The sequence below is a fragment of the Neophocaena asiaeorientalis genome, unplaced genomic scaffold, assembly GCF_003031525.2.
Source record: "Neophocaena asiaeorientalis asiaeorientalis breed wild unplaced genomic scaffold, Neophocaena_asiaeorientalis_V1.1 scaffold135, whole genome shotgun sequence".
NCBI lineage: Eukaryota > Metazoa > Chordata > Mammalia > Artiodactyla > Phocoenidae > Neophocaena > Neophocaena asiaeorientalis.
In genome coordinates, this window is record NW_020175190.1 from 1174831 (window position 1) to 1246919 (window position 72089).

At 38.3% G+C, this 72089-nt stretch overlaps 1 pseudogene; it reads left to right on the plus strand.

The window, feature by feature from the left end:
• Positions 1–28491: 28491 nt before the first annotated feature.
• On the plus strand, positions 28492–46333 carry LOC112412956 (very-long-chain (3R)-3-hydroxyacyl-CoA dehydratase 1 pseudogene; annotated as a pseudogene).
• Positions 46334–72089: the final 25756 nt, after the last annotated feature.

Here is a 72089-nt window from a genome sequence, read left to right on the forward strand (position 1 = left end):
AAACACTTCAGGTAAAATTTCTCGTTTCCTCCTCATCCTATAAGATAGGCACTATTCTTTGCTGTCCCCCTCCCCTTACAAATGATGAAACTGAGGCCCAGAAACATTACATGACCAGCCCTGGTCACGTGGTAAGTGTAGGGGTGTCCAACTCCAAAGCTACTAACAACAGCCTAACTTTCAGAGAGCTTGACCTCCTTTTGGATTTTTCTGACTTTCAAAAAGTAATCATTTTTTATCATTAACATTTTTATCATTAACAGTAAATAACAATCATTTATTGTTATTTTGCAAAGGTCTAGACACAAAAACTGTTGGTATGACATCATTTCATGTAACCCAAGTAGGTGGTCTCCATCCTCTAAGTACATCCCCAAAGCAGCCAATGTCCTTTAACCTCTGCCTTACAAAAAGTTTCCAGTCCCTTCCCACCCTGGGTGAGGAGGGTGCTTTCTGTCCCTTTACATCAAAGTCTTAATTATTCTTCCAGAGCTGCATTTACTCATTCATAAAATGTTTACTGAGTGCTTAGTATGTGCCCAAGGGCTAGGGTCTGGCGCTGAGCAAACATGAACATGACTCAGCTCCTGCACTTAAAGAGCTCATTGTCTGGGAGGAGAGATTGGTATATAAAATAATGAAAGCACACAGAGAAGGCATTCTTTGGTGAAATCCAGTACAATAACAGCATAGTGAAAGTGTGGATCTTGAGCTGGTTCTTGAAGAATAAGTAGGAGTTGGGAGGCAAAGGGGATTGGAGGAACATTTCAAACTGAAGGAACCAAGATATGCAAAGGTTCAAAGGCATAAACCATTTCATTTGCATCAAATGTGGGTACGTAGCTCACACACCAATACGAGCCTCAGTACTTTTATATTTACCCAACAGTATGTATATCTGTATGTATGTATATGTATCTGTGTATTTATACGTATGTATACACAATGTTTATGTATATATATTTATTTTTACATGCACTTCATACATATATACACACACACTTCTAACTACATACCTATATTTTATATAGACATTACATATACTATGCATTTGCATATAAATAAACACAGATATGTATACATACAAAATTATATTTATTATATATATAAATACAGACATACATATCTGCTTTGGTTCTCTATTTTCCTTTTTGACATTATATTGATCTAACTTACTGAATAAAAGAATAAAGATGAACAGAAGAATTAACGCATTATTAAAGTAAGAAAATCTAAATGCTGGGATCTGTGACTATATTCACCACAGTAGCAAGTACCCAGGGGAAAATTATTGAAACATAAGCCATAGACACATAGCTTTGTACAAGGACATTCCTTCATAGGGGAAAGACTAAATGCTTCTTGCAGGCTCAAGTTCCTTTCTGGAAAACTATTAAAGAATGTGCCCCGTCCTTGTTATGTTTCAGCTGAAAGTAAAATGTGAATAACAAAGGATATTTTCCACTAGGCTGGAATTAGTTCACATTTATCAGTTTGCAAAATGATAGTCTGTCCAAAATTCCTTTTGCTCAGGGCAGTATGACTCTGGGAGAAAAAAGGAATTAAAAGTTGCTGCCCAGAGTTCTCTAAAGGCCTTTTGCTAACCTACTGAATCCCCACCTAATGTTCTCTGTGTCATCCATTACGTCAGTATTTGGGGGGGGGGGCTTCCTAGGTTGCCCTCCACCTCAGCTCTACCAGCTGAACCCACCTCTGGATGGATTATAACATCTGCAACACCGGGGTAGCTTTTGCATTGCTTCACGTTTTACGTATTGTCTTACCTCTCCAATTAGGGTATAGAGTCCCTGAGGACAAGCAACCTCTCATATGCTCGGTTCTTTGGAACAATTACACTGTTTTCTAAAAAAACATCTCCCAATGGGTTTCCCTTCTTGGTTTTCCAGTTTTCTTTTGCCATTCTGCCCTCAGAAAAGGGAACATATAAGTTGCCTTGGGGAGGAGGAGAAAATGATGTAGAGGAAGAAAAAGAAAAGATAGTCCTTTTGACACCAAGAAGTAGGGTCTCAGAGGAAAGGAGAGAAGGCTAAGGCAGGGAGGGAAGATGTATACCAGGCTGTCTTCTCTGGCCTGAAACCCCTGTGGGTGAGGGGGAAGGAGAAACTTGGAAACAAGCAGATATGTTTGATATAGGTGGCCCTGCAGTGATCACAGTGTCACCACGCTGTGACTCAGAGATGGCAGAGAGGCATAGCAATGTAGAAGACAGATCTCCCCTGCTTTCTCAAGGAGCCCAGGTTGGCAAGGAGAGGATTCCTAGGTTTGCTGTCTCCCTAGAGAAGGCTGTGGAGGACACAGGGGCATGAGCCATGTCCATCAGTTCCCCAAGAGGTTGTGGTAGGGACCTGCCACTAGGAATCAGAGGGCTCAAGTTTCTGCCTCTGTAGAATTCCTAAAACCCACAAGTTGGGGAGGAAAGTCCCCAAAGGGCACTAGAAAATGGGCCACCTGATAGAGTTGGCAGCAAGATGCCATCAGGACTGGAGACATGAACATATGAGGCTATCAGCAGCTGGAGCCATCACTGAATAGACCAGATGTTTCTTTGGCTAAAAACTATAGCAGTGGGTGCCAGCTAGGGATGAGAGCAGTGCAGCCACACTGCATCAGAGGCTGACCGGACCCAGAAGACAGGATGGGGGGCAGGCGCCCTTCTATCGCTAGGAGAATAGGAAAGTTATCCTCCAATAAGACTAACCTCGGGAGAAGAGGGAAAGGAAGGCCCCCTGAAAGGGGAGTTGTTACCCTAAAGAGAGCAAGTTTAAACTAAATAGACAAATTGAACTGAAAGAGATATTGTTGCTGAATGCATTTAAGTATATTTTTCCTTTTACCAATGGGATGGAGCCTATCGAGGAACTTTAAATTCATCAGAAAAAATTTTTTAAAGTTACAAGTTTCTCCCATATTCTGAATTTTATGCTATGACATATTTGACTGGTCTATATTTACTAGTAGGGATTGGCTCAGAGAACCTTACGTGTAGTAGGCATGAAATAATATTTTGGGAAATAGGAATCCATAATTCCCTTTGCCCACTTAATTGCTACATGGATTATCAAATTCCCTATCCACAGCTAATGGAAGTTTCCATGGCTTTATAATTAACCAAAATTTAATGTCTGAAGATAGTGATTATTGATTAAGTTTATACTTGAACCTACATATGTACAAATTCTGCATTTACTGATGCGTCAGTTCCATTTCAAAGATCTGCCTTACTTGTGTTTACTGCACTTGTCAACCACTCTTAGCTACTTCCTAATAAGGCACAGAGACTTGGACCAGAGGGGGAAAAACAAATTGTTTTTGCTGCCTTAGTGTGTTCTTAAGATTTGCCTCTGTCACTGTCTGCCTGTCATCACCTGATTATCTTTGTTTACCACCCATTCACTTATCTATACCAACAAGTCTTAAGAATTAAGGTTAAGTACTTTTTACCACAATGATAAGTTGTGACAAAATTCTCATATGTATGCCACTTTACAGTTCACAGAATTTTTCTAACATTTCATCTCTTAACGACCCCAGATCTCTCTATAACCCATTCTAATCAAGCCTTTGTAGCTACTACTCCATTGATAGTGGCTCTTGTCAAGGTCGTCAGTGACCTCCATCTTGCAAAATCCAGGGGTGAACATTGAGTCATTATCTTACTGACCTCTCAACACCACTAAAAACACTTTCTGAAAACATTTTCTTCACTTTCTTCACTTTGTTTTTGGTCATTTATTGCTTATATTTTTAAAATTTAGGGTCTTCTCCTATCCTTTTTTCTCTGAAAAGAAATGCTCAAGGGACCCACGTTTCAGTCCCTGGCTTCTCTATATTCACGTTCTAGGGGATCTTAGTCAGCGTTACACCTTCTGGTACTTGGCTAAGTCCTAAATTCATTTCTCCAGTTCCAGCCTCTTTAGTCTTGAATATTCAAGTCCACCTGGCTTTTCTGCTTGTGTGTTCAAGAGGCATCGCAAACCTAATATGTCCACCTCAGCCAGACTTCCCAAATGCATGTTTTTCTGGTCCCCACCTATCTTTCTAGTTTTTGTTCTAATAACTACCTTGACTCTACTTCTTTTATATGCCCTCATTGTGGCTTAACCACATGTTTGACTCTAACCTTAAATTGACCTCCACATAGGGTCTTGTCTTCACTTCAACCTGCTCTAGACCTGTAGTTCTGTTTTCCCCATTGGCTTCCAGGTTCTGCCCCTATTTGCTCCTTTTTCATGGTAAGTAGCTCTAGCTTTCCTCAACAACAGCAGCTCTTTGTCCTATATCGCAGACTCTGGTTGCCTGTGACTCTGGTGTTAATATCTACCTAACAGCTTACTTTTAACGAAAACCTAGTGCCTTTTAATAACCAGTAAATCCTGGTTCCTTGATACTTTCTTCTTTAACAAGGACTGTATGGAGTACACATCATCAGACAAGATTTATCAAGCATTCAATTGCATATTGCCTTGTTCTTGCCTTTTAGGTGATTATCGTCAGCATTGGCTGAGAGGTTCATCTCCATTACCACTTCCAGTTGATCGGTATCAGCTGCCTGGAGTGCATTTGGGAAGGATTTGAAGTCAGTCAACTCAGCAGAAAAGAATGTTATGATCAAACGGTAGTGCTTACCATCTACACTGCACAAGGGAAACTTATTCTATGCATTTGCCATCCATATATAATCTAAGATATTCTTTCTCAAATTCTTCTTCTGTCGTATACCAACAGAAAAGTTCACTAACATAATTAATTCTTCATTAATAATTATAAATAAAACAAATACTATTATTTAGTAGTAGCAATAGAACTGCTAATACTAGATACCATTTCTAGTATACTTCACCCTTTGCCCAACAATATACCAAGAATTTTGCTCAACTGACTCATTTAATCCTTACGGTTACCCTGTGTGAACATTACTATTATCTCTTGTCACACATAAGGAAACCAAGACTTAGAGATACAAAGTAATGGCTACAAGTTCTGTTCACTGGTAAGTGGTAGAATTATTCAAACCTAAATTTGTCTGGCTTCAAAGTCATGCTCCTAAAGACTTTGTTAGTCTGTCAATAAGAAGTTTGTTTAAAAAATTTTAAGAATTTGTTGAGTAGTATACATGAAGTGCCCAAATCTTTTTTCCCCTGTTTTATTGAGATATAATTGACATACATCACTGTATAGGTTTAAGGTATACAGCATACTGATTTGACTTACATATACTGTGAAATGATTACCCCAATCAGTTTATTTAACATCTATCATCCATCATCTCCATCATTTCATTTGGACACAAAAAGAAAAAAGAGAAAAAATATTTTTTTTCCTTGTGATAAGAGCCCTTAGGATTTACTCTCCAAGTAACTTTCATATAAGTCGTACAGCAGTGCTAACTATAATCTTCATGTTGTACATTACATCCCTAGTACTTATTTATCTTATAACTGGAAGTTTGTACCTTTTGACCACCTTCATCCAATTTGCCTCTGGCAACTGTAAATTTGATCTCTTTTTCTATGCAGTTTGGTTTGGTTTGGTTTTGGTTTCCACATATAAGTGAGATCATGCTGTATTTGTCTTTCTCTGTCTGATTTATTTCACTTAGCATAAGGCCCTCAAGGTCTACCATGTTGTCACAAGTGGCAGGTTTCCTCCTTTATCATGGCTGAATAATATTCCACTGTGTACACATACCACAACTTCTTTATTCATCTGTCGATGGATGCTTAGGTTGTTTCCATGTCTTAGCTATTGTAAATAATGTTGTTATGAACATGGGGGTGAGATACCTCTTTGACATAATCTTTTTGTTTCCTTTGGATATATTCCCAGAAGTGAAATTGCTGGATATGGTAGTTCTATCTTTAATTTTTTGAGGAACATCCATACAAAGTACCCAAATCTTAAGTGTACAACTCAATGAATTTTTACAAACACTAACACTCATGCACCCACCATTCAACTCAAGATCTAAAACATTCCCAACACCCCAGAAGACTCCCTCATGTTCTTTCCCAGTTTCTACTCCTCCCTATTAGTAGAAATTCTGACTTCTATCACATAACTTAGTTTTGCCTGCCTTTGAATTTCACATAAAGGGAATCATACTGTCTATGGTCTCTGTGGCTGTTTTCGCTTCCTAATCATTGTGCTTGTGAGCGTCACCTGTGGTGCACAGCTCCTAAGGTGACTCCCAGTAATTCCGACCTACATCCTGTGCCAAAGGGATTACCAAATGGCAGAGATCACTCCAGCTGACACCGTCAGAGAAGTGACACTGAAGTTCAGTCTTGAATACCAAGCAAGGTTTGGAGGTGCAGATCAGAGCAGGACAACTGCTTTGGGCAGGGCAGGCCAGCTGACCAAGCCACTAAACAGCCACAGTTCTGGCTGAGGTGCAGAAAGCAGCAGACAAATCTGGAGATGCATTCCCTCAGCCCTAGAGATGTGGCTAATGATATACTATAGGAAGCAGGACTACTTAGTATTCCATAAAGAGCCTCTTCTCCTCCAGCTACTTCAGTGATTCCAGTGTCTGGTTTTCAGAACCCAGCCTTTTTTTTTTATCATTAATTTTTATTTGCGAGATTTTTAGGGTGATTTTGGTGAATGTCTTAATTGCATTTATTTTCTCCCTGTCCTTATACTCCAGAACACAATGTTTTCTTAGAAACTGTCATTATTCTAGTATCCACTAAAGAAGTATTCCAGTCACATCCAGCCAAGGAGGAAGCAAATGTTCTCATAAGCATGATCTCTGCCTGTATTGTTTCCCTGTACTCTCAGCCTCCTGCCTTCACAAGTTTCTTCCTGAATTCATTTATTTCTGATGGATACGCACAGTTGTCAACAAATGTTGTATTAAAAATGGATTTCTGGGCTTCCCTGGTGGCGCAGTGGTTGAGAGTCCGCCTGCCGATGCAGGGGACAAGGGTTCGTGCCCCGATTCGGGAAGATCCCACATGCCGCGGAGCGGCTGCGCCCGTGAGCCATGGCCGCTGAGCCTGCTGCTCCGCAACGGGAGAGGCCACAACAGCGGGAGGCCCGCGTACCGCAAAAAAAAAAAAAAAAAAAAAAAAAAAAAATTCTTATCACAAAAAAATTTCCTAGGAGTGCCTTGGGACTAGAGAGGCAGCATCAAACGAGTGTTTTCTACACAGTCTGCTAACTATTATGCACACCAAGCTTTTCAGAAATCTGAAAAAAAAATTGTTTCCAATGGCAAAACTGACTTATAATAACAGAAATAATATAAAATGCTCTGAGTAGTAGTCTTGCATTCACCAACAGTTTAACCAACTATCTTCTGATTTATCCTAGCCCTGGGGTTATCAGAATGCTCAAATCAGGTCAAATGGAGAACTGGATTGAGGTGGCAAATTCTAACTTTTGGGGGAAAGAAAATTTTAGAAAAAATAGCAACTAAGTCAGAAGGGGCTAAAACTAACTTTTCTGGCCCAAATATGATGTATCAGACCCTGTTCTCAGCATTTTTGTACATGGTCTGTGCCCTGACCTTTCCGTGCATTGTAGATATCTGCTGCCTTACATGTGTACATGTACCTGCACTCATGTGCTAGCAAGTGGTTCACATTTAGGCCTCTCCAGGCTGTGGCTCCTTCCTGTTCTCCTGCCTACACCACTCCCTTCAGGGGTAGCTCCTCTAGCCCTGACAGTCTGTCCTTGGTTCTTAAATCCCTCCTCCTACAACCTGCCTCAAGCAAGCTGTGTTCACTAATCCCTCCTTCCTTCCCTGCTTCCCTCCTGGCTTCATTTAACCTAAACCAGGCTCCTAGAAGGAATTTACATATCTGTTAGCTTCAGTGTGCATTACCCGTTCTTGCTTCAGGCCAGGACTTATCTGGGTAGGGTAAGAGTTTAACTTGAAGGGGGAGTTTACTTTTCCTCTTGAAATGTAGACAGGCAGACTGACTTAAAGACCCATTTCCATCAGTTGTACTATCAGTTTGAGAAAGTTAAAAGAAAAATAATTAGGAAGCAGATAAATCTTAAAGAACAGCTAGAGCATGTAGATGGTATTCATCTTTGGATATTATAGCCCTAGTTGAATTGTCAGCAATCCACTGTCTTTAGGTCACCCCATCCCAACTTCACAGCCACCCTAGGGTCAATATCGCAGGGCAGACTCTCAAGCCCTTTACCTCACTTTTTATAATGGAACGAAAAATATTTCTATCTTGCCATCAGTCTTCTGCTACAGCCACTATCTCCTGAATAGTCATGCATGTTCCAACTCTGTGTTTTTACTCACGGCTTCCTGGAATTCCCTTTCCCGCTTCTCCATCTCTCTAAATCCTTTCCGTTTTAAAAAACTTGTTTGAATCCAAGTCCTCTACAAATTCAACCCTCACCACCCAGTGAAAATGAGCTCTTCCTCCACTCATACTGCTGGTGTAATTCGGCAATTAAAAATTTTCAGTGCAATAAATATTTATTGTTTACCATGTGCAAATTACCATCTAAGATACTCCAAGATAAATAAAACACTTTTAACCTAAGTAGAGTATAAAATAAGTACTCATAATTATAACCAAAAGCAAAACATGCTATATACTAGGAGGCATGTCAGACAGAGCTGTAGGGGTTTGGAGAAGGAAGGGGAGAAAGGAGCTAACATTTATGGAATGGGTATTACAGGTTAGACTGAAAATGCTGGATACTTTATATTGTCATTTAACCCTCACAACAACTTTTTTTTTTTTTAATTATTATTTATTTATTTATTTATGGCTGTGTTGGGTCTTCGTTTCTGTGCGTGGGCTTTCTCTAGTTGTGGCGAGCCGGGGCCACTCTTCATCGCGGTGCGCGGGCCTCTCACCGTCGCAGCCTCTCTTGTTGCGGAGCACATGCTCCAGACGCGCAGGCTCAGTAGTTGTGGCTCATGGGCCCAGTTGCTCTGCGGCATGTGGGATCCTCCCAGACCACGGCTTGAACCCGTGTCCCCTGCATTGGCAGGCAGACTCTCAACCACTGCGCCACCAGGGAAGCCCCACAAAAACTTATTTTATAAGGTTGGAAGTTAGGGTAAAAAAAAATGTTTAGAAAAAAAGGAACCAAGATTGCATACCTGATTAAGTGGTAGCATAGAATTTAAATCTAGCTGTGTTTGGCTTCAAAGTCCCATTCTTTCTGCTTCTCTTATCTAGTTATAAATTTCAAAAAGTTTTCATGAAGAAGGAGGCATTTGAGATGAGGCTTGAATCATGAGTAGGATGAAATACATTAGAGAGAGAGAATACAGCCATGTCTCTATTGCGCTTCGCAGATAATTGTGTTCTTTACAAGCTGAAGATTTGTGGCAACCCTGAGTCAAACAAGTCTATTGGCACCATTTTTTTCCAACAGCATTTGCTCACTTCATGTTTCTGTGTCACGTTTTGGTAATTCTTGCAATATTTTAAACTTATTCATTATTATTATCTTTGTTATGGTGATCTGTGATTAGTGATCTTTGATGTTAATACTATGACTTGCTGAAGGCTCGAATGATGTTTAGCATTTTTAGCAATAAGGTATTTTTATTATTTTTAATTGATATTTTTATTGAATAAAAGATTCTTTAAATTCTATAGTGCTTTGCAATTTTCAAAAGTTTCACACCCATGATTTCACATAATCCCATAATGACCCTTTTTCCCCCATCCCTATATTGGCCCTCCCCCTTTCCTAACCTCACTGGCAACAACTAGTTTGTTCTGTATATCTGTGAGTCTGCTTCTTTTTTGTTTTATTATTTGTTAAAAGATTTATTTGGCTGCAACAGGTCTTATTTGTGGCACATGAGCTCTTCGTTGTCACGTGCAGGGTCTTTTTTTTTTTTAGTTGCGGCATGCGAGATCTTTAGCTGCCGCATATGGGATCTAGTTCCCTACCAGGGATGGAACCCGGCCCCCTGCATTGGGAGTGTGGAGTCTTAACTCCTGGACCACCAGGGAAGTCCCTTTTTAAAAATTTTAGCAGCAAAGTATTTTAAAATTTAGGTATGTACATTGTTTTTTTAGACGAAATGATATCGCACAACTAATAGACTACAGTATAGTGAAAACATAACTATCATATGCACTGGGAAACCAAAAAATTCATGTGACTCACTTTATTGTGATATTCGGTTTATCGCAGTGGTCTAGAACCAAATCTACAATATCTGTGAAGTATGCCTGTACAGTGCCCAGTGCTAAAAATTCATAAGTAAAGTACAGAGATAAGAAATAGGGTGAGTTTAGGTAACAGTGGATAGTCAAGTTAAACTGGCCCATAGACTATGTGGAATGGGCCAATAATAGAGTAATAACTGTCTTTTATTGTGAGACACCATTTCATGTGTAGAGTCTCATTCAACTCTCCTAGCAACCCTATGAGATATCAGTTAACTTTTCTGCTTAACACACCACCCCAAAACACAGTGGTTTCAATTAGCTCACAATTCTGTGGGTTGGCATTTTGGACTGGGCTCAACTGGGTGGAGGGGGGGCGGGGTTCTTTGGCTAGTCTCGCCTGGACTCACTCCTGCAGCTTATAGTCAGCTGGTGGATGAGCTGGAGCTTGATGGTCCAAGATGGCCTCAATTGCATGTCTAGTGGTTGGCAATCAGTTGGTGGGCAAGCTGCGGAGCTGTGGTTCTCCTCCACATGCCTGCTGCAGAAGGCTACGTTGAGTTCCTTCTCCAGAGAGTCTTTGGTTTTCAAGCACAAAGAGTGGAGTCCTTAAGGCATCTTGAGGCTAAAGCTCATAAATATAGCACAAGGTCTCTTCCACATATTTATTTAGGGAATGTCAATGCCACAATTTGAACCCAAGCCTGCCTCAGTGTAGAGCCTAAGCTGAAAAGGTATGTAGTAGCTATATAACACAGTCTAATGTGACTGACAAGGTGATGAATTTTCATGTAATTTAAAAAGGTAATAAACTGCCATTGATAGGTTTTGAGCAGGAAAATGAAAAAAATTGTTATGCTTTAGGAGAGTTTCTTTGGCAAGGGATAGATTGATGAAGGAAAGTCTAGGTGGGGGTGATGCCAGCACAGGAACTCATATAATGGTCCAAGTGAGACAAAAATGCGTGTCAGAAATAGAGTGGCTGCTACTCGAATGGAAAAGATGAGAAGAAATGTGTCTCCTCCTGGTAAAGAGGGAATGAATTCAAGAGACACTGTGGAGTTCGAATTTACTGAATTGGCAATTGACTGATATAATGGAGGAAGAAGAGTGAAGAGAAAACGGTGCCTCCAAAGTTACAATCCTAAATGTCAGGGGGGAAAGTGATGCTGTTAATAGAGTCAAGGAAGTCGGAAGAAAGAATGGGGTTGGGGATTATTGAAGAGTCTGGTCTGGGACTTGTTCAGGTAAAGTATCAACAGAAAAGCCACATGAAAGTGCTTAACAGGAAACTGGTAGGGGGGATAAGAGCTGGGAAGAGAGACTATTTCTGCAGGGCAAGTTTAGAAGTCATCTTCAAAGAGGTGAGATTAGGAGCTGTAAAAGTAGATGAATTTGCCATAGGGAGAGATGGTCAAGGGAAAAGATAGTTGGAGTAAAAAGATTTTAACGTTAGCTGCTTTCAGAGGCTATCCAGAGAAAACAAGACCAGATATAGAGATAGAAGAATGGTCAAAGAAGTAGATGGAGGATGAAAGTAAAGGAAAAAGAGAGTTTCAAGACATCAAGGAAAGACAGAACGTCAAATGGAACAGGTGATTGGCATACAGATGCTACCAAAAACTCTGATTGATTACGTTTCTATGGCAAAGAACCTGTATTATGAAGATCAGAGCTGAAGGAATGGTGGGTTAGAGAAGTGATGGGTTATTGAATCTAGGGTAGAAATTTTTAATATTTTTGGCTTGGAGATACCTTTGAGAATCTGATTGAAGCTATGTATCCTTCTCCCAAGGAAATATATTTCCAGAAAATACTGCACATTCAACTTCAGGAGGTTTATAAATTCACACACAATTTCAGGCAGTTTATAAAGTCAATGGGCTACAATGAGCAAGAAATGGATTTCAGATTTTGAACGCCTGTTCTAAGGGTAAACAGTGTTACTCATCAGAGGGAGTAGAACACTAATTGGTTGATGTGAGGAAATACTAGAGATAAATATAGTGCCTATCTTCTCTATACACACACATTTCCAAGTTTAAAAAGGGCATAAGTGAGGAGAGACGGAGAGACAGAGAAAGAGAAGGAGGGAGGAAGAGGATTAATCATAGTCAAATTAAGAATAATAACTCCAACTTATTAATGCTCTATATATCAGGTATTTTATATATAATGTTTTGTTTAAAACTTACAAAAATCTTCTAAGGCGGGCATTATTATCCAGATGAAAAAATTGAGATTTAGATCAGCTAAATGGCAAACTCAATGGGGTCATTGGCTGAAATAGGATTCAGTGTGAGATCTTTCTGGCTCCAAACCCATGCATTTCCTAATATGCCATACTACTTCTCAGGGACAGGAATTACAAACAAACAAATAACAAATACTCCCAGCTAAAATGTTAGCAACAGAAAATAACTTATTTTAGGCATTATCTAATACAACCACATGGTGGAAGCAAGGTTAAAATACCAAAGGAAAACACTAGCCAATACAATGTTAACTGAAAATACCACAAGAATTAAATAAGAACTTCAATGTAGCTGAAAAGTCATCCAGTAAACTTTACTCTTTATTCTCGATGAAAACTTTTAAAAAGTTGGTTTGGAAAGTTAATTACAGAGGTTATGCAATCACTATGACGAACAACTCCCAAATGCAGTGGCTTAACACAGCTTTACTGCTCATTCACATCACACATGGCATAGTATGCGTGTGGTGTGGTGGGAAGGGGAGTGGGCAGGGCTCTGTTCCACTTAGGCACTGGGGGGAGGGGGGAAAATTCTATCCAGTGGTACACTTTCCTTAGGGCCTCAGATTCCTCTGCTGAATCTTTTGTATTCAGCCAGCTGCCAAGCCGAGGGAGAGAACATGGAGGATCACACTAGACCTGTCCACATCCCATTGGCTGGAGTGAGTCACATGGGTCCACCCACCAAGAAGGTGCTGGGAAATGTAGTTTAGTCATGCACCAAGAAAAAGGAAACTGATTTAGAACGTCTGTGCCATTGAGTTTCTTATTATATTTAATAAGATACATGATATATATATTTAAAACTTTATATTTATATCTGCCTGAGCTCCGCCTCCTGTCAGATCAATGGAAGCATTAGATTCTCATAGGAGCACGAACCCTACTGTGAACTGTGCATGCGAGGGATCCAGGTTGCGCACTCCTTGTGAGAATCTAATGCCTGACGATCTGAGGTGGAGCTGAGGCTGTGATGCTAGGGCTGGGGAACAGCTGCAAATACAGATTACCATTAGCAGAGAGGTTTGACTGCACAGAGATCATAATACATCTATTGCTTGCAGATGCATATCAAAACCCTATCAGTGAGTGGCAAGTGAAAACAAGCTCAGGGCTCCCACTGATTCTGCATTATGGTGAGTTGTATAATTATTTCATTATATATTACAATGTAATAATAATAGAAATAAAGTACACAATAAATGTAATGTGCTTGAATCATCCCAAAACCATCCTCCCACACACATCGTTGGAAAAATCGTCTTCCACGGAATTAGTTCCTGGCACCAAAAAGGTTGGGGACTGCTGCTATACATAAATTCCAAATGTGGAAGAGAGATTCATGGATGCTATCAGAGACAAGATGGATTGAACATATGTGCATCTTAAATATTTGCGCAACAAAAAGTCCTCAGACTTTACCACCACCACCACCATCTCCGCCCCTTACTACATCCTCTCCAATGGTGGAAGAGTTGCTACTCTGATTGGTTAGACTCCTGGACAGGCACTGGTCATGTTTACCATTACAGGAGGTTACTGTGTACACCTGCAGTCATACCTCCAGCCCTTGCTTCCAACCCTCTTTTCCTCATTTTCTTTGTTATATTTTTTATGTTATAGGAGGGCCTATCTTTGCTGGACACACCAGGAACTTCTCCTCCAGCTTGCTGTATCTATATGCTGAGCTTTCACTCTCATACTGTTCCCTTGTTTGAAACACACTGTGGCAGAGCCTGGTCCTCAGTGACAGGACTAGCCATTTCCTTCTGTCACTTCCTGCTTTTAAGACTGTATAAGGTTCATGGACTCTTTTTCCTTTTGTTGAGGAGCTGTGGTTACATCTCTTCTGCCTTCTCTTCGCCCAGGTTGAAGCTAAGACTCGGTTCTGATTGTTATGCAGTTGTGCAGACACTTCTTCACAAATCGACGTAGGAAGACAGGTTCTCCCTGCAGAGACTGCCTCAGCAGCCTCATCTGTTCTACACAGGTACTCTGGCAACAGACCTTCTCCCTAGCCAATGGGTGGGCACACAACTCATGCTTGAACAATTATATGCACTGGGCACTGCTCTAGGTGCTTTACACAAATCAACTCATTCAATCTTCAAAATAACTCTATAACTACTCCTCTAAAGATAAGTGTACTTTGATATACAGAGATTAAGTATTTCCCCCATGTGATACAACTAGTAAGTGAATAAATGTTTTAGGGTTCAAACCCAGGCAGCTTGGTTCTCAACTCCTCCTGGCCTCAATATTTCAAGCTGGACAATTCAGAGTCCTTTCCTAGGATTTTTCCAAGTTGTGATGAGGCAGGTAATACTGTCACATCCCCAAGATGTTAAGATGTGAATCTAAGGGCATCAGCGACCGCATTCCTCACCATGTATCTGCCATAGGGGAGAATGAATTTGACAGTTGGAGACAATCAGAATTGCTTGACTGGTTCCTAGAAACATCAAGACACAGCTGCAATTGCCTTCAGCCTTTCTCAGTTTCATTAGTACATGAAGTACAACAATTCACTTTTTTGCTTGTGTTTTTTCAAACTGTGTTTCTGTCCGTTGAAACCAAAAGAGTTCTGACTATGAGAGAAGTTGGCGCCCAGATTGGCTAAGCTCACATGGCAAAGTAAGCATGGTCATTAAAATAGGGAATAATGTGGGCTCAGTAGTCCCTGTTAGAGAAACTGCTAAAGGAATATCTCAGATAAGCTTAATTAATCATAGGTTCCCAGAAATAATTTAAACAAGTGACCCACCAAAATCTTGATTTGTATAACCCAAAACATATCAGGTTTGGTAAACAGAGACTTAACATGAGCCATTGTGCTATAGGGTCACGTCCTCTCATCCATTTGCAGACCTGAGTAATCTTCAAGACCTAGAACCCTTGAATGAAGAGAAGACAGAATAAGGTCAAGTAAGAGGAAACAGGTAAGGATCCTATTATAACGCACCATGTGTCTACTATGCATCTCCTTTCCCCAAAGCAACTTACAGTCTATGTGACTATTCACTCAGGAAGGATATATCCAAATTGAGGAGTGGGAAGGAGTACTATCGGATCTGGGCTTCAAACCCACACTTATTCATGGCTACCTACAAATACCACTGTGGGTGTTATGGGAACAGATGGTCTGAAGCTGAGTTCCAATCTGAATTCACATCATAGAAGGTTCAGTGGAATCTAAATCCATTTCTATGGTTATTTCCTTAGTCTCTGATCTCACATGAATATCTCTGGCAATTCCCCACCACACTGGATCCCTGTCCCATGAAATGACCGCAATCACAGGAGGAAGAGCCAAGTGGAAGATATTGGAGGTCCTCCTCTTTATCAAAGTAGTTAATCAAAGCAGTGTGCTTCCCCTGGGGAGTTGCAAAGAATACAGACATATTAAAAGAAAAAGTTCGCCCTTTGTCGCTGGGCTGAAAGTTGATTACATGTTTTAGTTTCTCTACAGTCATTCACTCATTTTCTTACTTAGATCCTGGGTTTTGAAACCACATTAATTTCTCTTCACTTGTATTTTATGTTGGTTTAGTGTGTAACTTATGTCTGATATTTGTTTATGAGTTAAGGTTTTAAGATTTAATCCTCTTTTAAACTATATATAAAAGACTAAACATCCAAGATGAAATCTTCTTACTCCAGCATATAAAGAGAAGCTGGCTAAAGAGAAAATGTTACCATCTCTGACTAAGGAAAAATGATTTTGGTAAATGTTTACTAACACAAGTCTATAGAGATAATGAGAACTGGCTCATGGGACTGAAGCAGCACAGAGTTCTCATTTCCTCAATTGTATACTAGTGAACTCTGCCAGCTAATCATTTCCATTTTGAGGACTGTTTATAAATGAAGTTTAGAAATAAGTGCTTAATAGGGAATTTGAAGAAGGAGGAAACATTGTGTCAAAGGTTTCAGGTTTTGGAAAATCTTACTCATTTACTTAGATTTCTCTCCTTGACAGATAAACTAAGCATTTCAGAGATGTCACTTTTTTTTCCAAATGATCTTGTGGATTTTATAAAATTTTAACCAAAATTGTACTTCTTAAGAACTTATCCAAATAATTCTAGAAAATGTCTGGGAAAAGGAAGAGACAAGAATAACTAAGCAGTTACTGAGAAAGATCACTATTGGTGGAAAATTGTTCACTAACAATTAAAGTGAAATAAGTAGTACTGATTCAAAATAGATAGAAAATCAGTTAAATAGCTTTAAAGCCCAGAAGCTGACACAGGTGTATATAAAAACGTAATACATAAAGAGTAAGGAAACAAATGTATTATAGAAATTGGATACTCTGAAAAAACTAATTAACATTCTTACCACATGCTATTTATTAAAATAAATTAAACAAATTAAGTTTAATAGTTTTAAAAATGATAGAGACAGAGAGAGTTCAAGATGGTGGTGTAGGAAGTTCCATCTTCCCTCCTCCCACAGACACAATAAGTCTACAGCTACATATGGAATAATTCCCTCAGAAAGTGTCCTGAAAGCTGGAGGAACAGAGCCTCCACAGCAAAGGGTAAAAGGACAACATCCAGACAGGTAGAAGAGGCAGAGACAGTCTCAGCAAGGGAGAAACCACACTCCAGCCATAGCAATCCACAAACAGGAAAGATCACAAAAGGTAGGGATCTTTTCCCTAATGAGTGACAGATTTGAGCTCCACATCAGGCATCTCAACTCCTCGATCCTGCACAGGAAAGATGAGCCCCCAAAACACTTGGCTTTGAAAACCAATGAGGAATACATCCAGTAAAGCTATAGAACTGCAGGAAATGAAAAACTCCTTCCTAAAGGGCTCATGCAGATTCACTTGACCTGAAAGCCAGTGCAAAAACACCAGATTGAAAAGTGCATGGACCATAGGTGAAGGGGACCCATTTATTAATCTTGAAGCATCTGGCAGAGAGGCAGAAACCAAGTAGGATGCTCCCCAGGAACTGATACACTGGCAGAAGACATTTTTGAGATCTCAGGCTACCATAATACTGGTGCTGGCGGGTGTCATTTTGGAATTCTCCCTCTAACCTATTAGAGGGCCCCTACTGAGAGCCCCACCCACTCCTAATCCTTGACCAAGTATCACAGCCTGGAGCAATAGGCCAGCCACAAGTACACTACAGTAGTCACAGGCAGGTCTCGAAGCTTAGCTGGGAGCCAGCCCCATCCACCAATGCCACACAGCAGCCATAGCCAGGACCTGCAGTTGATTTAGGAAATGGCCCCACCCACCATCGCACCACGGCAGCTGTGTCCAGGTCCCATAGCCAGTCCAGGGGCCAGCCCTGTCTACAAGTGAACTGCAGTAGTAGCTGCAGCCACCACAAAGGAAGGATGAATCCAGCCCACATAGGGGACACCTCTTGAGTGCCTGGCTCTAATGGCCAGGCATAATTGAACTTCTGTGCCCCACAGGACATCTTCTAAATAAGGCCACTCCTTTAAGACTGGGAGAGATGGCTGATTTACTCAATACATAGAAATAAACACAGAGAATTAGGTAAAATAAGGAAACAGAAAATATGTTCCAATCAAGAGAATAAGACAAAACCTCAGAAAAAGAGCTAAACAAAATGGAAATAAAAAATCCACCTGATAAAGAGTTCAAAGTAATTGTCATAAACATGTTCATAGAATTCCGGGGAACTTCAGCAAAGAGATAGAAAATGTAAGAAAGTACGAAACAGAAGTTACAGCTCAACTGAAAAATACACTAGAGGGATTCAACAGCAGACTGGATGAGGTAGAAGGATGAGTAAGTGAGCTGAAAGACAAAATAATGAACTATCTTGGACAGAGAAGCAAAGTGAAAAAAGAATTTTAAAAAATGAAGATATCTTATGAGACATTCGGGGCAACATCAAGCAGAATAACATTCACGTTATAGGAGTCCCAGAAGGAGAAGAGAGAGAGAAAAGGCCAGAAGAATTACTTGGCCAAATAGTGGCTGAAAACTTTCCTATTCTGGGGAAGAAAACAGGCATCCAGGGCCAGGAAGCCCAGAGAGTTCCATATAAGGTGAACCCAAAAGGACACACAGTAAGACATATTATAGTTAAAATAGTAAAAGTTAAGGAAAAAGAGAGAATCCTAAAAGCAGTAAGAGAAAAACAACTTGTTATATACAAGGGAAACCGCATAAGGCTATCAGCAGATTTTTCAGCAGAAATTTTACAGGCCAGAAGGGAGTAGCATGACACATTCAAAGTGCTAAAAGGAAAAAACTTCCAACCAAGAATTCTCTACCCAGGAAGGTTATCATTCAGAATTAAAGAAGAGATCAAGAGTTTCCCAGGTAAGCAAGAGCTAAAGGAATTCATCACCACTAAACTATCCTTACAAGAAATATTAAAGGCACTTCTTTAGAGCTGAAAAGAAATGGCACTAATTAATAATAAGAAAACACAAAAGTAAAAAATTCACAGGAAAAGATAACTATATAATAAAGGTAGTGTATCAATCACTTATAAAACAAGCATGAAGGTTAAGAGACAAAAGTAGTAAAATTAAAATTACAATAATTAGCTAAGATATGCATAAAATAAAAAGATGTGAAATGTATCATCTAAAGATAAAACATGGGGGGGTTAATAAAAAAGATAAAACTTTGGAATGTGTTCAAATTTAAGTTGCTACCAACTTAAAACAGGCTACTATTTACATAGAATATTATATGTGAACCTCACGGTAGCCACAAGGAAAACACTTATAGTAAATACACAAAAGAAAATAAGAAATATAAACATAACACTAAAGAAAACCACTAAAACTCAGGAAAGAGGAAAAGAGAAGAAGAACAGAAACTGCCAGAAAATTATTAACAGACCGGCAATAAGTACATACCTGTCAATAATTACTTTAAACGAAAATGGGCTAAATTTGACAATCAAAAGACATAGAATGGTGGAATGAATTTTTTTTTTTTAAAAAAAGACCTATCTATATGCTGCCTACAAGAGGCTCACTACAGAAAGGAAACACACAAACTGAAAGTTAAGGACTGGAAAAAGATATTCCATGCAATGGAAATGAAAAGAAAGATGGAGTAGCTATATTCTTATCAGGAAATACACTTTAAAGCAAAGACAAATAAAAGACAAAGAAGGGAATTACATAATGATAAAGGGGTCAATCCAACAAGAAGATATAACATTTGTAAATGTATATGCACCCAACAAAGGAGCACCAAGATACATGAAGTGTATATTAACAGACTTAAAGAAGTTGAAAGCAGTACAATATAGTAGAGGGCTTTAACACTCCCTTTCACATCAATGGAAAAAATTATCTATACAGAAAATCCATAAGAAAATATTGCAGTTAAATGACATGTTAGACCAAATGGATTAATAGATAAATATAGAACATTCCATCCAAAAGTATCAGATTACACATTCTTCTCAAGTGCACATGGAACATCCTCTAGGAAAGACTACATGTTAGGTCACAAAACAAATCCTAATACATTCAAGAAGACTGAAATTATATCAAGCGTTTTCTCAGACCACAGTGATATGAAACCAGAAATCAATCACAAGAAATAAATAGGAAAAGCCACAAACATGTGGAGATTAAACAACATGCTACTGAACAATCAATGGATCATCAAAGAAATCAAAGGAGAAATTAAAAAATACCTAGGGACAAATGTAAACAGAAATACAACATACTAAAATCTATGGGATGCAACAAAAGCAGTTCTAAGAAGAAAGCTCAGAGCAATATAGGTCTACCTCAAGAAATAAGAGAAATCCCAAATAAACAATCTAAACTTACACCTAAAGGAACTAGAAAAAGACGCACAAATGAAGTCCAAAATTAGTAGAAGGAAGGAAATAATAAAGATCAGAGTGGGAATAAATGAAATACAGACTAAAAATGATTGAAAATATCAATGAAACTAAGAGCTGATTCTTTAAAAAGTTAAAAAAAATTGACAAACTTTAAACTAGACAGATCAGAAGAATAAAGAGAGAGGACTCAAATAAATGAAATTAGAAATGACAAAAGAAATACAAGTGATACCACAGAAATACAAAGGATTGTAAGAGATTACTACAAACACTCATATGCCAACAAATTGGACAACCTAGAAAGAAAGGATAAATTCCTAGGAACATACAATTTTCCAAAACTGAATTATGAAACATAAAAAAAATTGAACAGACTGAAACAGTATTGAAAAGTCTCCCAGCAAAGAAAAACCCAGGCCTAGAAGACTTTGCTGGTAAGTTCTACAAAATATTTAAGGAAGATTTAATACCTATCCTTGTGAAACTCTTTCAAAAAATTGAAGAGGATGTAAACCTTAAAAACATACTTTATGAAGCCAGCATTATTCTGATACCAAAGCCAGACAAGTACACTACAAAAAAAAAAAAAAAAAAAAAAATTACAGGCCAATATCCTTGATGAACATAGATGAAAAAATCCTCAACAAAATATTAACAAACCAAATCCAACAATACATTAAAAGGATCATACATCATGATCAAGCAGAATTTATTCCAGGGATAAAAGGATAGTTCATCTGCAAATCAATCAACATGATATATTACATTAACCAAATGAAGAATAAAAATCATATGATCAACTCAATAGATGCAGAAAAAGCATTTGACAAAATTCAATATCCATTTATGACAAAAACTCTCAACAGTGGCTGTAGAGAGAATGTAACTCAACATCAGAAAGCCCATATATGACAAGCCCACAGCTAATATCATAGTCAATGATGAAAAGCTGAAAGCATTTCCTTTAAGATCAGGAACAAGACAAGGATGCCCACTCCAGCCACTTTTATTCAGTATAGTATTGGAAGTCCTAGCCATAGCAATTAGGTAGGAAAAAAATTAAAGGCATCCAAATCGAAAAGGAAGAAGTAAAAGTGCCATGATTTGCAGACGATATGATACTGTATATAGAGAATCCTAAAGACTCTACCAAGAAAGCGTTAGAACTAATAAAGAGTTCAGTAATGTTGAAGCATACAAAATCAATACACAGAACTCCATGGCATTCTATACACTAATAACCAACTATCTAAATGAGAAATTAAGAAAAACAATCTCATTTACAATTGCATCAAAAAGAATATAATACCTAGGCATAAATTTAACCAAGGAATTTAAAGACCTGTACACTGAAAACTACAAGAAATGATGAAAGAAATTGAAGAAGACACAAATAAATGAAAAGATATTCCATGTTCATTGATTGGAAGAATTAATATTATTCAAATGTCCATATTACCCAAAGCAATTGACAGATTTAATGTAATCCCTATCAAAATTCCAATGCCATATTTCACAAAAGTAAAAGAATTCTAAAATATGTATGGGACCACAAAAGATCCTGAATAACGAAAACAATCCTGAGGAAAAAGAACAAAGCTGGAGGTATCACACTCCCTGATTTCAAACTATACTACAAAACAACAGTAATCAAACAGTATTGCACTGGCACAAAAACATATAGATTAATGAAACAGAATTGAGAGCCCAGAAATGTACCCACACATATATGAACAATTAGTTTACTGCAAACGAGTAAAGAACATACGATGGAGAAACAACAGTTTCCTCAATAAATGTTGGGAAAACTGGAGATCCATATGAAAAAAATGAAACTATACCACACAAAAATTAACTCAAAATGGATTAAAGACTTGAATGTAGGACCTGAAATCATCAGTGATAACCTTATTGACCTTGGTTTTTGTGGTATTTTTGTACATCTGAATCCAAGGGGAACGGAAACAAAAGCAAAACTAAACCAATGGGACTACATCAAACTGAGAAGCCTCTGCACAGCAGAGGAAGCCACTTACAAAATTAAAAGGTCATCTACTGAATGAGTGAAGATACTTGCAAATCGTATCTTCAATAAAGGGTTAATATCCAAAATATATAAAGAACTCATATGAAGAACTCAACAACAACAAAAACAAACAACCTGATTAAAAAATAAGCAAAGGTTCTGAATAGACATTTTTTTTAAAGAAAGCATATGGTTGACCAACAAGCCCCTGAAAAGATGTTCAACATCACTAATTACTAGGGAAACGTAAATCAAAAGCACAACGAGATATCTCTCACACCTGTTAGAATGGCAATTACTGAAAAGACAAGAAATAAATGTTGGAGAGTTTGTGGAGAAAAGGGAACCCTTGTACACTGTTGGTGGGACTGTAAATTGATGCAGTCACTATGGAAAATACTATGGAGGTTCCTCAAAATACTAAGAATAGAACTACCATATGACACAGGTATTCCACTTCTGGGTTTTTATTCAAAGAACATGAAAACACTAATTCAAAAAGTTATATTCATCCCTGTGTTCACTGCAGCATTATTTATGATAGCCAAGACATGGAAGCAACCTAAGTATCCACTGATGGATGAATGGATAAAGAAAGATATATACAAAATGGAATATTATTCAGCCATAAAAAGGAAAAAATCCTGTCATCATGACAACATGGATGTATCTAGAAGGTACTGCTCTAAGCAAAACAAATCAGATGGAGAAAGACAAATACAGTATGAGTTCACTCATATGCAGAATGCTAAAAAAAACAAAAGCAATTTTAAAATAAAATAAAACAAAAACAAACTCATAGATACAGAGATCAGATTAGTGTTTACCAGAGGGGAAGGGGGTTGTGGGGAGGTGAAATGGGTGAAGGGGTCAACTTTATGGTGATGGATTATAACTAGATATATGGTGCTGATCACTTTGTAGTGTATAAAGATATCAAATTATAATTTTGAACACTAGAAACTTATAAAAACCTACACATAAAAATCTGTAGGCACATTTTAATGTATAGTTTTTTGATCTCTGAGAAGAAGTAGAATATACTCAACTTAAAAACAAGGAAGAATAAAAATTGCAAAGCAAAAGATTTGATATGATGTTTATATTGTAAACCAAAACCAACCATAAAATTTAATTAAGAAAATAATAAACAGGGGAGCAAATTTTCAAAAACATGACAGGTAAAAATCAATGTACATTGAAATAGAGAGCACATAGATGCTAATGAGAAAATGCATGAGCTCCCATTCGAAAGATGGGTCACGAACTTAATGGTAAATTCATGTACCTTTATACATACACAAAAGGAAAAGAAAAAAGAAAAGACAATGGTTTACAGTATTAAAATATTTAATGTTATGAATTATGGCAGAGATGGCTAACGGACTTCCAAAATTTATGGTCCTTCTTTATAGCAGCTTTTTATTTTATTTTATTTTATTTATTTATTTTTGGCTGCATTGGGTCTTTGTGGCTGTGAGCGGGCTTTCTCTCTTGTTGCGGAGCATGAGCTCTAGGTGAACAGGCTCAGTAGTTGCGGCACGCAGGATCTAGAGCACAGGCTCAGTAGTTGTGGCACATGGACTTAGTTGCTCCATGGTATGTGGGATCTTCCCAGTCCAGGGCTCAAACCTGTGTCCCCTGCATTAACAGGCAGATTCTTAACCACCACGCCACCAGGGAAGTCCGTATAGCAGCTTTTTAGTTAGAAACTGCCTTTCTCAGACACCCTTTCTCTAGGTGGTTCATATGACTGGTCTCTATCAATGGAATGTGAGTAAAAAGTGATGTCTATCACTCTTAGAGCAAGGCTTTTAAGAATTGGGTTGTGCCTTTTTTTCACATTCTCTGTTCTTCCACCTTCTGTATGCAATTAACTATGATGTTCTAGCAAATGTTTATGACTTAGCTGCAATTATTTGGCATTTTCAGCTCTTATAAAATGAAGTGGTCTTTTTTCTCCTATGAAGAGTAATAAAGTAGGAAATTCTCTAAACGGTTTAGAAAGTGGCTATAAAACAAATAATCAATGTTACAACAATATAGTGTAGGACTATACTCAGAAAAGCAAGGAGGAAGAAGACATAGGATTATGGAAACTGTGAATCCATATCAGATAGAATTAGGTTTGCTGCATGTAACAGACAAAATAAATGAGTAATTTAAACAGGATAGAGTTGTATTACTTTCTCACATAAAAGAAAAACAATGTAGAACTGATGTGCTATCTACCCATTATCATTTTGGATCTAGGGACTTATCTTTCTGTTCCACCACCTAAGCATTTTGCTCCCACATTCAGCATCATATAATGTTGCAAGATGGACAGTGGAATGCCAGCTGTCACAGTTATAGGCTTGAGCAAGGAGAAAATGCAGAAGGCAAAAAAACTACAGAGTCAGGTTCCTTTAAAAGTATTGTGAGGAGTCCTGCACTACACTTCTGTTTCCACCTCATTGGCCAGCACGCCATACAGTCATACCAAACTGAGGAAGGCTGGGAAATGTGTTTTACATCAGGCAGCAATATGCTCAGTTAAAATTTGGGGTTTTTTCCAAAGAGAAATGATGAAGATGATAGGCAACTGGACCATAGGACCCCTCCTACCTAGTGGTGAAGAGAAGTTCTAGGATGAGCATTGCCAGCAGCTGTAGGAAAAGCCAGGCCATATTAAAGGAGGAAGGAGGTCTTTGGGACAAAGTTCCCTGGGGGAAAAATTGGGACTCCATGCTTTAGATGATATGACTGAGAGGGCAGGACAACTTGAAAATCTGATAAGGACTTTTTTTTTAATGAAAGAGAAAATAATAGCAATTAAAAGTCCAGGAAAAACAAAAGCTGTACAATAAAATCATGTTTGAAATATGAAACAAAATAAAATAATGGTGTAAGAAAATAGAGTTCATTAAATATTTTTAATAAGTATAATCTCTTTTAAGTGGCCAAGAGATCAGATAGTGACCATGTAAAGAAAGATGTAATCCTAGTGCACTTCTTGAACAAATGGGAGAAAAATATTTACATACGTATAAATATGAAAATAGTATGTACTAGTCTTTTTTTTTTTTTTTTTTCAGGCTACGGACATGCCGGCTCAGTGGCAATGGCCAACGGGCCCCGCCGCTCCGCAACATGTAGGATCCTCCCGGACCGGGGCACGAACCCGCGTCCCCTGATTGGCAGGCAGACTCTCAACCACTGCACCACCAGGGAAGCCCCAATAGTATGTCCTAGTTTTTAATGTTTAGAGTCAGCCTTCAGGCAAGATATGGATTTGTTGTTGCTGAGAAACAACTAATGTGAAAGTGTAACTAACAAGATCGAAAGTGGGAGGCAGGGGAGGAACATAAAGAAAAGGATAGAACTCATTTTTCATCTTACAGAGTTGAGTCAGGATACTGACTAATATTGATAGGAAGAGAATTTTAAATATTATTTAAAGTTATAAAGATAATCAGTAAAAGAAGTATAAATAATATATTAGAGGCTTGGCCAAGATGGTGTAGTAGGAAGACCCTGAGCTCACCTCCTCTCTTGGGCATACCAAAATTACAACTATTTACAGAGAAGCTATTGATGAGAAAGGCTAGAATCTACCAGAATAGATCATCTACAACTAAAGATATAAAGAAGGAACCACAACAAGACAGGTGGGGGGGTGGAATCGCGGTATAGTAAAGACTTATACCCCCAGGTGGGCAACCTATAATCGGGAGAATAACTACAATTGCAGAGGTTCTCCCCAAGGCACGAGGGGCCTAAGCTTCACATCGGGTTCCCCAGCATAGGGGTTCTACACCAGGAAGACAAGCCTCCAGAATGTTTAGCTTTGAAGTCCAGTGGGGCTTACTTTTGGTAGACACAGAGGACTGCGGGAAATAGAGACTCCACACTTAAAGAGCACACACAAAATCTCACATGCTCCGGGACTCAGGGCAGAAGCAATAATTCGAAAGGAGCTTGGGTCAGAGCCACCTGCTGATCTTGGAGAGTCTCCCAGAGAGGCAAGAGGCAACTAGAGCTCATCCTGGAGACACAGATACCAGCAGCAGACATTGTGGAGCACTCATTCTACCATGTGGACACTGGTGCTGGCAAGTACCAATGTGGAATCCTTCCTTGAGCTCATCAGCCTTTGGACCCAGCCCAGCCCCTACCCACCAGCCTGTAAGTTCCAGGAGTCGGATGTTTCAGGCCAAGCAACTAGCTGGGAAGGGACACAGCCCCACCCACCAGCAGGCAGGTTGCTTTAAGACTCTGTGAGCTTAGAGCTGTCCCTGGACATGGCCCTGTCCACCAGAGGGCTCAGGACATGTGTGTGCAGGCACTAGAACTGAGACCCCCCACAGAGCCCTGCAGCCAGAGACACTGGGACCCAGGTCCACTCCCAATGGGAGGTATCAGCACCAGGACCACCTGGGCCCTGGCCCCACTGAGCAGCAGGCGGACACCAGCCTCAGGACTATTGCAGCCCCTCAGCCTGCCATGGCAGGAAACAGCTCACCCACCAGCAGGCTGGTACCAGCCCTGGGACATGATGGACCCCAGCCCTGCCCACCAGCAGGCCAAAATCAGATCTGAAAAACCTTGGTCCCCTCCAGCCACCATGGGGTCAGGCCCCACTCAACAGGAGGACAACACAAGCTTCTTGACACCCTGGGCCCCTCAGCCAGCTGTGTCAGGGACTGACTCCACACACCAGTGGTCTGATAACAGCTCTGGGTACCCTGGGCCCTGCAGACAGAGACACCAGGACTTGGCTCTGCCTGCCAGTGGGCCGGCACTAGCCCCAGGATATGGCTACAACTAGAAGCATGAAAATTACAAAAGGAAAAAACACATTGGTAAAGGCAAATATTCAGTCAAGGTAGTAAATCATCTATATCTACAATAAGCAGTTAAGGGATACACAAAACAATTACATGTAAAATATGATGTCAAAACAGTAATTGTGAGGGAAGGAGAGTAAAAGTGCAGTGTTGTTAAAATGTGTTTGAAATTAAGAAATCATCAACTTAAATAATCATATATATATGTATATATATATATGTATATATAAATAGCTATATGTAAACCTCATGGTAATCACAAACCAAAAATCTATAATAGATACATACCCCAAACCCAGAAAGGAATCCAAAAATAACACTAATTACAATCATCAAATCACAAGAGAAGAGAACAAAAGACAAAGAAAGGAACAAAAAAGAACTACAAAAACAACTCAGAATAATTAACAAAATGGCAATAAGTACATGCCTATCAATAATTACTTTATATGTAAATGGTCTAAATGCTCCAATCAAAAGACAAAGAACAGGGCTTCCCTGGTGGTGCAGTGGTTGAGGGTCTGCCTGCCGATGCAGGGGACACGGGTTCGTGCCCTGGTCCGGGAAGATCCCACATGCAGACTTCAGATCTAAAGACACACACAGACTAAAAGTGAGAGAATGGGAAAAGATATTCCATGCAAATGGAAATTAAAAGGAAGCCTGGTAGCAGTACTTATATCAGCCAAAATAGACTTTAAAATAAAGACTGTAACAAGAAACAAAGAAGGACATTACATAAAGATCAAGGGAATCAATCAAAGAAGAAGATATAACAATTTTAAATATATATGGACCCAACATGGGAGTGCCTAAATACATAAAGCACATATTAACAGACATAAATGGAGAAATTGACAGTAACCCAATAACAGTAGGGCATGTGGACAGAAAATCAATAAAGAAACACAACCCTTAAACAACACGTTAGACCAGATGGTATATATATATGTGTATGTGTGTGTGCACGCGTGTGTGTGTATATACATCTATACATACATATACACACACACATATATACATATATATAATATTCCACTTAAAAGCAGAATATGCATTCTTTTCAAATACACATGGAACATGTGCACATGGATGCACATGGAACGTGTGCACATGGATACACATGGAACATACTAGGCTATAAAGCAGGTCTCAGTAAATTTAAGAAAACTGAAATCATATCAACCATTATTTCTGACCACAATGCTATGAGACTAGAAATCAACTATAGAAATAAATACTGCAAAATACACAAACACATGGAGGCTAATAAATATGCTACTAAACAACCTATGGATCACTGAAGAAATAAAAATTATCTGGAAACAAATGAACATGAAAACACAATAATTCAAAATCTATGGGGGCTGGGGGTGCCCGCTCCTCCCCCGGTGGGTGGCTGGGCTGGCAGTGCTGAGCTCCCTGTGTGTGGCACATGGGGCGCCTGATGGATACAGTGGCAGCGGGTGGTGACGCTTCAGCGGTGTGCTCAGCTGGGCCCCCTCCCACTCCCCTGCTCCTCTCATCCACGTCCCCTGGCTGTGTGGCCACCATGGCGTCTGGTGAGGAGGACAGCACCAATGGCAGCACCTCAGAGGCCGTGGGCAAGAGGAGGTGCCTGGGCTTGTTGGCCACCGCCTGGCTCACCTTCTACAACATCACCACGAGAGCAGGGTGGCTGGTACTGGCTACTACATGTACTGTAGTTAAAAATGTACTGGCTGGTACATTTTTATATGGAAAAAGGAATACACAAAGGTTTATATAAAAGTATTTAGAAGACACTTAAATTTTTCCAGACATTTGCCTTGCTTGCGGAATTGTACCTACTTCTGTGCTTGTGGCTGGGGTCCAAGTGAGTTCAAGAATCTTTATGGTGTGGCTCTTTACTCACAGTATAAAACTAATATAATTTTTTTATCATTTATATCCTGTCAGAGTTGCTGGTGAACTTCTTACGATATATGCTGCCTTACCATATGTGAAGAAAAAAGGAATGTTCTCAATAAGACTTCCGAATAAATACAATGCTTCTTTTGACTACTATTATTTCCTTCTTATAACCATGGCCTCATATATACCATTGTTACCACAATCTACTTTCATATGTTACATCAGAGAAGAAAAGTGCTTCATGGAGAGGTGATTATTGAAAGGGAAGATGTAATGATTCCTACAATAAGGTGTTTTTTGCAGAATAACCAGGATTACTTGAGTCTAAGGGTTAATAACAGGAATAAACAGCTTCATGAAAAAAAAAATCTATGGGATGTAGCAAAATCAGTTCTAAGAGGGAAATTTAGAGTGATAAAGTCTACCTCTGGAAACAAAAAAAATCTCAAAATTTCAAACCTTACACCTAAAAGAATTAGAAAAAGAAGAACAAACAAAACCCCAGAAGAAGCAGAAGAAAAGAGATCATAAAGATCAGAGCAAAAATAAATGAAAAGAGATCTTAAAGATCAGAGGTAGTAGTAGAAGAAATGAGATCATAAAGATCAGAGCAAACATGAATGAAATAGAGACTAAAAAGAAAAGAAAAGAAAAGATCAATGTAACTAAGAGTTCGTTCTTTGAAAAGATAAATAAAATTGATAAGGCTTTAACCAGACTCACCAAGAAAAATAGAGTGATGACTCAAATCAATAAAATCAGAAATGAAAAAGGAAAATTTGCAATTGACATCACAGAAATACAAAGACTCAAGAGAGTACTACAAACAACTATATGCCACCAAAATGGACAATTCAGAAAAAATGGGCAAATTCTGAGAAATCTACAGTCTCCCATGACTGAACCAGGTTTAAATAGAAAATATGAACAGACCAATTACCAGTAATGAAATTGAATCAGTAATTTTAAAAAGTTCACAAAAACAAAGGTCCAGCACCAGATGGTTTCACAGGTGAATTCTACAAAACATTTAAAGAAGAGTTAACACCTATCCTTTTCAAACTATTTCAAAAAATTGCAGAGTAAGAAGCACTTCCAAACTCATTCTACAAGGCCAGCGTCACCCTCATACCAAAACTAAACAAAAATATCATCACAAAAAAGAAAATTATAGACCAGGGTCCCTGACAAACATATATGCAAAAATCCTCAAAAAATATTAGCAAACTGAATCTAACAATACATTAAAAGGATCATACACCATGATCAAGTGGGATTTGTCCCAGGGATGCAAGGCTGGTTCAATATCTGCAAACCAATCAGTGTGATACATTACATTAACAATTTGAAGAATAAAAATCATATGATCTCCATAGTCGCTGTATCAATTTACATTCCCATAAACAGTACAAGCAGTTTCCCTTTTCCCCACACCCTCTCCAGCATTTATTGTTTGTAGATTTTTTGATGATGGCCATTCTGACTGGTGTGAGGTGATACCTCATTGTAGTTTTGATTTGCATTTCTCTAATGATTAGTGATATTGAGCATCTTTTCATGTGTTTGTTGGATATCTGTATATCTTCTTTGGAGAAATGTCTGCTTAGGCCTTTTGCCATTTTTGGATTGGTTTGTTTATTTTTCTGATATTGAGCTGCATGAGCTGCTTGTATATTTTGGAGATTAATCCTTTGTCAGTTGCTTCATTTGCAAATATTTTCTCTCATTTTGAGGGTTGTCTTTTCATCTATTTTATGATTTCCTTTGCTGTGCAAATGCTTTTAAGTTTCATTAGGTCCCATTTGTTTATTTTGTTTTTATTTCCATTTCTTTAGGGGGTAGGTCAAAAAGGATCTTGCTGTGATTTATGTCATAGAGTGTTCTGCCTATGTTTTCCTCTAAGAGTTTGATAGTGTCTGGCCTTACATTTAGATCGTTAATCCATTTTGAGTTTATTTTTGTGTATGGTGTTAGGGAGTGTTCTAATTTCATTCTTTTACATGTAGCTGTCTAGTTTTCCCAGCACCACTTATTGAAGAGGCTGTCTTTTCTCCATTATGTACTCTTGCCTCCTTTATCAAAGATAAGGTGACCAAATGTGCGTGGGTCTATCTCTGGGCTTTCTATCCTGTTCCATTGATCTATATTTCTGTTTTTGTGCCAGTACCATACTGTCTTGATTACTGTAGCTTTGTAGTATAGTCTGAAGTCAGGGAGTCTGATTCCTCCACCTCTGTTTTTCCTTCTCAAGATTGCTTTGATTATATGGGTTTTTTTGTGTTTCCATACAAATTGTGAAATTTTTTGTTCCTAGTTCTGTGAAAAGTGCCAGTGGTAGTTTGATAGGGATTGCATTGAATCTGTAGTTTGCTTTGGGTAGTAGAGTCATTTTCACAATGTTGATTCTTCCAATCCAAGAACATGGTATATCTCTCCATCTGTTTGTATCATCTTTAATTTCTTTTATCAGTGTCTTACAGTTTTCTGCATACAGGTCTTTTGTCTCCTTAGGTAGGTTTATTCCTAGGTACTTTATTCTTTTTTTACAATGGTAAATGAGAGTGTTTCCTTAATTTCTCTTTCAGATTTTTCATCATTAGCGTATAGGAATGCAAGAAATTTCTGTGCATTAATTTTGTATCCTGCTACTCTACCGAATTCATTGATTAGCTCTAGTAGTTTTCTGGAGGCATCTTTAGGATTCTCGGTGTATAGTATCATGTCATCTGCAAAGAGTGACAGTTTTACTTCCTCTTTTACCATTTGGATTCTTTTTATTTCTTTTTCTTCTCTGATTGCTGTGGCTAAAACTTCCAAAACTATGTTGAATAATAGTGGTGAGAGTGGGCAACCTTGTTTTGTTCCTGGCCTTAGAGGAAATGGTTTCAGTTTTTCACCATTGAGAATGATGTTGGCTGTGGGTTTGTCATATATGGCCTTTATTATGTTGAGGTAAGTTGCCTCTATGCCTATGTTCTGGAGGGTTTTTATCATAAATGGGTGTTGAATATTGTCAAAAGCTTTTTCTGCATCAGTTGAGATTATCATGGTTTTTATCCTTCAGTTTGTTAATATGGTGTATCACATTGTTTGATTTGTGTATATTGAAGAATACTTGCATTCCTGGGATAAACCCAACTTGATCACGGTGTATGATCCTTTTAATGTGCTGTTGGATTCTGTTTGCTACTATTTTGTTGAGGATTTTTGCAGCTATGTTCATCAGAGATATTGGCCTGTATGGAGGTTCCTTAAAAAACTAAAAATAGAACTACCATACGACCCAGAAATCCCACTACTGGGCACATACCGTGAGAAAACCATAATTCAAAAAGAGTCATGTACCACAATGTTCATTGCAGCACTATTTACAATAGCCAGGACGTGGAAGCAACCTAATTGTTCATCAACAGAGAATGGATAAAGAAGATGTGGCACATATATACAATGGAATATTACTCAGCCATAAAAAGGAACGAAATTGAGTTATTTGTAGTGAGGTGGATGGACCTAGAGTCTGTCATACAGAATGAAGTAAGTCAGAAAGAGAAAAACTAATATGCTAACCCATATATATGGAATGTAAAAAAAATGCTTCTGAAGAACCTAGGGGCAGGACAAGAATAAAGACACAGATGTAGAGAATGGACTTGAGGACACAGGGAGGGGGAAGGATAAGCTGGGATGAAATGAGAGAGTAAAACTGACATACATACACTACCAAACGTAAAATAGATAGCTAGTGGGAAGCAGCTTCATGGCACAGGGAGATCAGCTTGGTGCTTTGTGACCAACTAAAGGGGTGGGATAAGGAGGGTGGGAGGGAAATGCAAGAGGGAGGGGATATGGGGATATACATATACATATAGCTGATTCACTTTTTTATACAGAAGAAACTAACACAGCACTGTAAAGCAATTATACTCCAATAAAGATGTTTAAAAAATCATATGATCTTCTCAATAGAGCAGAAAAAGCTTTTGACAAAATTCAACATTAATTTATGTTGATAAACATGCTTATAAAGTATGACATACTTAAAAAGTATGTCAACATACTTTCTAAAAAGTCTCCAGAAAGTGGGTATAAAAGGAACATACTTCAAAATAATAAAGGCATGTGAGCCTTTAGGCACACAGCTAACATCATACTCAATGGTGAAAAGCTGAAAGAATTTCCTCTAAGTTCAGGAATAAGACAAGGATGCCTACTCTTGCCACTTTTACTCAACATATTATTAGAAGTGCTAGCCACTGCAATCTGGCAAGAAAAATAAGTAAAAAGAATCCAAATTGGAAAGGAAGAAGTTAAACTGTCACTGTTTGCTGATGACAATACTATACACAGAAAATATAAAGATGCCACCAAAAAACTACTAGAGCTCATCAATGAATTTAGTGAAGTTGCAGGATACAAAATTAATATACAGAAATCTTCTGCACTACTTCAACAACAACGTATCAGAAAGAGAAATTAAGGAAACAATCCTATTTGCAATCATATCAAAAAGAATAAAATACCTAGGAATAAATCTAACATAGGTAGTTAAAGATCTGTACTTGGAAAACTATAAGACACTGATGAAAGACATCGAAGACAACACAAACAGATGGAAAGATATACCATGTTCATGGTTTGGAAGAACTGATATTGTTAAAGTGACCACAATACCACTGAACGCAACCTAAAGGTTCAATGCAATGCCTATCAAAATACTAATGGCATTTTCCACAGAACCAGAACAAATAATTTTTAAATTTGTATCAAAACACAGAAGACCCTGAATAGCTAAAACAATCTTGTGAAAGAATAACAGAGCTGGAGGTATCATGCTCCATGACTTCATACTATACTACAAAGCTGCAGTAATCAAAACAGTATGGTACTGGCACAAAAAGAGATATATAGATCAATGGAATAGAGAGTCCAGAAACGAACTCACACTTATGTGGTCAATTTATTACAAAGGAGGCAAGAATATACAAAGGCAAAAAAGCCTCTTCGACAAACGGTGTTGGGAAAACTGGACAGCTACATGCAAAAGAATCAAACTGTACTGCTTTCTCACACCATTACAAAAATAAACTCAAAATGGATTAATGGCTTACCATCAATAAAATCACACCATTACAAAAGTAAACTCAAAATGGATTAATTGCTTAAATGTAAGTCATAAAAATTCTAGAAGAAAACATAGGCAGAGCACTCTTTGACATAAATTGTAGCAATATTTTTTGTATCTGTCTCCTATGGCAAAGGGAACAAAAGTAAAAATAAACAAATGGGACCTAATTAAACTTAAAAGCTTTTGCATAGCGAAGGAAACCATTGGCAAAACAAAAAAACAACCTACTGAATGGGAGAACATATTCGCAAATGATATGACCAATAAGGGGTTAATATCCAAAATCTACAAACACCTCATACAATTCAGTATCAAAAAAATATACAACCTGATTAAAAAATCGGCAAGAGACCTGAATAGACATTTTTTTTTTAAACATCTTTATTGGGGTATAATTGCTTTACAATGGTGTGTTAGTTTCTGCTTTATAACAAAGTGAATCAGCTATACATATACATATGTTCCCATATGCTGAATAGACATTTTTTCGAAGAAGACATACAGATGGCCAACAGGTCCATGAAAATATATTCAACATTGCTAATCATCAGAGAAATGTAAATCAAAACCACAAAATCACCTCACACCTGTCAGACTGTCCATCATCAAAATGACCACAGATAACAAATGCTGGTGTGGATGTGGAGAAAAGGGAACACTTGCACACTGTTGGTGGGAATGTAAATTTTTGCAGCCACTACGGAAAACAGTATGAAATTTCCTCAAAAAACTAAAAATAGAACTATCTGCAATTCCACTCCTGGGTATGTATTTGAAAAAACTGAAAATACTCATTCAAAAAATATACAAGCACCCTGATATTTATAGCAGCATTATTTACAATAGCCAAGGTATGGAAGTGTCCATCAGAAGATGAATGGATAAAGAAGAAGTGGTATATATATACAGTGGAATACTACTCAGCCATAAAAAAGAATGAAATTTTGCTATTTGCAGCAATGTGGTTGATCCTGGAGGGTATTATGCTTAGTGAACTAAGTCAGACAGAGAAAGACAACTATTATATGTTATCACTTATATGTGAAATCTAAAAAATAAAGCAAACGAATATAAAAATACAGAAGCAGTTTCACAGATATAGAGAACAATCTAGTGGTTACCAGTGGGGAGAAGGAAGGTGGGGGAAAGATGGAGATAGGAGATTAAGAGGTACAAACTACTATATATAAAATAAATAAGCTACAAGGATATATTGTACAGCAGAAGAAACATAGCCAACATTTTATAATAACTTTAAATGGAGTATAATCGATAAAATTGTAAATCACTATGTTGTACACCTGAAATTAATATAATATTGTAGCTATCTAGGAAAAGAGAGACCTTAAATAAAAAGTCATACAATTAATGTACAGTTATGAAATCGGCTTAGAGAGTTTTAGGTGAGAATTAAAGGGAGTTCATCTCATGTCCACAGGTTCGGAATTCTGGATCTAATCTTTCTAGTTTAGAAAATCCAGTTTTAAAAAAGCAGGATCAGGGACTTCCTTGGTGGGGCAGTGGTTAAGAATCTGCCTGCCAATGCAAGGGACATGGGTTCGAGCCCTGGTCCAGGAAGATCCTACATGCTGCGGAGCAAATAAGCCTGTGTGCCACAACTACTGAGTCTGAGCTCTAGAGCTGACAAGCCACAACTACTTAGCCCATTGGCCACAACTACTGAAGCCCACGCACCTAGAGCCCATGCTCTGCAACAAGAGAATCCACCACAATGAGAAGCCTGTGCACCGCAAGGAAGAGTAGCCCTCTCTCGCCACAACTAGAGAAAGCCTGAATGCAGCAACAAAGATCCAATGCAGCCAAAAATAAAATAAATAAATAAATAGCAGGTACACAGACTGGCTTTTTTTTTTTTTTTTTTTTCCTGGTACTTAGGCCTCTCACTGACGGGGCACAAACCCGTGTCCCCTAGCACTGGCAGGCGGACTCTCAACCACTGCGCCACCAGGGAAGCCCCAGACTGGCTTTTAAAAATAAAAGCATGATCGTGTTCAGGAGGTAACAGATACCGATTATCCACATTTTTTTTCATCTTTTCTATATTAATTCGTCTATTTATACCCACTCAGTATGTAAAACGCAGCTGCCTGTGCAGTTCTCCTAGTTGTAAATGACACAACAAAGTCTTAGCTTAATTAAAAGACTATAAACAGTGGGTGGGGAAATCCCAGCTTCTTTCCCTTTTCTTCTGCTATCAATGGGGTTAGGATAGCTCTTCATCCAACTTTGCCTTCAGATGCCTATCACAGGCATTCTCAGTACCACCAGATAATGAGAGGTATTACCAAGTCAGGGAGAGGGAGAAAAAGGCTTATTTTCCAATTATGAATGTACTGATTCATTAACACTTGACTTGAGCATTCATTTTAGATTCAGGCTGTCATGGACTTGCATTTAAACAATAGTGGCATGTTGATCTCTGCCATCTTTCAACAATCTTGCACGGGATGCCATTTAAGAAACAGCAGAAAGAGGAGCTGAAAAGGAGTAAAATATTCATGGCCAAAGTCAAAATTATATAAGCTGGCTGAGGAACCCTAATTATTTTTACTCATCTTTGGCAAATCTCAAAATGTAGTACGATAATGGCTTATTGTACAAACTTTAAACTAGACACTAAGAAATCCAAAGTAGAGAGCTCATTACCTCATCCAAAATCTACCTAAAGTCATGGAAAAGTTAATGGTAGTATTAGTAAAGCATCAAGTTACAAGAGTTTAAATATTTACTGTTATATTTATTTTTCAATATTTATGAATGTACCCAATATTTCTATAAGACTATACCTCCTTAGTGATGTAGCACCAAAAATATAGTCAATTTCCATAGAAAGCATCATATTACTTTAATTAATATTTATTGTTCAAGTAACCATCTCAAACTATTTTTCTTAATCTAAATTTGCTTTGGATTTAGGAGAATATTTTATACCGTTATTTGACATACATCAGTGACTTAGATACCACTTTCAAAATTTTTGTCCATCTCCAGGCATCAACTTTATTTTCTTCATATTTTTGTTTAAATTGACTAAGTTTATTTTAATTAACTTGACTTAAGTAATAATATGATTAAAGTCAAGGGATTGGTATGATAGCCGTAATTTTTCAAATAACCATTAAAATAAAACCCAGGGGCTTCCCTGGTGGCGCAGTGATTGAGAGTCTGCCTGCCGATGCAGGGGACATGGGTTCGTGCCCTGGTCCGGGAAGATCCCACATGCCGCGGAGCGGCTAGACCCGTGAGCCATGGCCGCTGAGTCTGCACGTCTGGAGCCTGTGCTCCGCAACGGGGGAGGCCACAACAGTGAGAGGACCATGTACTGCAAAAAAATAAATAAATAAAATAAAAATAAAACCCAGAGTGTAGAATTCATAATTGTTATTACTTGGAGTGTTAGTTCAAGGCAAGCTATAACTCTTGTTGCTTTTAAGCTGCTGAAAACTGAGATTTTCTGCTTTTTATTACAGAATAACTTAGCCTATCCTGAATGATGAGGTACAAAATTTTTATATTAATGGTTGTGCACTACCCCTCAAATTTTGCATTCAAAATTTCCTAAAATCCTTTAGTGGCTGCAAAAGTAAAAACTCACAAAGTGAGAACACAAGAAGGCCAGCAAAAAGTGACTAGGAGGAAGAAATTTTAATAGCTGCATGGAGCTGGGGAGAAAGAGTTCAAAATTCAAAATCTGTCAAGTTAGAAGGGTTTGGTGAACATCTCAGACTTTTCACTAAAACCTCAGAAAAGCCATACCTTATAAGTAAGCCCAGGACTAAGGGCTCCAGTCTAGAACTAAATGCAAAATGAAAATAAATCCAAAACAAGCTTCCACTTATGATTAACATGATTCATATGTGTGGTTACTAGAGGCTGAGAGTGGGAGGAGGGAGAATTGGAGCAAGGTCATCAAAAGGTACAAATTTCCACTAAAAAGACAAATAAGTACTAGAGGCATAATGTAGAACATGATGACTATATTTAACACTGTTTGATACACAGGAAAGTTGTTAAGTGTAAATCCTAAGAGTTCTCATCACAAGGAGAATTTCCCCCCTCCTTTTCCCCTTTCTTCTTTTCTTTATATTATATCTATATGAGATAATGGATTCTACCTTAACCTATTGTGATAATCATTTCATAATATATGTAAATCAAACTATCATGCTGTATGCCTTAAACTTATCTGGTGATGTATGCCAATTGTTTCTCAATAAAACTGAAAAAAAAATTAATGTGATCCACCAATAGCTTAACTCTCTGTTAGTAAAAATTCAACTTTATTTCAAAAATACAGTATCTCTATAATGTTTCATCCATACTGTCCAGGATAAAATAAGGTATTACTAGAAATTTGGAGAAACAGGAACATATAAGCAATCAATCAAAGAGAAAACACAGTCAAGAGAAGCAAATCCATAGATGACTTTTATGTTAGCATTGAGACAGGAATTTAAAAACAGCTTTTATAAATATGTTAAAGGAATTTAAAAACAGCTTTTATAAATATGTTAATGGATTAAAAAGAAAAGAGGAGCTGGACTTCCCTGGTGGTGCAGTGGTTAAGAATCTGCCTGCCAATACAGGGGACATGGGTTCGATCCCTGGTCCAGGAAGATCCCACATGCTGCGGAGCAACTAAGCCTGTGTGCCACAACTACTGAGCTCACATGCTGCAACTAGTGAAGCCCATGTGCTCTAGGGCCCGTGTGCTGCAACTACGGAAGCCCGTGAGCCTAGAGCCTATATTCCACAACAAGAGAAGCCACCACAATGAGAAGCCTGCAGGCTGCAATGAAGAATAACCCCAGCTAGCCTCAAATAGAGAAAGCCTGTGTGCAGCAATGAAGATCCAATGCAGCCAAAAAAAAAAATGAGCAAAATGGGTGAAAGACAGGGAATCCCAAAAACTAAATGAAAATTATAAAAGAATCAACTTGAAATTCTAGAGCTGAAAAAATACAATATCAAAAAAGAAAACATTAGGACTTCCCTGGTGGTGCAGTGGTTAAGAATCCATCTGCCAATGCAGGGGACACAGGTTCGATCCCTGGTCTGGGAAGATCCCACATGCTGCGGAGCAACTAAGCCCGTGTGCCACAACTACTGAGCCTGCACGTCACAACTACTGAAGCCCATGTGCTCTAGGGCCTGCATGTTGCAACTAATAAGCCTGCATGCTGCAACTACTAAAGTCTGCACACCTATAACCTGTGCTCCACAACAAGAGAAGCCACTGCAATGAGAAGCCTGCACACTGCAATGAAGAGTAGCCCCAACTTGCTGCAACTAGAGAAAGCCCATGGGCAGCAACGAAGACCCAACACAGCCAAAAACAAAAAAAAGAAAAAGAAAAAAATTAATCAATAGAATTTAACAGACTGGATACTGCAGAAAAATGGACAAATCAATTTAAAGACAAGAGAACAGAAATTATACAAACTGAAGAATAGAGAGAAAGTAATTGAAAAAATTAGCCAAACTGCAGTGACTTGTGGGACAACAACCTGATTGACACATGGGTAATTGGAGTGCCAGAAAAAAAGGAGAGAGTATGGGGTAGAAATTTTCTTCTTAAGAAATAAGATAAAACATTTCCTTAGCTTAGTGGAAATACATCAACCCACAAATCCAAATAGCTCAGAGAACTCCTAAAAGGATAAATACAAAGAACACCACATCTAAGCAAATGACAGTCCAACTGCTAAGACCCAACGATAAAAAGTAAACTTTTAAAACAGAGAAAATATATAAGAATATCTTATTTTTTATCAGAAAATAATGGAGTTAAACAAAATAGAATGACATCTTTAAAGTGTTGAAATGAAAAACTATCAACTTAGCATTCTATATCCAGTAAAAATATCTTTCAACAATGAAGAAGAATAGAGATTTTTCAGATAAAAGAATGGTGAGGGGCTTCCCTGGTGACGCAGTTGTTGAGAGTCCATCTGCCGATGCAGGGGACATGGGTTCGTGCCCCGGTCCGGGAAAATCCCACATGTCGCGGAGCGGCTGGGCCCGTGAGCCATGGCTGCTGAGCCTGCACGTCCAGAGCCTGTGCTCTGCAACGGGAGAGGCCACAACAGTGAGAGGCCCGTGTACTGCAAAAAAAAAAAAAAAAAAACTTAAAAGAAATTCTTGTGTCTGAAAGGAAATGATACCAGGTGGAAATCTGGATCTAGAGGAAGGATTCTGGAACAGCAAAATGGTAAATATGTGGCTACATATAGATTACTATTTTTTCTTCACTTAATTTCTCTTAGGATGATTAAACTTTTAAAGCAAAAATAATAACAGTGTATTATGGAAGTCTATAATATATAAAAGCAAAATATATAACAATAATTGCACAAGCAATAATTACACAGGAGAGGAAGTGAATGAGTTCATACTGTTGTAAGGTACATTATACATAAAAAGGTCATAGGAAGAGTTATAGCTAAAAAACTAATAAATAAGATAAAATAACGATATTCAACCCAAAAGAAGATAGAAAAGGAGGAAAAATAAATAGCAAAATATGTCAGAATACAAAGAAAAATAGATAAAAATCATAATCATAGCTGAAGATTTTAATACCCCCTTCTCAGTAATTGATGAAACAAGTAGTAGAAAAAATCAATCAGACTATGGTAAGACAACCAACATGACTTAACTGACCACTATACAGAGCATCTGCAGTGTATACATTCTTTTCAAGTGCACATTTACCAAGACAGACCATATTTTAACCTGTAAAAAAAAATACTCAATAGATTTCAAAAGTTAGATATCATAAAGAGTATGTTGTCTGACCACAATAGAATGAAATCAGAATTTAATAATGAAAAATATCTAGAATATTCTAAATATTTAGAAATTGGGTAAAACATTTCTAAATAAATTATGGGTCAAGAAAAAGTCACAAAGAAAATAGAAATTACTTGGACTAAATGCTAATAAGAACACTACTTTAAAAATTTGTGGGATACAGCTAAATAAGTGATTAGAGAAACATTCACAGCTTTAATTGAATATATTGAAAAAGAAGACAGTTTTAAAAGCAATGATCTAAGATTTTCACATAAATGTTAGAAAAAGAACATCAAATTAAACACAAAGTACACAGAAGAAAGAAAAGAATGAAAATAAAAGAGAAAATAGACAAGCAATAAAATAATTAACAGAGCCAATAGTTAATATTTTGAAAAGATTAACAAAATAAATAAATCCTACCAATACTAGTCAAAAGAAAAAATAATAAAAACACAAATTATTAATATCAAGAATGAAAAAGATGGAATCACTTGAGATCCTACAGACATTAAAAGGAAATAAGAGAATACTATTAAGAATTGTATGCTAATAAATTCAACAACTGTTAAGAAATGGACAAATTTCTCAAAAATCACCACTTACCAAAACTTACAAAAGAAGAAACAGAAAATCTGAAGGGTCCTACATCTATTTAGAAAATGAGTATGTAATAAAAACATTCCTACAGAGAAAACTTTGGCCCACGTGGCTGTACGCATGAACTCAGTCGTGTATTTAAAGAATAAATATTATCAGTTTCACACAAATTACTCCTGAAAATAGAGAGTGGTAGAACTTTTTCCAACTTATTTTATGGGGCCAGTAAATCCTAATCCCAAAACCTGACAAAGAGAGTACTAAAATAGACAATAAAATTAATATCCTTCATGCAGAGTAGATGTAAAAATCCTTCACAAGATATTAACAAATGAACTCTTGCAATATATAAAAAAGGTAATACATTATGAGCAAGGGGGTTGATTCCAAGGAATGCAAGGTTGGTTTCACACTTAAAAACGAGTTATGTTGATTTACCATATTACTTAAATAAAGATGAAAATAATATAATCATCTTTCTTGATGCAGAAAAAGCATTTGAAAAAATACATCCCTTTTTTTTAAACAACTTTATTGGAGTACAATTGCTTTACAATGTTGTGTTACTTTCTGCTGTATAACAAAGTGAATCAGCTATATGTATACATATATCCCCATATTCCCTCCCCCTTGCATCTCCCTCCCAGCCTCCCTATCCCACCCCTCTTGGTGGACATAAATCACTGAGCTGATCTCCCTGTGCTATGCAGCTGCTTCTCATTAGCTATCTATATATCACTCAATCTGTTTGTATCATCTTTAATTTCTTTCATCAGTGTCTTATAGTTTTCTGCATACAGGTCTTTTGCCTCCTAGGTAGGTTTATTCCTACCTATTTTATTCTTTTTGTTGCAATGGTAAATGGGAGTGTTTCCTTAATTTCTCTTTCAGATTTTTCATCATTATTTAAAGTCCATTTTGTCTGATATGAGAATCGCTACTGCAGCTTTCTTTTGATTTCCATTTGAATGGAATATCTTTTTCCATTCCTTCACTTTCCATCTGTATGTGTCCCTAGGTCTGAAGTGGGTCTCTTGTAGACAGTATATATATGGGTCTTGTTTTTGTATCCATTCAGCCAGCCTATGTCTTTTGGCTGGAGCATTTAATCCATTTACATTTAAGGTAATTATCGATATGTATGTTCCTGTTACCATTTTCTTAATTGTTTTGGGTTTGTTATTGTAGGTCTTTCCCTTCTCTAATGTTTCCTGCCTAGAGAAGTTCCTTTAGCATTTGTTGTAAAGCTGGTTTGGTGATGCTGAATTCTCTTAGCTTTTGCTTGTCTGTAAAGGTTTTAATTTTTCCATCAAATCTGAATGAGATCCTTGCTGGGTAGAGTAATCTTGGTTGCAGGTTTTGCCCTTTCATCACTTTAAATATGTCCTGCCACTCCCTTCTGGCTTGCAGAGTTTCTGCTGAAAGATCAGCACTTAATCTTATGGGGATTCCCTTGTATGTTATTTGTTGCTTTTCCCTTGCTGTTTTTAATATTTTTTCTTTGTATTTAATTTTTGATAGTTTGATTATTATGTGTCCTGGCGTGTTTCTCCTTGGATTTATCCTGTATGGGACTCTCTGCACTTCCTGGACTTGATTGACTATTTCCTTTCCCATATCAGGGAAAATTTCAACTATAATCTCTTCAAATTTTTTCTCAGTCCCTTTCTTTTTCTATTCTTCTTCTGGGACCCCTATAATTTGAATGTTGATGCGTTTAATGCTGTCCCAGAGGTCTCTGAGGCTGTCCTCAATTCTTTTCTTTATTTTTTTTTTTATTCTGCTCTGTGGTAGTTATTTACACTATTTTATCTTCCAGGTCACTTATCCATTCTTCTTCTTCAGTTATTCTGGTTTTTATTCCTTCTAGACAATTTTTTATTTCATCTACTGTGTTCTTCATCATTGCTCGTTTGCTCTTTAGTTCTTCTAGGTCCTTGTTAAACGTTTCTTGTATTTTCTTCATTCTATTTCCAAGATTTTGGATCATATTTACTATCATTACTCTGAATTCTTTTTCTGGTAGACTGCCTATTTCCTCTTCATTTGTTTGGTCTGGTGGGTTTTTACTTTGTTCCTTCATCTGTTGCATATCTCTCTGTCTTCTCATTTTGCTTACCTTACTGTGTTTGGGGTCTCCTTTTCGCAGCCTGCAGGTTTGTAGTTCCCGTTGTTTTTGGTGTCTGTCCCCAGTGGCTAAAGTTGGTTCAGTGGGTTATGTAGGCTTCCTGGTGGAGGGGACTGGTGCCTGTGTTCTGGTGGATGAGGCTTGATCTTGTCTTTCTGGTAGGCAGGGCTGCATCCAGTGGTGTGTTTTTGGGTGTCTGTGAACTTATGATTTTAGGCAGCCTCTCTGCTAATGGGTGGGGTTGTGTTCCTGTCTTGCTAGTTTTTTGGCATCAGTTGTCCAGCACTGGAGCTTGCTGGTCGTTGAGAGGAGCTGGGTCTTAGCATTGAGACTAAGATCTCTGGGAGAGTTCTCATCAATTGATATTACGTGGGGCCGGGAGATCTCTGGTGGTCCAATGTCCTGAACTTGGCTCTCCTACCTCAGAGGTTCAGGCCTGACACCCAGCCAGAGCACCAAGACCCTGTCAGCCACACGGCTGTTAGTGTTGGAAGGTCTCCTGAAGAGGTGGGGGGTGGCTGTGTCTCACCACGTGTACAAGGACACTGGAGGTGGAAGTTCTGGGAAGTACCTCGCCATATTTTCTTGATAAGAGTCTCAGAAAAGTAGGACTATAAGGGAACTTCCTCAATCTAATAAAGTACGTCTCTAAAAGAGTTCAGAATTTCTAAGGAAGTCTTGAAAAACAATTCCATTAACAGATATCACTATCTATTAGAAAACTATAGTAAATAACTAAAGCAGTATGATATTGATACAAGGATAGATAACTGACCAATAGAACAGAACAGATAGAGTCCACATATGTTGTACCTAGTTTATATAACAAACGCAATACTGCAGGGAAAACATAGTTCTCTGCGTAAACAGTGTTGAGTGAATTGGAGATATACATGAAAAAAATTTTTTTCCCTGATCTGTACCCAACACTATACATTGGGCTATGTTAAAATTAATAACATCTGTTCATCAAAATATCTTAAAAGAGTAAAAATGCAACCCAGATTGAGAGAAGATATTCACTATACATATATCTGACATAGGACTCATACCAAACCTCTATAATGAACTCCTACAAAGTAATAAAAAAAAAAGAGAAATAATCCATTTAGGGAAAAAAGGACAAAAACTTGAACAGTCACCTCATAAAGGAGGGTAGAAAAATGGTCAATAAACATATGAAAAAGTGCTCAATTTTATTAGTCTGTAGGAAAAAGCAAACTAAAACCACCATGAAATACCACTGCTCCCATCTGAATGGATAAAGTAAAAAGGTAGGAAAATTCCAAGTGTTGATGTGATTGTGGAGTAATAGAACTCATATGTGCTAGTGGTGTGAGTGGAAATTGATACAACCATTTTTTTCAACATCTACTCAAGCTAAATATATGCATAGTCTATGGACCAGCAATTCCACTTCTGGGTGTATAACCAGAAATAAAGACATACTAGAACATTTATAACAATGCTATTTAGATGCCCACTTGCAGAAATATGGATAAATAAAGTCTGTTATAGTCACACAAAGGGATACTACAGAGCAATGAAAATAAAAGATCTATGACAACAGAGAACAATGTGGATGAATCCCACAGACAGAATGTTGACAAAAGAAGCCACAAAAGAGTACACAGCATCCTTACAGTGCATGATTCTATTTACCTAAAGTACAAAAAAACCAAAACTCATCTAGGCTGTTAGAAATCAGGACAGTGGTTACCCTGGGGGAGGAGTAGTGATTGAAAGGGATCCCAGGGGGTTTTTCTGGGGTATTAGAGCTTGAGCTGGGTCCTGGGTACATGGATGTGCTCAACTTGTGAAAGTATATCAAGCTATACACTTATGAGAGGTACACTTTCTGTAAGTATATTTCAATAAAAAGTTAAAAAATAATCTTTTCCTTCCCTCATGTCCTCAGCTAGAAGAACTATAACTGCTTTTATTGAATGAACTGTCACTAGATAGATGCAACGAAACAGCAACGTTTTTCTTTTTCTACTGTTGCTTGGTTTAAACCCTCCCTAGATGAAATATTGGATAGGTCTCAATACTGGGATATATTGGGCAATATCGCAATATGACTTTTCCAGTCACACTTAGGTAATGAATACATAGTCCCTTTGTTTTGGCATTAAAAAGTCCACTCTTGCCTCATAATCACATAACTTCAGCCTGGTCCAGGGTAACCATCAAAACTTCAAACTTTTATCTAATATAAAGCTTTTCTCTTCCTGCAGCAGTGTCCTGACCTAGGCCTGGAAGCCTACAGAGGAGGCAGAATGTTCCTGTTTGTCTTCTTCCTTTGTTCCCAGCCCATCCTTCTGTTCACTCACTGCTGGTTTGTCTAAGCCCTTAGAGTCTAAGCCAAGGCAGAGGGGATTAGGGGAAATGGCATCGGTTCATATGGCCAGAACAGCTGTGGTGATCTATCGGTTCCCCCTGGATGCTGGTTTTCATGAAGTGCTTTTGTGGGTTTTCTGGAGAGCCTCCCAGTTAGACCTCAGATGGCAGTCTCCCCAGTGTACACAATGCTTGTCTCTGGCAGCTGTCGATGAGCTGATTCCAGGCCTGGGCTTTCAAACACCCTACACAGACCCTTGCTGTTGGGATCCTTTCACCCTGTTGGGGAATCATCTTGAGTATGTTCTGTTTCGAGAAGACTCCAGATCAGCTCCTTCTCATGGAATCTACATCTTTCCTTCCAGGAACACGTGAACCTTTGTCCTGCTGTTTGTGGAGCTGCAGCTTGCTCCCATTACATTCTCCTCTCTTCAGCTGATGGTGGTTGTTCACCTTTAAACCACCAGATTAGGTTAAGATACAAGTCCTCACATTCCCCAAGCTTCTGACATACCCTTAGAAGCCCCTCACTTGGCTTGAGATGAAGGACAGCAACTCCTTTGTTCCCCAACTCCTTTTCTTCCACCCAGTGGACCAGTGAGAGGGGAATGCACAGCACACTGATCATTCTGTCCAAAGAAATCCCCCAGTCTGGCCTCTAGTACATCACCTCTTCCATGCCTTGAGGTGGGTCTCCCAGCATTCCATGGGTAAACGGCCTGGCCCTTTGCTCAAGGGCAGTGGAGTCACTGTGAGGAACTTGGCACCTATCTGATTCTCAAAGTGAGACAGCAAAGTCTCATTGTAACATCCTCCTACATAATTAATCTCCTTCCTCTTCTCATCTATCAGAGTTTTTTCTCTATTGGCTTTTGTCACTTTCAACCTTGTGTTCCAGTTATTGACGTACATATCAAATTCCACCTTCCAGACTACAGGTTTCTGGAGAATAGGAGTCTAGTCTGATTTATCTTTATCTCCTACAGAACCTAGCAGAGTGCTGGTACAGAGTTGGGGCTTAACACATAACAAGGGAATGAACAGGTGAATAATTAGAGCCACGCTCTGCAGGAGTGGTCACTCAAGGCAGGCATCAACCTGACCTTTTATTAAATACCCCAGGATTTCCTGATTCTGTAGCCCATGTTTAAAACTCAATCATTTGCTATTCACTCAAAATTATTTTTTGAGAATTTATTATATGCCAGGCACTGGGTAAGTGATTGGAAAGAAAGCAGACATAGCCTCTACCCTTTTGGAGTTTAGAATTGAACTGTTGTGAGTTTGGCATTGAGAGATGAGTAAGCTTTGGCTAAGTGTATAGGAAGAAGAAGAGCCAATCCCTGCAGGGAAATGACTGCCAAGTACTCTTGACTCAGAAGTGAGAATGTGTGGATATAACCAGAGAGAGAGGGTAGATGAGCCAAGTTGTAACAGAGCAGCCTGGAACAAGCACATGGTCCAGGCTTGAAGATTAGTGTTCTTGTGGAGGGTGAAGTGATTCTAAGGAACAGATACAGACAGGCTTGGGCAGACAAGAACAAGTGTCCTTGAGGGCGGCTCTGGAATCTGGTTTACTTCAGCATCGGAAGTCATATTATTTAAAAATATGATTTACAACATCCTCTAAATCTTTTGTAAACATACTCATCCCAGTGAATGAAAATAAGCACTGAGATATCTTTTTGAAGTTTGTGATGGTACCTGTCTCTCAATTAATAATCTTGTCAATTTTCTAAGACATTTAAATGTTCTTGTCCCATGATGTCACTGAAAGAGGGACTTGTAATCTCCTCTCAACTCTCCCCACCACATACACACACACACACACACACACATTCATGTACATGCTCCCATACACTTGTCCCAAGAAACTGACTCTGTTTGGCTACTACTCTGAAGTCAGGTACTTATTTACCTTTCATTGAACTGATTGACAAAGAATTTGAAAAGTGACCTTAGGGAAAGCATATGGGTTATCCCAACTGAACCTTTATAACAAAACCATGCCAAGTTTGCCTGAGGGAACAAAAGAGTTTTCAAAATAGGCTGAGTTGGGCACATTTTCTCACCATGAGAATACCATGCACAATCATCTCAGCAGCAGAACTCAAAGCCACATGAAGAACCAAGTGTGTGTGGTCTGGAATAGTAACAATGCATTTTAATTTGAAGGCGCTTCTGCCGGTAGGGCTTTGGGAGCTTAAACGGAAAAAATAACTAAAAACAAAAGAAGATGAAGTAAAATGACAGGCCGATGATAATCTCTGGTCTATAAGCAGAGAGCTGCCTTGACTCCTAATAACATGTGAATAAGCAAAGTTTAAGGAGTGCTGTATAACAGATAAAAGATATTAAAAATACAGAAGGAACAAGTTGTCATAATGCCATCTCTTATTGGTACAAAATGACTGTGAGATACCCACGGACTAATGCTATATAACCTGCAAACCACAGGGGACTCAAAAGGACCCACACACTAATACTGAGCCTTAGCACTCAAGGCGTACTTCTGTAGCTGAGTTGATCTTTTATGTGGCAAGAGAAATCCTTCCAATATTTTGTGGTCCTGATAAGCGTCAGTAGTCAATGTTACCTCCTAGCTGTGGGCAATGCTACAGGTGAGGGTCAAGGACACGGCTAGAATAAGCTTCTACAGGGAAGCTGGGAGGGATGAACAGGGAAGTAGAAGCAAGAGGTCACTAGTAGCTGAGCATAGGTGGATAAGAATAGGAGCATATTATTAGGGGGAGGAAGTGGAGTTCTCCCAAAACACAGTGCAGGATCTAAGTCTAACAGCCAGAAAGAGAATGGATTTTGGGAAATAACAGCAGCACCAAAGGCCAAAGCACAGGGTGCAATGGACATAGCAAATCATAAAGGTTGAAAGCCAAGGGAGGCAAGTGAAGACATGAAGGCTAAAGGCCAGGAACAGGGCTGGGTTGGAGTTATCTTGGGAGAAAAAGTAGGGAAGAAGGCAGGGAGGTCTGTGATTGCTCAGAGTGGTCAGACAAAAAAATTCGTGGCAAGGAACATCTCTTTCAGATGTGACAGAGCTATTCCAACTGACTCACAAAGAATCAACACCAGATGGCTCCAAAAGAGATGCTTCTCTTGGATTTGCTGGGTTTTTTCTACCTCAGGAGGAAGAAAGTTGAGCAATAAAGCAATGTGTACTCTCCAACATGATTTTCAAGTCTGTTTCATGGAACACTTCTTGTAAGATGCTTAACAAAAAGTACTCCGTGGTCCAATACATTTGAAAAAATGCTACATATTACCTTCTCCTTTATGATTTACAATGTACATTAGTATAGTGAAGGTTCTGAAAAGTCCTGCAGTAAAGAGGCCTGTTTAACTTTATTATCCTCATTTAATGCAGTGTTACTCAAAATTGCTGGACTATGGAACACTTTTCTTACATTACACCTCTTAATTTCCCGAGGTTCTTTTGTTCTGAGCAGTGTGCTTTGAGAAATGCTTTTCTAGAACTTTTGTTACATTTGTCCTGTGGACTCAGTAATAAAGACAAAATCCACCTCAACTCAATGCTAAGGAGATCAGACTCGCTTTCATAGTATAAGTGAATTAACACCAGGTGTGGACACAATATTACCCAGAGAAAGCCTTTGTTGTTTATTTTAAATATCTATTTCCAAAATAAATATTTATTTTAAATATCTATTTCCAAATATCTATTTATTTTAAATATCTATTTAAATGGTGTGTGTGTACTTGTGTGTGTGTTGTTGTTGTTTATTGTCGTTGGAGCCTGGAGAGAGATGGCCAGGACAATTATTCAGTTACACTGACTTCTGTGGGAATGGCATGAGCAGTCATGATAAACCAGGCAATGGGTACAAAGTACTTTAAGGATAAACCGTGTCATTCTTCAAGTCTGCCCATTAGAAGTAGGGTAATGAAGCAACATGGTGGCTGCTCAAACAAAAGTAGGTAGATTTTCTGATGGCAAATCTATCAAATTCAGCATCTGAAAATGGAAATCATAATTTTGTTGTCCAGACGTCTCTGTATTGCAAACAATTCATTCAGAGCTTGACTGTTGTGACAGAAGCTAGGTATGGAACCAGCAGTTCTTAAAGCCTTTTGGAGATGGAACTGACCTCAACACACAATGTTTAAGTAAATCAAAGGAGTCAGTATGGGATCTTGGCTAGGCTTTGGGTACCCTGGCATGTATTACATTCTTCTACAACTTTTCGATAATAACATTCTCTGCTTGAAGCAGGTAATTCAGGCTGATATGGAGGACCACATGCCCCTTCCATCTCCCGCCTCTGCAGAGAGAAGCTCTAATTGGTGAACAAAGAACAAGAACAATATGCTATTTTTAACTGACCTACCTCTTCCTCAAGATCAGGGTCATATCCTTTGTGTGGAGGACTAAGGGATTTTGTGTGGGTGTGTCTTTTCCAGAGAGGTGCCAGGGTGGCCCTGAGGGCAAGCCAGCTAACGAGCTTGCTCAGGTCTGACTGAAGATGGAGCTTTGGTCCTGTGATAGAACAAGGTTTTGTTACTTCCAACTCCCTTTCTGGAGCTTTGTATTTCCAATTATATTTAGCTAGAAGTGGATTTTTTTAATGCTACTACAAGTTGTGAAGGATACATTCTGTAGCATAAAAATAAGGGGAGAAAGGGATTAAGACATAGGGAAGAGAGAGAAGTTCTAACAGTTAGAAGTTCTAACTTTTCTAACATATGGAAAAGTTCTCTAATTGGAGTTTCAGGAGGATATGATCAAGAGAATGTGGAAGAAGCAATCATTTAGGAGATAATGACCCAAAGTTTCTAGAACTTAAAAAAAAAACCAAAATTGATCCTCAGATTTGGAACTCCAAAAAATCCTAGGCAAAGATAAATAAAAAGAAATTCTCATTTAGATGTAAATCACAGTGATACTACAAAGCATCAAAGGCAAGGAGAAGACTTGGAAAGCAAATAGAGAGTCAAGACTTTCTACAAGGCATCGCAAATAGCCTGATGGAGTAATTTTTGTACAGTAATGAAAAGTAGAAGACAATGAGTGGTATCCTTAAAGTGCTGAGTGAATATAATTGTCAACCAACAATGAAATAAGTGGTGAAATGATTGTTCAAGAGAGGAGGGAAAGAATAACATATCCACGTTAGAAGAAAACAAGATAACAGAACTTACTACCAGCAGATTCAGGTAAAAGTACTACCAAATGGAAAGTCTCAGATACAGAAAGGAATTACCAGCAAAGATTTCTATATTTTTGTAGGTAAATCTAAACAAATACTGACTGTATAAAGTAATAATGTCTATTTTGTCAAATTAAAAAATACAAACCAAATACTGGACAACAATAGCATATAATTTGAGAAGCTTGATTAGATATGAAACACTAGTGTCTTTGTTTTGGGAAAGAAATAGAAAGATATTGATTAACATTTGACTTTCTAAAGTATGCATGTTAAAATACCTGGAGTCACTACTAAAAGAATGGATATGGAAAATATAACCTTAAAACTCATAGAAGACAAAAGAATAAAGGCGAGGAGGGGGAAATAAGCTAGCAAGAGGTTAATCTCAGTATAAGAGGCATTTACATTTTTTAAAAAGATATTTCAAATAAAGCCCAGGTCATTATGAGGAATTCTCTGCTGTCATTTCTTCAGATCTCCATTTCTTCATCTTCCTATATTCATCAGCAGCCTCTGAAAGAGAAGATGACTCAGGCAGGACACCAGAGGAGGCAGGATTCTGGTGCAAAGGAGCAGGCATTAAAAGGACCAACCAAAAAAAGAATGAAGGAATGCCATTTGCAGCAACATGGATGGACCTAGAGACTGTCATAATGAGTGAAGTAAGTTAGACCGAGAAAGACAAAGATCATATGATATCGCTTACATGTGGAATCTAAAAAATGGTACAAATGAACTTATTTACAAAACAGAAATAAAGTCACAGATGTAGAAAACAAACTTCTGGTTACCAAGAGGAAAAGGAGAGGGGAGGGATAAATTAGGAGATTGGGATTGACATATACACACTACTATACATAAAACAGATAACTAATAAGGACCTACTGTATAGCACAGGGAACTCTACTCAATACTCTGTAATGACCTATAGGGGAAAAGAATCTTAAAAAGAGTGGATGTATGTATATGCATAACTGATTCACTTTGCTGTACAGCAGAAACTAACAGCATTGTAAATCAACTGTACTCCAATAAAAATACAAAAAGGAACAAGGAACTATGGAAGGTCTAAGGGAGGGAGGCTGAGGGAAGGGATGCAGGGAGAAGGTCTATTCTGACTGATGCGTTGGCCACGTGCTGTGATCTAAGAACATATAGGTGTGACCAGCAGTTCAAAGACATGGGACAAAGAGGTTTCCTGATATTTCTCCTGCCTGAGAAAAAGTGTTTTAAGGGAGTCTGGGATCTATGGCAGTGAAGGAATCAAGTCAATGCCAAAAATAGCTACCTAAGCCATTGAACAAGATAAATCCTAGGCATCGAGGAGAATCCAGGTCTGCAGGGAGGTGGCATGGGGTAGGTAGTTTTCTCTCTTATGTTTCCATTTAACACTTCTTTGCTGAGAGAGAGCCTAGTCTGTGTACAACCCCACACAAACACGACATCCCCATGATCATTTGACAGCCTCTGCTCTCTTGAGGTGAGAAGATTCAAGTACATAAAAGATAGAAGACAAGATAGTGAAGAAAAGGGTGTTTATAGAAAAGGAAGTGGAGATGGAAGAATTTGTGGAATGGGTACTTGGGATGGACACAAGCATTGAGTGTGAGTCGCAGGTGGAACGGATCGGCTACAAGTGTGCAAAGCTGACCACTGATGTTAGCATCATAATGGATAATTTTTTAGTTGTGCTCTAGCAAGTTTAGTGTCAACAATTGTAAAGATGCATTAAATACACACACACACACACACACACACACACATTACAAAGACACAGTTCTTTGTGGGGTCATGGAACTTCTTACTTTTGTGATAACAATGCAGTGGACATTTGTCATTCTTTTTGGCCTCCTAGGGTCACCTCCTTCCGATGTTTGGGAATTTCTTACATTATAAGTTATAGCCCGTATGTCCCATAGACATTAAGATAGCAGACATTTTTTCCCCAGCCTCAATTGTAGCTAGGGCCTTGGTCACATGGCCTAGGCGCTGCCAAACAGATTATTGAATTGAAGGCTGATAATGTGAGTAAGTGCTGTCTGCCCAGGATCCATTCAGGCAGCAGCAGTGGCCCCGGTGTAGTGGGAGTGGCCATGGCAGTGAGGGCAGGGTCTAGGGATTCTAACTGGGCAGTGGAGTCTATGGAGGGAGTAATGATGATGTGGTGGAGGCAGTCATGCAGCAGGTACAGCTTTCTGGAGGCAGCAGGGACACTGGTCCTAGTAGCCCTAGTGCCTAGTGTCTAGTGATGCTGGCATTGGGTGGCATTGCCAGCTGTGGCATTGGGTGCCCAGAGGTAGCAGCAGTTTTGCACTGTGACTTGGGCATTGTACTTGGCATTGTAACCTCCAGACCTGGTTCTCTGGTTTTCTGGAAGACACTGAAAGCTATTCAATATCTTTTTCTGCTTAAATAAGTTTCTGTTGTTATAATCCTGCCTGATACATAGAGCAAGGTCTGTGTCTTAAAAAAATGTGAGTGTAATTCCACAAGATACCACTCCTGTGTACCAAGCCAATAATGCCTCTGAGTTAGTTTTTTACTCATTCACTGAATATTTATTGGCCTCTACTTTGTGCCAGACATTGTGGCAGACATTCTGGATATACAACAGTGACTAGCATAGATACTGTCCTTGTCATTATGGAGCTTACAGCTTAGCAGAAAATACAGATATTACATAAATAATGAAAAGCTAGTGATGGAGTTCTATAAAATGGTAACTTGCAGTTATGTGCTATGGGAAGCCTGACAAATAGGGAAGCTTAACCTAGTTTCGGGTCCCAGGAAAAGCAGACAGGGAGACATGAATGATTTGTAGGAGTTAGCAAGGTAAAGGAAAGTAGAGTGAGAGAAGGCATTTCAGATCTGGGAACAAAGTTTTTGAAGACCCAGAGGTGAGAAACACAGTGGGGATTTTGAGAATCTAAAAGAACTCTTGTATAACTAGAGGAGAGAAAGTGAAGTATGGGGAAAACTGAAAGAACACATTGAAAAAATTAGTGAAAGTTTATGAAGGGCTTTATAAGCGATGAAAATTAGATTTCTAGACCCTTCATCCATTGCATAATTGCCATAATTTGTATTCATTTGCCCCAGAGAAAAGAGGACAAAAAGGAGCCCAAAGAAAACTTAGAAGTCAACTGAGTTTCTAAATAGATTATTTTGTATTATGGGTTGAATTTCGTCTCCCTCCCCCACCATCCCCCTCCTCCGCCAAGTTCATATATTAATGTCCTAACCCCCAGTACATCAGAATGTGACTGTATTTGGAGATAGCACCTTTAAAGAGAATTTGGCTAAAATGAGGTCATATGGGTGGGCCTTAATCCAATATGACTAGTGTTTTTATAAGGAGAGGAGATTGGGACATAGATAACACACAGACAAAGGGAGGCCATGAGAGGACACAGCAAGAAAGTGGCTGTCTGCAAACCAAGGAGAGAGGCTTCAGGAAAGGCCAACCTTGCCAACACCTTGATCTTGGACTTCTAGCATTCAGAACTGTGAGAAAATAAACTTTTGTTATTTAAGTCACCCAGTCTGTGGTATTCGTTAGGGCAGCCCTAACTAAAATTAACACATTTTGAAACCTAAACAGAGATAATAGTCTTGAAAGTCAGAGCTTTTGATTTGTAAGATCTGGGATTCTTTAAAGAGAAAAGATTTTTCACATGCTCAGAGCCCGATTTTAAAACTCCAGAGACAAATGGTCTAAGAGTTGGTACATAAATTTAATACCATAAATAAAGAAGTTGGATTTTTAAAGGTAATAATAATTACCTCTAAGACAAAATAAATGTGTAGGAGGCAGTATAGAATACACAGGAAATAGACATCAGAAACTGTCTCACAGAAGGGATCCTGTGCTCCTATTCTGCTCTGGGCCAGTGGAAACACCAGAGATATTTGATAGTAGCTCATAAAACAGGGAACCTAGTCTTCATCTCCTAGAATGTGGTTCGGAAGAGTCAGGCTAAGCACTAGAGTAGCAGTGGCCGATTGAAGCAACTCTGCAGATGGGTCTAAGGGCGATTTCATAAACACACAGTGTGAAACATGGAACCAGCTCTTTGCTGATGAAAGGGGTGTGGATCTTTCTAAAAGAGGCCAGTAGACTCAAAGGAGCCTTGAGATTGGGATAAGGAGTACAAGGACCTGTCAGGTGGAGGCCATGGTAAGACAAGGGTAATCTTACCAGATGCAGGTGGACATAAAGGACCAAAAAATGCTGGGGAAGAGATGCACCTTATCAGACACCAGCAGAAGACAAGGGATGACTATGGACCAGAAACCTTCCCATATTGGAGCAACCAGACAAATGTAAGGCCTTCCAAACAGACAGAAAAAAGAGGGATAAAACAGAAAAACAACACTGAATTTGACTGAGAAAAAAAAATAATTTGATTCAGAGTCATAAATTACATTGAGATATGTAAAATAAAGGAAGGGGACTTCCCTGGTGGTCCAGTGGTAAAGAATCCACCTTACAATGCAGGGGACGCGTGTTCGATCCCTGGTCAGGGAACTAAGATCCCACGTGCCTCAGGGTAACTGAGCCTGTGAGCCACAACTACTGAGTTCGTGGGCCTCAACTAGAGCCCACATACTGCAAACTACAGAGCCCACGTGCCCTGGAGCCTGCACGCCACAACTAGAGAAGAGAAAACCCGCACGTCACAACTAGAGGGAAGCAGGCGCACCACAACGAAGAGCCCATGTGCTGCAACCAAGACCCAATGCAGCCAAAAATAAAATAATAAATACATCTTTTAAAAAAAAAAATGAAATAAAATAAAATAAAGGAAGTTTGCACAGACTACAACCACTTATTCTAAGGACCTGTCTTAAGGGAGTGACTTCAACTCCACATGGTTCTTCTCCCATAGAGCCAATTAAATGACAGCAATAGCTCTTTGCCATGCAGGAAGAACATGGTATATATTAAGTAGCCCTAGAAAGGTTTGAGAGACTGATTTGGTTGGATTAAACCATTATGTGTTACAAATACCTGTGTTTAGAAGGACGGAGACTAAAAATATTGATGCAATAGCCTTGAAAGGTCTCGGTAGCCCTGAATTCACATTTCAAGTTTTTTCCACGTGGATATCTGATTGCAAAACAATCTGATTGTAGGAAGTTTTTCTGTGAGTTTACCTCTTATTGATTCCTAGAACACAATATCCCAGAAACATAGAACTACACTGGGGAATCCAGAAACAAAAATCTCCTCAAAGCATTGAAAACTTCCAGTGTGATACAAACTCAGAACTGAAAAAGGTGAGGAGGTATTTAGACATTGTGATGAGTTGTTAAGATTGGAATTTGCCAAAATTTGCAAAGCAAGTTCAGTAAGTTGCTGATTTGTAGCAAATACTAGAAAAAAATTCCATATTAATAGTTTTTCAGTGATTTCTCAGAAGTCTCATTTTGGGATTACAGAATTGGCATGATTTTGTTTAAAATATTATGAAGGTTTAAGCTCTACTTCTGTTGTTTTCTTTAGCACCAAAGGTACATTTCAGGCTTTCAAGTAAATTTGAATCCAGAAAAAGACACCCCTTTCTTCGGACAGACATAACTCTGCATTAGGGTGCAGGGCTCAGATCTCTCTACTGGGTTTATCGGTATGGCCAACAATGTGTACAACTTTCCATCATGACTGTGTTTGGGGGAATTTTGTTGTTTTTGTGTGTGTGTGTGGTTTTGTAAACTAATGAGATGAAGACCTCAGACACTGATTCCTAATGGTGTGAATCACTTTCATCCTAGGAGGCTTGAGATAGACAGTCCCCGATGATTCCCAGTTCCTGGTATTCATGTGTTTATGTAGTCCCTTCTTGCACTGAATAGGGCTGACTTTGTAACCAATAGATAATCACAGGAATAACAGACTTCTAAGCCTAGGTCATAAAAGACATTGCAACTTCTTTTTTGCTCTCCTGGATCACTTGTTCACTCTGAGGGAAATGAGTTGTCATGTCATGAAGCCTCTCAAGAAGCCCCAAAAAGGGCTCCTACCAAGAGCCGTGTGAGTCATCTGAAAGCAGATCCTCTAACCCCAGTCAGGTCTCCAGATGGTTTCAGCCATGACCAACATTTTGATACACCCTCATGAGAGTTCCTAAGCCAGAGCCACCCACTTAAGCCACTTCCCAAAAGCTTGACCCACAGAAGCTATGTGATTGGTATATGTTTATTGTAAGCTGCTAAGTTTTGGAATAATTTATTGTACAGTAATAGATAAATAATACAGTGTTTGTACTATCTTATCTTTTACCTTTAGTGAAAGTCTGAGACATACACAAGCTTTGTGCTTGTGGTACTTTGGAGCAGCTGAGGAATTACAGTCATTTACAGTGTGGGTTGAAGTGGGCTTGTGAGAGAATGACAAAGGCAGTAATGGAGAATGTCAGATGTGGTTAATAGTGGGAAAGAGGGCTGTAATACATATTGACAGGGAAATCACGAACCCCTTGAAAAATTCAGGTTAAGGAGAACTTTGCTTTTTATATAGAATGGGGACTTTTACATCTTATTTAGATTTTTTTTTTTGCGGTACGTGGGCCTCTCACTGTTGTGGCCTCTCCTGTTGCAGAGCACAGGCTCTGGACGCGCAGGCTCAGCGGCCATGGCTCACGTGCCCAGCCACTCTGTGGCATGTGGGACCATCCCGGACCGGGGCACGAATCTGTGTTCCCTACATCAGCTGGCGGACTCTCAACCACTGCACCACCAGGGAAGCCCTATTTAGATTTTTAAGAGTACTGAAATTATTCTTTTTGTAAAAGAGAATAAATCAGTAATTTTTGGTATGTAAGAATTAACTCCAAAACTTAGTAGCTTAAAACAAAAACGACTTATTGTGTCTCATAAGTCTGTGATTGACTAGGATGTTCTACTATTTCTGCTTGGGCTCACTCATGCAGCTGTAGTCATCTGGCAATTCAGGTGGGATGAATTGGTCTAACATGGCCTCACTCACATGCCAAGGGCCTCATCTAGGATGGTTGGAACAGCTGGGATTGCTGGGACTGTATCTTCATGTGGTCTTACATCTTGGACTTCTTTGCAGCATGCTTGTCTCAGGGTTCCAAGAGGATAAGCATGGAAATCTCAGTATATTGCTTCTGTTGAGTCCCATTGGTCAATACCAGCCACAAGTCAAGCTCAGGTACCAGGGGTGGGAGATAGACTCCATTTCCTGATGAGAAGACCGGCAAAGAATTTTAATCCATTCCAGTGATGATAGCTTCTTGAAAATTCAAGCAATACAGAGGAGTGAAAGAAGAAAGATATATATCAGCTAAAATTTCACCATCCATAAATAAATAATATTAACAGTTGTTGAACACCATTAAAAATATGTCTATATGTAAGATGATGGATGGATGGATGGAATGATGGATGGCTGAATGGTGGATAGCCGGAAGGAAATAATCTCTAAGAGGTGAGAATCATTTATTTTTATACCTACATGTTAACTTTAGACAAGATAGATTGACTACTTGTTAAGAAAGATGAGGAAATCAGCTTTCTTATAATTCTTCTCACCTCTCCTCCTTTACTTACAGACTTATTTTGATTTGGTCAGTGTCTATAAATTTGTTTATTTATTTTGTAGTCATAATCCTTTTGTTTGTTTAAACACAGTTCTACATTTAAATGGATGCAATATTCACAGGTGCTCCTTTTACTGTGGCTCCTTAATTTTGGCAGGTTGTTGAATACTGTGCTATATTCCCTGAGGACTTTCATGTCTTAGAATGTCTGTCATTTGCATTTATCTTTGAATCATCATTTGAATGAGTGTAATATTTTTCTTTCCCTCAGAACATCAGAGACACTGTTCCATTGTCTTCTGGCATTCAGTGTTTTTAACAGTGAATGAGGATAATAGCCTGATTTATTTTCCTCACTTTTTTTTTTTTGTCTAGGATCCCAGAGAATTCTAGAATTTTAATGATTTCACTAGAAAATATTTTTACATAACTTGTTTTTTTCAGTTTCTTGGAATTTAGTCTGTAAATTTAGTTCTTCCTTTAGATCAAGAAACATTTCTTGCACTATATTCCTGCATATTTTAATGCTTTATTTGATTGGTTCTATCATTATGATCCTAGTTACTTTTATGTTGGATCTTCTTTATCTTCCACACCTATCATCTTCTTCTAGTTACCTTAATCTCTTTGCCTTTTTCTTTTGCATTCATGTTGATTATCTGAAGCTTTTAACTATTACATTAATTTTCTTTTTACTGTTTCTACTGTTGGGTCTATAATGGTTGCTTTGATTTCCTAATTTGTTTACTTATCTTTGCATTCTCTCCATTCATTTTTTCTTATTGTATATTATATTGCCATTGATCTCTTCCTTTACTGAATTAAGAGCTTTATTAAATCCTTTACTGGCCTAAAGTGCTCATAGGACATATATATATTGTTTGTGTTATGTGTTTTTATGAACGCTACATTATTTTTTCTTTCGCATGATATATTCTTTTCTTCTTACTTTAATCTATTTTTTTTTGTAACATCCTATGTTGATATATTTACCATGCCCTTTCTTTCCGTCATGTGTCACCCTTTCCATCTTCTCTGATGTCAGTTTGCTTTCATTTCTCTGAGCTATAGTTTGAGAACTAAGTGTTGCTTTCCATCCACTTTGCTAAGGCCTAAGGACTCAGGAGATCAGGAGTACTAGATTTTAGTGGAGACTAAAGCCTCTCTGTGGGATCTAAGCTCTCCTTTTTTCTGGAATCCCATTAATTATTCTGTAATAGGGCCCCCTTTTCTTTGTCAGAGATGTATCTCACTTCAGTGTCCTTTGGCTCAATTCCCCAAAGATAGCACAGTTTCTAAAAGATAAAATCCTGATGGAGTTGCCTAACCCATTAAAGACCCAATGTCATGTTAAGATGGTGAAAATAGAATAGTATAAACCCTTGTTTTGGGAAGGAAAATGTTAAATCAGAAATAAAATGTCTCTCTTCAAGAATAAAATCAGCTTTAACTGAAGGAAAGCTCTGTAGCAAATCTCTTATATGAAAAATACTTGTCAAAGTACTATGCTATGAAATGTCTTTGCTGCACTGATAAGAAAGCTCAAAAATATAGAATATTTAACATCCAAGTTGCTAAACAAAGCAACTCAAATGCTGACTAGTCAGATCAAGGTAAAGCTCTAAGTAAGATTAAAATTGACTGTGTCTCTACTTTCATCACAAGTAAAAAAGACTCTCCATTGATTTTCTTGATATTCAATATAAAGTGATAAGGACTTTTTGTTGACAAGTTATTTTTCCATTGATTTTCTCATTACTCATCTGACATGTAACCCTTTAGTCTCAATGTTTGAATAGACTTTAGTTTTGTTTTTTTTTTTTTTTTTTTGCGGTACGTGGGCCTCTCACTGTTGTGGCCTCTCCCGTTGCGGAGCACAGGCTCTGGATGCACAGGCTCAGCAGCCATGGCTTGCAGGCCCAGCCGCTCCGTGGCATGTGGGATCTGCCCGGACTGGGGCACGAACCCACATCCCCTGCATCAGCGGGCGGACCCTCAACCACTGCGCCACCAGGGAAACCCTGAATAGACTTTAATATTTTAAGAATGTTTTAATAACTGCATGAAGTCATAAAATATGGCTGGTGAAAAAGGTAATGATTGTTCACAAATATACATATTATTAATAATTTCAGTTGTAAATAAACTTGTAATGAATTCACCATACTTTGCTCCCCTTTCTCTTTTTTTGGTAGCTCTCACGGTCTTTGTTTTCAAACACTATAATAATCATAGAATATTTTCTTTTGTTGAGACATAATTTACTCAGCTGATTCTCTTGGAGTAGTGGTTTATAACAAGCTTGTTAAAAGTGTTTTTGACAATTTCTAAAACTAACCCTAACATGAAGCCTAGATGGATTCAAACAGATGTAGTGTTTGAAAAGAGAAAGAATGTCACATAAAAGATAACTATGGGGACTTCCCTGGTGGTCCAGTAGTTAAGACTTCGCCTTCCAATGCAGGGGGTGTGGGTTTGATCCCTGGTCAGGGAGCCAAGATCCCACATGCCTCGGGGCCAAAAAACCAAAACATAAAGCAGAAGCAATATTGTAACAAATTCAATAAAGACTTTAAAAATGGTCCACATCAAAAAAAAATTTTAAAAAAAGAGAACTTTGATTTTTCTACAATTATCAGTCAGAACCTATTATTTGAAAAAAAGAAATACATAGATGGTATTGGTTAAGGAATAGCTAATTTTTTGTCAACAAATAAGCTCACCTATGCTTGAGATAATTGAGCCATGTAAAATTTGTTCTTCTCTCATAAAATGTGTGAGTATTCTCATAGAAATGGATTTTTAATCAGATTAAACTGTGTCTGAACAGGTACAGTCAATGTGTGAATTCCCTACCCCCACCCCTTTTTCTTTCGATAATGGAGATTTGGTGTCAGTCACCCAGGGTCTGTGTTCCTGCTAGGCAGTTATGAGTGGTATGATCTTGGACAAGCTACTTACCTCTCTTGAGTGTTGGTGTCCTCTATTGTAAAATGGGATGCAGTGTGAAATAAAAGGGAAAAATATATAATAAAAATGCTAGAAATAATTTGTAATATGTGATTTACTAAGACTACCAAGTTTTTTATTTCTAGCGTACTTTGAAGATATGGGTAATGATTAGAATTTCTCAAGGCTGGGACCTGCACAAATAAATAAGACATGGGCCCTGCTTCAGTAAGCATACCATTTGATAGGAGAGGGAACAGTGATGACTAACAGGTAAGAGAACATATGACTGTCAACTATAGATATGTCAAACTTGTCTACCTGAATCAATGGCCTTCTACCTTTGACTAAAATGTCTGCCTAAATAATAAGGATTCTCTTTTCTATGAATAATTTACATAATGATAAAAGATTGCTAGACGTGAGAGAATGGTAATAGAAGAGGGTGAGTACAAAGAACAAATATGGAGAGCCTAGTGTGTGGTAGAAAAAGCCAAATTATTGACATCAACTGAATGAATCTTGACTTCACTCTTTGCAGAGCATATATATGAGACTTTGGGCAAATGAAATTCTCTTTGGCCCTCAGCTTTCTAAAATAAAAAGCACTCAAGCTTTTATTAATGCTTATTATGTGCCAAGCACAGTGATAAGCGTTTTCCATACATTAAAAAAAAAATCCTCACAGCTGCTCTATTTGGAAAGTATTATTATTCTCTTTATTTTACAATTGAGAAAACTGAGGCTCAGGAAGTTTAAGTAACCTGCCTGAGATCACATAGCCACTAAATAGTTTCACTGCTATTTTCATGGAAGCGGCATGACTCCAGAATCTATGCTCCTAATCCAAATAACGTAAACTTAAAAATTTCTTTCCCTCTAAATTTCATGCTTATGAATAAGCTTAAAATGCAATTGGCTCAAGAATTTTAAAAGCAAAACTATTGGGAAAGTTTTGTTGACTAAATTTAGGTCAACAACAGTTGGATCTGAACAGTGGAATGTCCCAATCAGAGCTCCCTCTCCTGGTTTCTATCTTCTCTAAACTTGAAACCATATTATTATTATTTTTTTATTGAGTATTTATTTTGCCAGCCAGATACTGCATTAACAGTTTTACAGGTTTATGTTTTCTCATTTAATTCTAACAAAAATTTTATAAAGGAGATCTTACGCCCCCCACCCCCCAACAGTATGGCAAGAAAACAGGATGTCTAGAGATGAAAGTGTTTCACCTAAAGTTACAGTGGTAAGAAGTGAATACAACTCATCCTCATTTCTGTGTGCTGGCACAGCATGTGCTTTTAACCACGACTGCATTTTATTCAGATCTGCTACCAATGTAGTCCACACACTATGTATCGGTTACATTTATGCATAAACACAGGTAGGACATATTGAAAGCAAGATCTGTGTAAATTTTGAAATCATTCCCATTATTCTATAGTGGCGCCTCCTATATTAGTGATAGATACATACTGAATCTCTAAATTTCTTTCTATCATTGGGGATGTTTTCAAAGAGTTCAGGGAATAATTACAACAGCAAGATACATACAATATGGAGCCAAAATTTAGATACTTGATGACTAGGAAATAACTCAAATCTCCCGAGAATATGCCATCCATTTTTTTATAAGCAACAATTCACAGTGTAGCAAAATTATGAAAAAAGTGCTCATAATGTTTAAAGTGAAGAGATTCCTGGAGAAACAAGGCATGTATTTAGAATATCTATTCTAAAACATATTTAAGTTTTGTTTTGTCCCACATATATTACTCTTTTTGGGAAAAAGAAAAGAAGCCATAGAGGATCACAGGGAAGGGAGAACAATGGGTGGGTGAGGGAAGCTTATGGGTGAGCAAGGAGAAAGTGGAAAAATACATTTTACATTCAAAGTCTGTTAAAACCACATTATTGCCAGGATGGGATCTCAGCATGGGGAACTTTGCCTTCAGGTACTTTAAACAATGAGATGTGGTAATTACGCTCATCTGTATTCTCCTAGGCACTAAATTACTCCCATAAGAAAAATGTACTTTCTTTTTAAGGTTATTGAATAACTCACTAGCTCCCTGGCACAAAAACTTACTGACTGATACCCAGGTGACTTTCTAGTCACATCTGATTATTTTGCTCACCATTAATAAAATGTTTCTTCCTAGACAGTATTTTGATAATCTTCAGAAGAGTCCCATTGAGGAAGTATTGTTAATATTGTCCTTATTTTCAAATGAGGGAACTGGGGCCCAGGGTAGCTGAGTAGCAAAGATGACTAAAGACAACTCATCCCCAAGGAAATTTACATTTCATGCAAATATTTAAGTATTGTCACTAGACTTTCAGTCAAGGTAACTGCTTTATCTCACTCCTACCATGAACCCTCACTACTGCTGGCTGTATTCAGTGGTATTAGAAGTATAGCTATATCTGTGACATCCTATCTGATAGCTTTTCCATAAATGTGAAGGGAGTGTGTAAGTGATGCAAACTCCCACATACACCTACAGACAAAACAACAACAACAAAAAGGACATTTAGGTGAGGAAGTAGGGAAATTGAGTTAAGAATTTAATGAGGAAAAAAAAATCAAACTATTGAACTCCCTGTAGGCCAAATAGAATAGGCAATGGGTTAAACTATTTTCACTTTCAATTGGTTGTTTGGACTTTTTATAGATAGCTAAAGTCTCATGAAAACATAAAATGAGTTTATTGCACTTTTTTTAAGTCTATCAGACTTCCTTCATGCTCTAGGCACATGCTAATGGTTGGGATAAGACTGATTTTGAATGGAGTTCCTGCTAAACGAATGAATGGTGGAGACTGGAATGTTACATGAAAGACAGCCAACTCTTCTGGAAAACCACACAGCAATACACAAAGCCACAATGGTAAAAATTGCCTGCATCTGGGAGGAAGGTACAAACTAGTATGTTGTAGGGAAATGAAGGGGGCTGAAGAAAGCGGGGAGGGTCAGAGATTAAAAGAACTCAAAGGATGGAGACAGAACACTTAAAGAAACCAAAGAAAAAATAAAAGCAAATTCTAAACAGCTCCCCTTACAAATGACTTTCATATGCATGGTAAGAAGTGAACTGAAAGAAAACAAATACCAAGAGATATAATAGACACATTATGTAACAAGGATTACTAAGGAGAGGCTAAAACCAGAAACAGATTCGGAATAATTTGGAGATGGAAAGTTTATATAAGAGATAGACACAACAGGCGAGGGGGAATTATGCCAACATGGGTCAAGGAGGATATTGTGTCTGAAGGGGTAAAGAATGTCACATAATAAATAAGTTGGCAGTGGGACGAAATATATTTGGATGGAAATAAAAGATAAAAGGAATATAGAGCTAATCATAGGCAATTATGGTAGACCATCTGGGTCAGATAAAAAGGCAGCTCAGAATGTTTATGTAGATAAGGATGCCCAAGGAAAACAGAGTATGGTCTGGGATGGCTGTACTAGAATTGTATTACAGCAGAGTGATGTTCTGGTTACATCCCCGGGGAAGACAATGGATTCGATTAGAACCCAGCTTTTGCATATCATTTGGAAGGCAGAAACCTAGAAAATAGCTAATAGACAAGGATCCAGAACAATTTGGGGCAAGCTATCACCTGACGGACATCTATCCCTTCATTTGTAATGTTCGTGGTGTCTGTGAAGACTTGGTGATCTCACCCTTCCTGTCACCCCACCACCCTGGTGACCTGCTATAATTTGACACTGTCTTTGTGAACCCTCTGCCCCCATGAATCTCCTCACAGACTTCCTGCTGTGGCTACAATTGCCCCTAAGCCATTCAAGTCCAGCTCCTAAATTCATGCAGCTGGGCGCCCTGATAAAAATGTAACTGGCCTATCCCAGTAGCCTCTGACCATTTACCTGGTCAGAGAGGGCTTTGCCCTGGGGGTTGTAGCCAGGCAGCCTTGGAGAACGGGAACACAGAATAAGAGCCAACCGCTGGGATTCCGGCCCATACGCTTGAACCCTCTAATTGCAGTAACAACAGCATCAAAGAGACTGTGTTGCTTTGTGTGCAGTGATAACCCTGTTGACTTTCTGATAACATGGCTAGAATTTTGAGGACTTTAACAGCAGGGCTGAGAGATTTTCACTTCGTCATTTAACCTTCTCTTCTGGGCTCCAAGGCCTCTTCTCTGACAGCACATATCATGCTGTATTATAAGTGAATAGAGCTGCTTCCCACAATAGACTTGAATTCCCCAAGGTCAGAGACTGAATCTCTCATCTCCTACTTGCCAGAGATTAGCAACCTCTCTAGTAATTCTGGATGCTCAGTTATCATGCAGAATGAATGGAATAATAAGGAGTGACTCAAAGGAATTAATTCATAAGTAAAAGATTTTAGGCAGTTACAGCGGCAGTAGGGAGATAATTTGCCAAAGGGCTGGTTGGGTGGGAGAGGATAAGAAGGGATGGTACCTACCTGATGTCCTTAAGTTTGTTCCTCAACTTGGAATTCTCTCCTCTGCTCACATGAAGGCCAGCCTTGGGCATCCCTTTCTGATCTAAGAATTAAAAGTTCAGTTTTGAAAAGCTCAGTGATCCTAACGTAGATGCTCCGTATGTATTTTTCTCATCACTTCCACATGAATGTCAAGTTACTTATAAATCAACTCCTTTGGGTCCCCAGCAACACCCAATGGTCTTGCCTAGAATTCTGTAGAATATTTAGGTCTTGTAGAAAATGAGTGTATATTTGCAATGATCTCAGCCTTGTTAACAACATGTTTTAGCCTAGTAGCTCCCAAAAGGTTGTATCAGGGGCACCAAGGGAATTAAAAAAACCAAAAAGAAAAAGAACCCAGATTCCTGGTTCCAGGCCTGGCCTTACAGAGTCATACTCCCTGTATAAGGGTACAAAAGAATCTGCATTTTCAATCACCAAGTGTTTATAAAGCACAGTTTGATTTAGGAACTATTGCTTTGACTAAATACATTTATTAAACAAATAAAAAGCCACTTATTTGGTTTAAAAATATCCCCAGTTAACTTCTGTACCATTTTTAGAAACACCAAAAAAATCACCAGTGATAGGTAGAATTAGTTTTAGTTTAGACCAAGGTGTAATAACCTCTGCTCAGTGGAACCCTTGAAGGAGTAATAAGCCTAATTAGTAACTACAGTTCTTTTAAATTATAATTTTGTCTCTTATGTGGGCAATTACTGAATAAAATTCATTAATATTTAGCTGCATCTTCAGTCATCCTGTATAATGATAATGACCCATTAGTTCATTTTTCAATAGTGCCTATGGGTAGGGAGGAAGTGCATAGGACAGTATGCCGAACAAATTACTCTCAATAGTAGTTGTCAATTCTTTATGCTGTCTGCTTAAGGGATCTCTGGATGTGACTGGGCTGTGACTGAGGAAAGCAAGAAATAAAGGGGACAGAGGAGCTGCATCAAGGTTCTAGGATTTTCAGAGAGGAGAAGAATATGGCCAGTTTTGGAGGTGGCTCTGACTGAGACCAATTGCCTGCCATTGAGTGACCTTCATATTTTATGAGTAAATAATTGTAGTACAGAAAGGGGGGCATAAAAAAAAGAAGATTTAAAAATATCCAACTTTAAGGAGCTTTCCATTTCTTCAGGGGGATAGTTATGTAGCCATAATTTAAGGTAAAATATGGTTGGTGCTATAGCAGAGCTTAAAACCAAACGTATTCCCAAAAGGTGAAATTAGTTTAGAGCCATACAAAAAAGACTAATGACATAGACTTGCTCCACCAGATATTAAAACACATTATGAAATTATAGCAAATCAGTATATGTGGTACAGATGCAAAAATTAGACAGACAGAACAGAAAGAGAAAGCCCAGAAAAAGACTATCATATATCATCATTTAACAATGAAGGAGCTAAAGTAAATCAGTGGTAAAGGGAAAGTTTATTCAACAAATAGTTCTTAAAACATTGCAAAGCAGATTTGGATCAAAAGGCATTAGATCCTTCTCTCATATCACCACTAAGATCAAATTATTAAAAGTGCTAGCAAGGCTGTGGTAAGATGGATACTGTTTTACACAGCTAGTAGGGGTACAAACTAGACCAACCTTTTTGGAAAGCATTTTATAATATGAATTAACAGATTTTAAAATGTTCATAGTATTCTGATTCAGTAACTCTACTTCTAGATAAACATATACACACAGAGAGATATAGAAATATTATATATACACTCATCTTTAAGAATAAAACTTCAGTTAAAATTCATTTATAATGCTGGAGAGGGTGTGGAGAAAACGGAACCCTCATGCACTGTTGGTGGGAATGTAAATTGATACAGCCACTGTGGAAAACAGTATGGAGGTTCCTTAAAAAACTAAAACTAGAACTACCATATGATGCAGCAATCCCACTACTGGGCATATACCCTGAGAAAACCATAACTCAAAAAGAGTCATGTACCACAGTGTTCACTGCAGCACTATTTACAATAGCCAGGACATGGAAGCAACCTATGTGTCCATCAACAGATGAATGGATAAAGAAGATGTGGTACATATATACAATGGAATATTACTCAGCCATAAAAGGAAACAAAACTGAGTTATTTTAGTGAGGTGGATGGACCTAGAGTCTGTCATACAGTGTGAAGTAAGTCAAAAAGAGAAAAACAAATACCGTATGCTAACACATATATATGGAATCTAAAAAAAAAATGTTTCTCATGAACTTAGGGGCAGGACAGGAATAAAGATGCAGACATAGAGAATGGACTTGAGGACACGGGGAGGGGGAAGGGTAAGCTGGGACAAAGTGAGAGAGTAGCACTGACATATATACACTACCAACTCTAAAATAGATGGTTAGTGGGAAGCTGCTGCATAGCACAGGGAGATCAGCTCAGTGCTTTGTGACCACCTAGAGGGGTGGGATAGGGAGGGTAAGAGGGAGACACAAGAGGGAGGGGATATGGGGATATATGTATACATATAGCTGATTCACTTTGTTGTACAGAAGAAACTAACACAACCTTGTAAAACAATTCTACTCCAATAAAGACGTTAAAAAAATTTATTTATAAAATGTTCATGACAATGTTTTTATAATAATAATGAAACTGGAAAAATAATGGATAATTAAGAGATCATTAAGTAAGTTATGTTACAAAATTATGTTACTCTAATGTAATAGAATAGAATGCATTTGTTAAAATACGTTTATTGGAAGTTTTTTTAATTGGTACGGGAACTTGCCTTTCAAATGTTAGAGGAAAAAGTAGGGTGCTATTCATTTCAATTAGATTTAAAACACAGGAAAAGGACTGGAAATATATATTCTAAAATGTTAATTTTGTTATTTGGGGCTAATAAAATTATGGGTATGCTCCTCCCTGTTAGTGTATTTCCTTTTCAAATTTTCTACAATTGGTATAATTTAGAGTAGATTCTTGACATGCACAGGGGACATATCCTAAAACAGTTGCTAATCTTTAAAATGCAAAGTCCTTCACTTTCTTAGACTTCTTTAGTTTCTCTTTATTGCCATCATTAGCACTATCAGTTGGATTTCTTCTCACAAAGAACGTTTCTGTTATGTCCCCAGAGTTACTATATACTTGATAATGAGAAGAGAACAAAAAAGCCACATTGAGCTCTGGATTCTGGGTGGTCTGCTAGCAGTAATAGCAGCAAGGAGTAAACTCTCCCCTCTGCTTTCTAAAAATCCCCTTCCAAGACACCTAATTAATAACAGTAATAATAATAGGGTTCTTTGATATGGACAATTGACATTCTCTGCCAAGACTTGTTTGACACATAAGGTAACTCAATTGCACCAGTTTTAACTCAGTCTCTTGGTTAACTTTTCAGTCAAATTCAGATTCTTTCTTCTATTCACCCAAGGGTTTATATAAATGGTACTATGGCTTGAATTGTGTCTCCCTCTTCCAAATCATATGTTGAAGTCCTACCATCCAATACCTCAAAAGGTAATTTGGTTCTTTACAGAGGTAATCAAGTTAAAATGGTCATTAGGGTGGGCCCTAATCCAATGTGAATGCTGTCCTTATAAAAATTGGAAATTTGGAGATAGACATGTATGCAGAGAGAATACCATGTGAAAGTGAACGCAGAGGTATGGGGTGATGCTTCCAAAAGCCAAGGAATGCCAAAGATTGCCAGTAAATCACCAGAAGGCAGGGAGGGAACACAGCTTCTGGAAGGAACCAACCATGCCAACATCGTGATCTAAGATATCTAGCTTCCCAAACTGTGAGACGAGAAATTTCTCTTGTTTAAGCCATTCAATTTGTGATACTTTGTTTTCAGCCCTAGCAAACTAATATATAGAGCATTGGGAGAGGGGCATCTGGGGTCATATGACATTGCTGGGCCCCTCTGAGATCTAGGTTTCTTGTCTGGCCTTTGAATGTTGTCCTCTCTTGCATGTCCACTGTTTCTGGTCTATGAGGTCCTGCCAGGTTCCTTCAATCGGGATGATCCACATATAACCTATTGACTGGGTCACCAGTGGTGTCTAGGAAGCCCCTTTCTTCCTCTAGTCCTCTCTGCCTCTTAGGACATGGAACAATTTGGGTGCACATTGTACCACTTAGGAGTACCCTGGAATCTCTGAGAATGTCTACATCCACCCTATAGCCATTGCATGCTGGCTCAGGAACTTCTCCAAGAGGCTTGATGCCTCTTGGAGGTGAGGTACAAGCCCCCTGCTCTGATATCTCCCCAGACTTATCTGTGGTTGGTGATACAGACACTGTAAGATTGATCCTCCAAAGGATAAGGGACCAGAGCCCTCTCTCACCACTAAGCTCACTTCTGTCCCCCTACTTCTGCCTCCCAGCAGCACCCCCAATCCCTAGCCCAGAAAGCATTCTTATATCCTGTCTATGATCTTATGTCACCACACAATCTATCCATCTCTCGATTTATAATATAAACTATATCATCTGAATTCTTCAAGTTTACTTTTGATATTTTGGAACTCAAAGTCAAGATTTTAACTCTTTGTTCTTGCTCAGACAATAAATTTAGTCTAAAGGTAGAGTTTTATAGTGGAAGTTCTGGAGGATGAAAAAAAATTACTGAGAGGACAAAAACCTGAGTCAATATATCAAGATATCATCTCGATATATGTAGTGGTTGACAATGACTTATTGAAGAATTACTCATTTTGTTGGTGTAAAAAAGATGGGCATGATTTCAACACATTATTTAAAACCCATCACAGTCACATTTTCTCTGCTTACTCTAACTTATTTTTCTTCATAGGATTTATTGCTGCCTAAAACTGTATTGTCTCTTGATTGTCTCTCTCTCCTAATAAAGTGTAATATATTATAAGAACCATCCTCCAGTGTCTATAATAATGCATGCCATATAAGTCCTCAATAAATGGATATTTAATGGATGAATAAGTGTGCAATGAAAGATAAGATATATTCAAAGGGCAAGAAACATTATAAATAAAGACAGATAAATAAAACCACGGAAAGCCTGGTTTAGTTAGAACTGAAATAAGTGTAATTTCTCTCTCTGTGTTAAAACATGAACCATGTACACTTCCTAGCCCCTATGATAGACAATACTAAGATCAATCAAAATAACTTAGCTACCTGCTCTGGAAAATACTTGCCTCTGGAAGATAACACTGTGAACTAACTAACGTAGTCACTTTAAGACCCTCATCTCACTGTGGATTATTATTCAAAGCTTTTATATTAAAAACTCTGCCCAATCCCAATTAGCTTCTTATATGAAAAGACTTTTTAAAATCACCTCACCCAGCTCTAAAAGCTTGTATTGCTCCTTCTCTGACTTCCCCTCTGAGATGTTACTCGGACTCTAGCAAGTGTTCTCTCTTCTTTCAGTAAGTCTAATAAACTTAGATTTGCTTGGTCAACGTTGCCCACTGATGGTCTTTTTCATATGACTTAGGTGAGGAGGGAGCAAATAGAGTGTGACTAGAGCATATGACATGTGAGTCAGGGTGAGAGGTAGTGACTGATTCTAGTGGTAAGAAGGAGATAATACTGGAAAGGTTTGTTGGGGTCTGTATTAATCAGAGTCCAAGTCAAGAAAACAGAAACCTCTGTAGCTATTTCAAATAGGAGGAATTTAACACAGGGAATTGGTTACATGAGTAATGGAATGTCAGAGAAAGATAGAGAGAGAATGCAAAGGGGATGGCTACAGTTTAAGTAACTACATGAAGCAACTATAATCACTACGGCTGGTGACAAAGGGATGAAGATGATATTACCAGAGCCCAGATGTGCAGAGTAGAAGGGCTCTTTGGTTATGCTGGAACAATGGCTAAGAGGCCTCCTCGCTGATGCTGCCACTATGGAGAAGGTAGGGATTACAAGAGGGATGCAGCCACTTCCAAGATGGTGCTAGAAGCAGAGAGGGAGGATGGAGAATAACTTC